General features: G+C 42.7%; 3 protein-coding genes across 3 annotated transcripts in view; 1 reads left to right on the forward strand and 2 right to left on the reverse strand.

Moving 5' to 3' along the window:
• Positions 1–24, reverse strand: part of FASN (fatty acid synthase) — a 35,514-nt gene extending 35,490 nt beyond the window's left edge. Inside the window, 1 exon segment of the mRNA XM_075720172.1 lies at positions 1–24. This exon segment is cut by the window's left edge and continues 103 nt beyond it. Coding sequence (XP_075576287.1) covers positions 1–24 — 24 coding nt within the window.
• Positions 25–10,179: 10,155 nt separating this feature from the next.
• CCDC57 (coiled-coil domain containing 57) lies at positions 10,180–49,536 on the reverse strand. The gene is given in 15 exon segments (XM_075720173.1): positions 10,180–10,403; positions 17,813–17,966; positions 18,336–18,458; positions 24,638–24,774; positions 25,423–25,651; positions 29,546–29,646; positions 31,958–32,144; positions 36,834–36,968; positions 37,877–38,039; positions 41,476–41,677; positions 43,286–43,463; positions 46,769–46,877; positions 49,162–49,189; positions 49,192–49,311; positions 49,314–49,536. Coding segments are annotated over 15 exon segments (2,313 nt in total).
• A 19,162-nt stretch (positions 49,537–68,698) lies between these two features.
• SLC16A3 (solute carrier family 16 member 3) overlaps positions 68,699–72,089 on the forward strand; it is a 3,834-nt gene continuing 443 nt past the window's right edge. Inside the window, exons 1-3 of the mRNA XM_009484270.2 lie at positions 68,699–68,928; positions 69,428–69,571; positions 69,964–70,731. Coding sequence (XP_009482545.1) covers positions 68,706–68,928; positions 69,428–69,571; positions 69,964–70,731 — 1,135 coding nt within the window. The 5' untranslated portion in view covers positions 68,699–68,705. The remainder of the gene's footprint in view (positions 68,929–69,427; positions 69,572–69,963; positions 70,732–72,089) is intronic.

A 72,089-nucleotide genomic window follows, 5' to 3' on the forward strand; every position in this document is an offset into this window, starting at 1 on the left:
GCCTGCAATCACCACGTCCTCCATCTCTTAACTTCTCCCTGTTGCTGAGATCCAGAAAGCAGTAAGACTAGTAAGATTTCACACAGAGAAGGAGCGTATATGTGTCTCTTGTCTTCCTGACATGTTGTGACAAACAAGCATATTTGCAGGAGAAACACCCACACAGGAACAGCCCATGGAGTCTCTACTACAAAAAGACATCCCAACTAATCAAACGGACCGTAAGATCCATGAGGACGATGAGAATGAGAAAACTGATCCTGAAGGAGCGTCAGGCTCCAAGAACCACCAGTTTCTACATGACAACTAGAAAATGAACAGGTCTAGTAGCTCTACCAAATACAGAGCCTCTGTGAAGTCAGCAGAGAAGAAAGATTAACATGCCAGAGCAGAGGTGGGTGGAGAAATTATGAAATACATATAGTAAAATACATAATTACAAGGCAAACCTAGCAAGTAGCAAAACAAGTTCTACAATAATTACAAAGTTAAATGCTAACTTAAGAATCAATAATCAGAAAGTCTGTTGGGGGGTGCAGACACCAAAACCCCACAAACACAAAACCAAACAAATAAACACAGAGACACACGCACACAAAAAACAAACAAACAAAAAAAAAAATCCCCAACACACACACACACACAGAGGAGAAAGCCTACAAAAAAGCACAAAGATTCCAATACAACTTAGCATCATCCTAAATACCCAAAACAAGAAGTAAGTTTTACATATGAAGTGTTTCCCAGCTGGACCCTGCACTGCCACACATTTAGAGGACTAAGAATGGGGAACTAAGTACATGTGACAGAGAGTGGTGCTTTAACATAAGAGTTGGCAGAACAGATCTGCATTCCAGACGGGATGAAAAACCCTAGCTGTTGTCCCAAGAAATTTGCATTCTAAGACCCCAATCTCAAACAACACAAGAGAGCATCATGGTGCATAACGCAGCATGGCAGGCCATCTATACAGATCACAACGCCAAATGATAGCTCGTAGATTACAGTCAGCACACATTTTTTTTCTATTACACTAAAAATATATTTACAACTAAACAGAGAGAAGGCAAGTTACCCTGACGCTTAAGTTAAGTTCAAATTATAGTTTGTAGACCCTAAGTAGGCAAGTTACAGGAGGGAGAAAAACCCCTATATATAGAGAGAGGTTATTTTTATATACATAAAAAAATAAATAAAAGCGTGGTTGCATGAACAAGAGAGGTAGTAAGCATTCACAGTACTTCCTTAATCCTTCTGGTAAGCAGAGGCAAAATATTCTTTTGTGTGGGATTTTAACAAGTAAAAGCCACGAAGACAACTGGGTACTCAAATAGCTGAAAGTCTGCCTTAGTAACTTTGAAGGAAAGACTTTGCTATGGAAGACCTAAAGCTTGACTTCCATCACAGGTTATGCTCCACAGTGCCATGCAGGCACTTTGCTGAAGTGCTGCTGGTGCTTGGTCATCTTCTCCACAAAACAGCACTAACAGGTACTCTCAGATGAGCACCTCATAGCTGTTTTTCCAACCCAAGGCATTTAATTTAGGCACGGTTTTGCAGCCTCTTTCAGGAGCTCCTGATGCTTTTGAGCAAGAAATAGACCTCTCTTCCATCCACACACTGCTCAGGCGTAACACGTTCCTGTAGCTGAAAGAGGCCGGGGTGCACGGAGGGAAAGCAAAGCCCTCTGGTTAGCTGAGGTGTAGCCCAGCCAGCACACACCGCCACAGAGGTTGCCTGATTTCTTTTACCCTTCTTCTTTCCTTCAGCAGTTATCTTGATTAAGATCTGTGGAGTAACTGTGGAATTATGCAACACTGAAGTAAAAGAGATTATTACCTCATCCAGTCCATCCCTTCTGGGAGCAGAAACAGAAGTGTTCCCAAAGGGACATCTGGGATTTCTCAGTCTTATGCTAAACACCCAGACAACAGAAGTTCCATTCCACTCCAGTTGTTCATTTAAAAAGGGAAACACTAAGGGCCAAATGCGCAAGGCTCTTGTTGAGAAACTACTCCCCAAAACTGAAGTTGGTAGTAATAGGTCCAGTCCACGTTCCTCTGAAGAGGAGCCTCTCTGTTCTTCCACTCACATAAATCTAGCAAGTCCGTTTTATTACTGGCGTCACCACTGTACCTGCAGAACCCAATCAAGGGCCACAACTCTGCTGTACTTGCAGCAGTACTGTGGCTAGGGGTAGAGCCCGAACGGATCTCGGGCACGAAGCTTACAATCTAAGCACAAGACAAGAGATGCACAAGACGACAGTGTGATTAGGATTCAGTATTACGCCTCAGCTCTTTGGGTACTGATCTCTGGGGAGAGAAGTGTAATTTGTATTTCAGGGGACTGAAACGTCACTTCTGGGATTGTTCCTTCCCATCCCACATCTCTCCCTGGAGTACCAGAAAAACTCCATCCAGGTACAGCCAATCTTGACAAAATGTTATTCCAAGACAGTGAAGTAATGGGATTTATCAGCAGAGCAATATTTGCCAACATGTTATGAATGTAGTTGAGCAAGACTGTGTCAAAGGCAGAGAAAAAGATGCTGCAGTAATCAAAATGTAGAAGAACAAGAGCCAAAAAGTTAGTTTTAGCTGGGTGAATGGGCAAGAAGAGACATAACTTAGGGATTTTTATACACAAAGAACTAGAAAGATTTACACTTGACACAGAGAGCTCCAAATGCCTACATCTGAGATAACATACGAATTACGGATTTAGCAGCAGTAGAGATGACTTGCTGTGGAAAACAACAGTGGGAAGAGCAAAAATCATGAATATTAAGTCATCCCTGATTAAACAGTGATTAAAGTAGATGCTATGGCTACCAACAATGTCTTTGGTCTTCCCTGGCAGATAACGAGCAGGCAGACAATTCTGAAGTTTGACTTTACCCCTAAATGGCGTGTTATATTATTTTTACTATATTAGAAACTTTTTTTTTTTTTTTGGTAGCGTACTTTTAGGCTATACACAGTACGCTGACAATTCTTGAAGTACAAGACGTAGCACAGATCAGGAAAGAAAATTATTTCTGCAGCTGTTTTAGATGAGACTGGACTACAGCAGATATACAGAAGAGATTGTTCCTACCACATTTGATGAGCAAGGTGAACAAAAGCAACAGGTCAAAAAAGGAAACAAGATAAAGAAGGACAAACAGGATTCTCCGATTTCTTCAGGCTGTATTTTGTTGGATCCAACCAGACATTTAACATCCTTTTTCCTCTGTTTACCCCATGGTTTTACTTGAATTGAATTCTGTGAATTCTTCCTAGACAGCTTACATTTTTAACTGAGGGGAGGGGGGGGGAAGAGGCAAACAACCCCAACCCCCAACATATCAGTCTGACAGACACCTCAGTTAAGCATAAACTACCACCTCACTGGTTTTACACAATGTTTTTTGGCAATGATATTGCATTGTTGACTCATTCAGTTTGTGATTGGTAATAACTAACAATCCCTTCTGGTATTATTGACTAGTAACAACTTTCGTCACTTTATACCTGTGCTCTGGTTATCCACCTCCCACATTAGCTACTTGACAAGGTTGGTTTGTTTATTGGTGTCAGTTCCTTTCTCCAATCATGTTATACCTTCTTAACCGTGTTCTCTATGTACTGGATACCTATTGCTATTATGTTAGCTTAACGCTATTATCAAACTTACTCTTAAGTTGAAATACTGCTCTCCATTGCATTTCAGAGAGTAGTTTTTCAGTACCTCACTAATCCATTACCAGTAACGAATCAATAAGAAAAGTATTAATCATCATTTCCAACATCGCTGGCAGCTGTACAACTTTTTTTAAAAATAATTTTTATCTACTGTTTCCCTACAAAAATATCTCTGTGCCCATTAAGCTTGTAAGTTTTTAGAGGGGGAAAGACAAAGAAAGACAAGAAAAAAGAAAAATTAATAAAAAGCGAAGGTAAAATTTTATTTCTTCTCCCACTATCTGACTTGCCAACTGCCGAAGAGAATACTTTTCTTATTCTGTTGTACCTATGTCCACCCAAGGTTCAGTGAGGAAAGGAGGGGGAAGGAAGAAGAAACTGTTTGCAAAGAAGCAACAAATAAAACCCAAATCTTGTTTTGCCTGATGCACAATTCTCTTTCCTAGACAGGAGCACATCGCTTACGTTTATTTCACTATTATTTTGATAGCTGTCATCATGGTCAGACAGAATCCTCAAAGCCAACTCTGCTACTGCTTCTAGGCAGTCCAAATCCTGATCTTTTTCAGAGCTCCCATTATTGCAAAATGAAACATCCATGACTCCTCCATAGCTTCCTTCAGCACAGGTACTGACAAAAGGACTGCTTTTCTTAGTTTTTCAGTATGACTACATCATAAGCCACCTTTCCTAGTCTCCGATTATAATTTATAAAATTCATAATTAAAATTGTCATTACATAGGAACTTCACTTGTGAGGAGTCATAATGCTTGCCTCCAAAAAAACACCTTTACAAAACCAGAGGCAAACACAGGCTGCTTTTCATTTTTTGAAAGCACTTAGCTACCATCAATCTGTGTGCTATAGCTTCGATTTAACAAAGACCTTTTAACTGTCTCTTTCTGTTTCAAAGCCGCATTTGTCCCATTGACGACAATACAAATGAAAAATGGTGGTGCGTTTTCATATTTAAAATGCACTACTTAGCAGAAAACACAATCTGGTTCAGAGCTGTTATTTGAGAAAAGTAGGTTAGATTTTGCTCATGGAATCAGCACAGCTCTGTTGACTCCCAAATGGTCAGAATTTATCTGTACAAAAATTTAAGTCCCCAATATCACTACATCATGTTTGTAAAACATCTGTTCATAACGGCCCTCTACGTAGGGACCTCATTCTCTGAATTCATCCGCTAAATGCAGGCTAAATGCAGCCTTTCACAAACTACTGTTATTCTCAGTTTGTTTCAAGAAGCACAGAGGCTGCTGGAAAAGGTGAGCCCTTTGCTCCTGTGGCTCGAGCCTTGTCCTCCCTTTTGTTTTTTTAAGGCAAGACACACTCCAAAATCCCCGACGCTGCTCTCTGAAGGACTATGCAAGTTAACATACACAGCTTTAACACCGCCTGTTTCAATTTAAGCATTCAAATACATCTTTTAGCTAGGAAAACACACATTCAGTATCTCAAAGGGCCCTATGCCAGGGAAGGAATGTGGAATGAAGACCAAACGGGCAAGAACGACACAAAAGAAGATGATAATCGCGTTCCTGACAGAATCGCATCATCAAATCCAGGCTGGTCCACGATCAATGGGTTCTCTCATGTGGGCAAGGAATTTTAGCAGTACATGCACCACCATTTTTGAGGTGGTTTCCTGGTACCTATCGACAACTCACCTTTCGCAATAGCGAGCGCTGAATCTCCTCCCTTGGAAGCTTCCTTACCCCGCCACGCCAGTGCTTTTGCGCTAAGCCATGACACCGCAGGGCAGCGCAGCGCCGTCGCCCCGCTGCCAGGCCAGAGCGGCCCATCCAGCCCCGGTGCTGCGCCCCGAGCTGCGGCAGCGCGGGGCCGCCGAGGCCGCCCCGCCCCGCGGCGGGCGCCGCTCGCTCCGCACCGGGCGCGGCCCCCCGCCCCCCGCCGAGCCTTGCCGCCGCCGCCGCTGCTGCTGGGGAACGGCGCGCCGAAGCTCGGCGGAACGGCAGGCAGGCGAGGGAGGCGAGGGCTGCGGGCAGCGGAGCCCCGGCCGCGTCCCCGAGCGCGCCCCTGCGCCCCCCGAGCCCGTCCGGCCCGACGGCGAGGGGTCGCGGCGGCGGGGTCCCCGCCCGCCAAGATGGCCGAGCGCCAGCGCCACAATGCAGCCGCTCAGCCTCCCTCCGCGCCGCCTTCGCCGGGCGGGCGCAGCGGGGGGCTGCGCCTCGGTAACCGGCCGCCGAGCCGGCGGGGACCCTCCTCGGCGCGGCCCGCGGCAACAGGGCGCGGCGAGCACGGCGCCGGGGCGCGGAACCTTCTGGCCGTGCGGGCCGGGCCCGCGGACCCCCGGCCAAGCCCGCGGATCCCCCGGCACCCGCCCAGAGAAGCGCGGGCGCAGCCCTGCGCGGCGGAGGGGCCAAGATGGAGCCTCCCCGGCGCGCCCCCCGGGCGCTGCGGCCCGCCGAGGCGGCCGCTCTCCCGGCCGCGCCGCATCCGCTGCCCCCCCGGTACCTGCAGCAGGGGCGGGAAGGCTTCGTGCCGGGAGGGCTCGGGCGTCAGCTCAGCGCCGGACCGAGGTCTGCGGGTGAATGCGGGTCCTGCGGAGGCCGGTGCCTGGCTGCGCACAACCGATGCTCCACGCTCTCCTCACTGTCTCCCTCTAGCTCCTGCCGCTATTTAAGCAGCCGCCACCTCCGGCGGCCACGCCACATGGGCTGACAGTTTACACCTCGCCGCAGTCCAATGAGAGCCGGGGCAGGGCCATCCGGAGCCGGCCCCGGGGTGATGCCAACCCCTGCCCGCCAGAGCCGCTCCGCGGGAGGAGGGGGCCCTGCCAGGCCGGGGCGGGGCGGGGCGGGCCCAGGAGGGCCCCCGTGCCCGCGGCACCGGGCCAAGCTCCCGCGCCCCGCCCTGTACTGGAGGCCGTGGAAGAGCCGGGCGCTCCGGGGGGTGCCCGGGTTCGGTCCGGCCTGGCCGGGTGCGAGGCAGCGCCGATCCAGCGCGGGCGCGCGCCTCTTTGTGTCTCTTCCCCCACCCCCCGCGGGCGTGCACACTGGGGGCGGGGGGGGCGCTACGGCCGCGCCACACCGCGCCACGCCGGCACCATGGCTCGGCGAGGCACGCGGAGGCCGGGCGGGCGCCGGGCCAGGCGAGGCCGGACTGCAGAGCGCCCGCGCGCGCCCGCGGCGCACAAAGGGAAGGGGCGCTGGGGTGGACGCGCAGTCCCGGGCCGGCACCCAATCCGGAGGCGGGAGCGTGTGGGCGGGGGCGCGGCCCTGCCAATCGCGGGGCCCGTGGGGTGTTGCTAGGCGATAAGGCGATGTGGTGACGGCTGAGGGGACGGCCGGGGCCGCCGGCGGGGCGATCGCCACCCGCCGCTCTCCGGCGGCCGCGGTCGTTCACCCCGGCGCAGCGCGGCCCCGGGGTTACCAGAGGGCAGCGGGCACGCCGGCCGTGGATGCGCTGCCCCGTGCCCGGGCCCGTCGCGCCGCCGTGACTGGCGGCAGCGCAGCGCGTCCGGGGGCGGGGGGCGGGCCGCCGCGCTCCCGCGGGCGCCAGAGGCTCGCTCGCCGCCGAGCCCCGGCTACGCCCCCCTTTTCCAAAGGGGGAAGGGGGAAAAAAAAAAGGGAAGCTCGCTCTGCGTGCAGGCACCTTTTATCCACTTTGTCTATGACGTACACGCCTTAAATTAAAGCAAAAGAGTAAACACATTTGAATTTTGTTCTGCATTACCTACGACTGCCGCTCCAGCACAGGGGCCATCCTCGCCCTGCGGCCGGCACCGGCGGGCCCGAACGCCGGGATGCCGGGAGCCCCCGCCCGCGCTCGCCCGTGGGTGCGGAGCTCCCGCTGCCCTGAGCGCTTTGCGGGGCTGCGGGCGCCGCGCTACAGCACCGCGGCTGCACCGTGCAGCTCGATTATGGCCTACTGAGCACAACTTTTGCCTTCATCCATATATTCCTCAATACTACAATAGTTTAACTCTTTGATAACAACAACAATCAGCAATTTACTCCGTTTTACCTTTTCAGGACTCTGATCGGCTGGAATGCTCTTTTTTTACGGGCTCTTCTTTCTTCGTACAATTCAACAGCATCCACAGTACTACCCTGTCACTACTCTTTGTCAGCTGGTTTTTAAGAATCAATGCCCAATTTGTTAAGTATTTGGTCGTAAGTGAAATATATGAGAATTTCCGCCCTGTTTTTAGTACACACTTAGCACAACCTCCCCACACAGGATCTAAGCCATTTGCTCATGTTAATTTTTGTCATTATGCACACTTTGTTAATTTTCAGCATACTTCTACACTATGTTCTTATAGTTACTCTGAAACAGAGGTACAATGATTGAACTACTTTTTTTCTATCACAAGTAATACAAAATGAAACAATCAAGAGCTATCATCTTCCCTTGCCTTCAGTTGCCTTAAGGAAACCTGTTTCTCGGGGAAACAGAATAAATTAAAGTTGCCTCTCTGGCAAGAGGTCTGCATGACCAGGCATGCCAGGTGACATAGTGGGGGGACGGGAAACAAAACAGCCACAAAAAACCTCCAAACCCCCTCAAACAAGCAAACAAAAAACCTAAAAACCTGCAAGGAAACCTACACAAAGGCATTTCTGAAGTCTGCAGCCCATGAGCTTATATCCATGATGTAAGGAATAAAGAGTAATGTTTTCCAGGCTCAGATGCAGTGTTACAAAGATTATGGAACAAACTGCTCTTTTTCTAAGGGCACGCTGCTTTTAACACCTGTAAATGCACAGAATCTCATAGCACTGAAATACTGTGCATCTCCAGAGTTCAATATTAAACATGGAATTTGGAAATTAAAAAAAATAATTTTTAAGGATAATCTACAGCTATTAAAAACTTTGGAATTTACACAGCGTGTTCTAGAAATAACCAGTGAGAGCTGTAACTGGTGTGATCTGGGCCAAAATTCCTGTACTTGTTAGAAACCACTATCCTTTGAGCTACAGAAAGAGCTCATTCAGGGCCTGGTTCAAGGGAATGCATCATGTTGTTCCGGCTCATGAACAATGTTAAATGTTGAGTCCAATGACAGGATTTTCAAGTAATTAAATGATCTAGAAAGAAGCCCACAAGGTCTCTCAGGCCTCATACTGGCTTGGTAACATCTCAACGAAATTTACTGCAGATTTAGCATCTGATTATATCACAGCACCTCACCTTTGCGCTAAAGCAAAACATTTTCAGCAGGCAGAAGAAAAAAAAATATTAAACTTCTCAAATGATTACTACCACACTGTCAGATGCCACAGAGAGCAGCTGTTTGCAAAGAGCACCAGGAAAGCATTTCTGGAAAGAAAAGCACTACAGAAAAAAAAGCACTCATGGGTAAGTAGCTCTCTTCCTTCATTAATCCTGTTTAGATTTTACATGTTTTTAGCAACAACCAAGAAGTATTATTCACTTCAGTGATACCACTCTGAGAATCACAGAATCGCTTATGCTGCAAGGGACCTCTTGAGATCACTCGGTCCAATCCCTCTACTCAAGGAGGGTCAGCTGGAACGGGTTGCCCGGGACCACGTCCAGTTGGGTTTTGAGTATCTCCACAGATGGAGACTCCATAACCTCTGGGCAACCTGTTCCAGTGCTCGCCCATTCTCACAGTAAAAAAGGGTTTTCTTGCATTTTTCATGTGTATTTCCTTTACTTATAGTAAAGTTCATCACTGTAATATCACAAGACAGCTCAGCATTACTGGAAATGTTACAAAAATACACTGGTAACTTGTTTCAATGTCCCGGTGTATTCGTAACTATATAGATATCCCTCATTACACCACAACTCATTCAAGTTTTCTTTCAGTTTCATCTGTTCCAAGACTTATTTCTTACAATGCTTCTGTACAATTCTAAGTGTTGCTAATGAGCATGTTTTTCACTGCTTTAAACTCTGTGCAATCTGTTGTTAAAGAAAAATATAATTACTGGTGACAACAGAAGTTTAATTTTATACTCTTTCATGCTATCTGAACAAGTGGAAAGAGCTACAGGGAACTACAGATTCAGGTGTAATTTTTTCAAACCCCTTTCTACTTTCAAGTAGAAAGATAGCTGCACAGGATTAACGGTTGCATTGTTAATTATAAGAAAACAAGTAGGCTGAGGCGTCCCACTTCTAAGCTTAAATCACATCTACAGTTTCTCAACAAAGTATTTGCTACAGACCTGCAAGCCCTGCCTAAAGGCACAAGGCTTTACAGATGTATTAACTGGGCATTTCTAAATCCATGATGCAAGCAATATTTAACATATATAATCAAAATAAATCAGTATTAACAGTGAAGACTATAATCTCATAATGTACACAGATTAACCCTTTATTTTAGTGTTCACAGTATGAAACAAGGTGTTTGTTCTCTCTTCTGGCTGCAAACATCCCAACTTGACATACAAAAATGAAGCCAGTATTTAGATCTGATTTATGGATTTCAAAGTAAGTTAATAGCAAGTGTGGACCTGGAACTTGCTGCCAACAAAGGAATCAGTCTTTAATATTATAGTTGCGGATTTTTGCCACCTTAGAAGAGAGTTTTGGTTTTATGGGATGAGCACAAGATAAATTCCTGGATTTTAACTTCTGTTGAACTTCCAGCCTGGTTCCTCTGACTGTCAAATCTGCATCTGGCATTTCAAGTTTATCCTTGGCTTTGATATTTTGATGAGATTCTTCAGATTGCTCAGTTGAACATCTAACTTCAAACTCCACTGCTCAAAAAAAGAAATAAAAATACCTTGCAGTTATGTTTGTATTTAATTATGAGACTGGACAGTTGAAGAGAACTAGTTTACTCTTTTTCTCTAAATATATTGCTGCCATAGTGCCACACTGTCAAAGTCTTACATTGGGTAACAGAGCCATTTCTGTACATAGGAGGCACGGAACTGTCCGCTAAGGCTTGCTACGCTGATGGTATAATAAATACATCAGCATCTCCCGCTCAATCCTCACTTCATCTGTACCTGTTCATTCTCCATTAGCACCAGACTGCTTAAGAGAGGAGAAAGGAAGACAGCTGGAAGGTCAGCGTAACTGTTCAAGTCAAGCACTACCTACCAGTTCAGCTATTTTTAAATATCACATTTTACAAGCTTTCCCTTCTCTCAATTGTGATAGAACATCTGTATCAATCAAGGCAATACCAACACACTGGACAACACGACACAAAGTCAGACCTACCTCTTTCCATATTGTGAAACAGTGATAAAGTAGTTGGCTGCAATAGTTTGATCTGTTTCAAGAAATCACCAGCAGCCATAAAAGCTGCAGCAAAACGTGTTTTGATGGGCATGATCCAAAGGGCTCAAAGGCAATTCTGTGTGCTTGACAAAGCTGCACTACCACCATTATCTTTTGGGGTTTTTTTTTTTTTCATCTTCTCTCACAGAGGAAGGCATTTACCGTGGAAATCTTTGGGTTTGTTGTCCAAAGTATCTGTGCGTACCAGAGAGGACTAACTAAAAAAGTAACATCTTTGGGAATCAGGGACACTGGTCTTAATACCGATCGGAGTCCATTCTGCAGCCTCTCGCGTAATTGTCTGAAAACTACTATCTCCAACTAACTGAACTACAGGTTTCATTAGGTAAGATAAGTGGAATTGGTGTATCACAGTATTCATTGTAAGCTATAGATAATATTTACAGGTGGCTTGGCTCCAGCCACTTAATCCTTATTTTTCAAGGCACCGAGATTTTAACTTCAGATGTTCTATGGAAAGCCAAGGCAGACAGCAGAAGTAGTCATAATATACTTGCGATAACACACACTACAGCATTCTGTACTAGTCGGATTTTTTGAGCGTGACAGGCTTCAGTCCCAGGTAGTATTCAATCACAGAGCAAGAATAAGAGGTGCACAAATTGACAAAGGTAAGTTATTAGCAGGATAAGGTAAATTTTCATAGTCAACAGAACATGGTAGAAAATCCAAACAAAATTCTACACGGAAGGAAATAAAAAATATTCTCCAATTATGGAATTAATTAATCTATTGAGGGTTTATAGCTCTATGCAAAGCATGACACTGTGGCTAGTGTCAAAACATGACACCTGTCAAAATAATTTTTATGTTCAGGCTTAGCTTGAACCAGCTGTTCACTCGTGTGTGCAATCTCTGCACTGAGTCAGCTTGGTGGCATTTGTTATTACAGGTGGCAAAAGCTCAGTGCACTCTTGTGCTATTGATGTAAAATCACGTTGTTCAGCTTGCCACCTACTGGTTACCTAGAGATGTAGAAGATAGGAAAGAGGATGCTTGAGCCCATGGAAGACCTTTGAGTGTAATTTCCTGCCTGGAAAAAGGACTTTACAGTGCATTACCCTAGACATGTACCACATCTGGCAGATAATAAAGCAGAATTTCACAACATCCCCAGTTTAGACCAGTGCAGGCAGCAGTGTCTGAAAGGTACTGGATACAACTTCAAAGATTATTTTTCTTGAACAGGAGCCGCAGCAGAATGAGATTACCTCGTTTGTGGTCTAAATAACAGCAATGAGCAGATCCATAAATAGCACACAGTCAACACTGCTTACAGACAGTCTGATTTTTTAAATAGAAGGGTCTTTTGTATTGAACCAAGGGGATGACTTTCAGAAATAATGTGGGAGGCCCTGATCTTGCAGATCCAAAGGCAAAGTAACTAAGCACCAGTGCATCGCATGCATCCCTTCCTCTGAAATCTTCCGTATGCTTTTGACATTAGTAGAGACACTACGGTTGTAACTAGTAAAGGATACTTACCTAGGTGTTTGGAACAACACCACAGAACACAAGCATTCTATATGGCTATAGTAAAGTTTTGGACTGTCAAAAGTCTGTGTTAACACAGAAATTTAAAACCATGAAATCGCAAACTTGTAAGGTTAGTTCTACAAAGTAGAAGAACACAAAGAACTAGTATCCCAGAATTAGAAATGCCATTTAAAGTGAAATATCCTAAGAGAACACTGAATAAGGACCTTCATATGCTACTGGTTCTGCTCGGGACTGCTCACCTGTGTGAAGGACCTTGAATAAAATCAGCATGAATATGCACTGTGCAGTACAATTTAAATGCAGTAGCTTGGTTTTCACAAACAAACGATGAAAAAGCACACCTAATTTACAAGCCTGTAACTTACTTTCAGAAATGACCTAAGCAACAAGAGCTAGTAAGATCATAGTTAAGAGCCTAAACTACTTTTGAAAATGGACCTAAATGTTCAGTGTATGGAAAAGCTTAACATATCTTTTATGTGATGTGTGTTAACTACAGTCAGAAATTAATACTCACAGCTTATTTTCCAGAACTAGAGATACAGGTAGACATGTTGTGTAAGCAAACTGAAATTTCCCAAGATGGAAAATTTCATTTAAGAAACCTGTCACTAGCTATTTGCTTATGGCTAACTGTTTCTGAAGGAACACCAACTCAAACAAATCCCTATTCAGGAGAAGTACATTTAGGTGAAGAAAATGTAACTAGGGGATTAGTTAATATTTGTGAAACACTTCAAAGACGAAGTTTTATGTAACACAGAAAAGAAATCGTGAGTCTTTCTGATTGGAGCCGGAATGAAGCCAGAGCCAGAGTGCTCTTTCTGTTTGTTAATATTTTACCAGATTCTTTCTCTGGCCAGCTTTTTACCCACATGGATTGCTCTTAGAACTGTCAGTGATGTCAAAGCTGTTGAAATTCTGTCTAGTGTGGAAACACTTAAGATAGCTTTTGATCCATAAAGTATAGAATTTCAGACCACAGAGCTTTGCAAGTAACAGTAACAATGAGAATTATAGTACAAGAAACTCCCCTATCTAAGTTCAAGTAGTAAACCAGAAAAGTTACTTTACTTCAAAGCAGCTCAATCTCGTTCTTTGTTAGGCTACCATGTAAACTCAAATGCATATGCTCAGGACACAGTTCTGGGTATCTGTGGAGGTAGCGTTTCTCAAAATGTAAGTGGGACCATACACCACAACTGGAGTGCTCCTCTGGCATGGAAAATACAAAGTTTCATCTACCCCAAAAGTGTATGAAACAAGTGACTAGCAGGGAAATTCTAAATGCAGAAACAGCTTGCCTTATGCTCTTATTCCCTCTGCACTGACCCCAGCCTTGCTTGACCCAAGGAGATACAGCTGATCAGGAGCTTTTCACATCGTACCACAAAGCACCCTTCACAGTATTGGCTTCACTCTAAATGCAGTCTTACAGCTGAACTTTAACAGGTGATGTTTGCCTGCCTTTCTCAGAAAAACTAGCAAGTGTCTCCAACAGCAAGTAAAAACTTTATTAAGCTAAATTACTTGAAGAAAAATAAATCCCAGTTTTCTAAATGTTTTACAAAGCTTCCCCTCCTCCTGCCTAACATCTATTCTAAAATCAAAAAAGGACCTATAGCCCACAGGTGAATAGAGAAACCTTGCAGCAGGTACAGAAGCTAATCACATGGTTGTACACGTGTGTCATGATTTTCAGAGAAAAGCATACAACTCTTCTGACAAGCAACTTTCCTTTGAGGATGGCCTGTCATCAGCATGCAAGACACATATGATATGGATCACCAACAAAAGTCTCCCACTTGCTCCCAACCTCTGGGATAGGGCATATAAAAAGGAAAGAAATACAGAAACATATTTCTTATTAGTACAGTCTATGTATGTAATATTGGTGCTTTTAATATCATCGTGGCTTGTACCTGTCTACCTCAGTAGCGGGATCTTTTTCTTTCGGTAATACAGAACAATAAAAACACCTGAACAAGGAACCTGTGTTCCTTCTAAACCCTTTCTACTTATCTGAAGAATTAACATATAAATTACTAAATACATCTCATTCCTACAATACAAACTAAAAATCAGCAGGTGCCATAAGGAGAGAGAAAATTAAAATATCTCATAGCCTTCTGACTTGCTTGTAAGCTTTCACAAGTTCTGAATTCGATGGTGAAATTAATGAAGTATGTATCAATCCACTTCAGTAATTCAGTGTTAACATGTAGTCATAAACACTCCAAAACACACTGAGTCATTGAATTGTATCAAATGCTGGAAATATAGCAAATTAGGGCTTACTTGGCATGCCAACCATTTCAAGTCCCAATAGGCTGTTTTGTACATGAAAAAAACGAATGAAGCTGTTCAACAGGTTCAGAAAATCATTCTCATGCTACAATTGTTTCTGGTTCACCAGAAATGCCCATAAAACACAGCTGGTGTGACAGATTTGTACAGAGTTGGACTTGTAAAAGAAATGTTTGAATAAGCAAACCAACTTGCTTGCTTTGTTGCAAATAATTTCTTGTTACTGAGCTTTCAAGTCTCCGTGTGTGCCACCTGTATCTGAAAGCCCAGTACGGAGTCACTCCATCTTAATGACAGTTCTATCCACTGTGCCCATGTGTTTGATGAATGTATTAAAGTCAGGTGAGTGGTTTCAAACAGGAAAGATTGAATTAATTCTCCATAGCTCAGACATGAAAAATAATGCAAGCCACTGCTAAAAATCAGAACTCCTTGAAAATGTTGTATATTCTGCTCTGAGGTGATGTTTTTCCAAAAAAGGAAGGTTTTGCTTTCACAATCTTGTTTTCTGAAATGCAGAATTCAGTCTAGTAGAACTGAAGAAACCATTTGGATGGTTTCCTGGAGGAGAAAGCTAAGCAACACGAAAGAGTTTTTAAAAGTTCCTATTCTTGCAATGCAGTATTTCAGGGCCTGCATAGTTGAGTAAGAAGCTCTGCTCAAGTCTTCTTAGGGTAATGTGGATGCAGAGATCAAATTAAGGTTGTTCTCAGGAAAATATCACCCCTTACTGATGTTTCACTTGTTTCATGTTGGCTGTATCATCTTTCCCTTTTGCTATTCTGTAGATCCCCAAAAATCTACACTAAGTTTTGCAATGGTGGCTGGAAATTTCTAGACATTAAGAAACTGATGTCCTTGTAAGGCTGCCAGTGGTGTTGCATCACGCATGCAGCAGCATGAAACTGCATGGCACTATCAGTAATGTTTCAAAGACATCCTTTTGCTTATCCTGTCAATATAGGCCTGACCTGAAATACTCTTCCTATTTCAGTCCCAGCCCCACAAAAAAAGCACATGAATCATGACTGTCAGCACTATGTCCCTTCCAGTCCTACAGGTCTGTCAATGCACATTACTTTGTCCCTGCAATGCACTGCTGATGTGAATAAATACACTAATAATCCATCCTTAATTTTGAAAGCCCTTTTATTTTTTTTTTTTTTCTTGTGTGCTGCTAAAGATGGTTCATTGCATCTATACACTGGTTTAAAAATAGATGTAATGTAGGTTGGAAAGGACCTCTGGGTGAAATGTCACACCACTCCCTTCTCACAATGTATCTTGACACAACTTGCATCCGTTGCCTCTTTTCACTGTGTACCTCTATGACCCTGGCTCTGCCTTCTCCAAAATCCCTCACTGGGTAGGTGAAAAGCAGCAATCAGACCACCCATTGACTCTTTCTTCTCCACACTGAACAACCCAGCTCCCTAAACATCTTTGCGTGTAATGTGTTCCAGCACCCTAGCCATCGTAGTGGCTCTCCACTGAACTCCACTTTGTCAGTCCTTTGTACCAGAGGCTCCAAAACCGGACACAGTACTCCAGATGTGGCCTCACAAGTACCAAGTAGAGGGGAACAAACCACTTCCCTTAACCTGCTGGTTGCATTCTTGCTCCTGCAGTCTGGTATGTGGTTAACAGCACATGAGTATCTGTGTAATGATAACAGGTCACTGTTAATATGAAGCTCATTTGAAAAGGCTAAATGGCTGCCATATTACTCCACAGCTGCCATCAGCTCTCAGGAATAATGACAATGATAAAAATAACAATATCAAAACAAAAAAGCCCCAAACAACCCGCACAAGCCCCCACAGCATTGTAAGAAATAATCTATTGAATGCTACACCTCTTATTAAAAAATAAAAATCACCTTTACTTGGAACATTCCGGAGAAATGTTTGTCTGTCTATTTATAAAGGCCTTTATTAAAGAAGAGTCTGCAATCCTTCTGGGGAACATACTCTATTATTAGCCATCCTTAAAGTTTTTCTGGTATCATAATTTTAAGGCCATTACTTTTTGTCCCATCCAGAGCAGATGTTCGAACGGTTTTCCAAAGTTTTGCCAATGCAGGATTACTTTGTGAACAGGCCAACCGTTTGGGAGACATAACATTCACCTGCAATACACTGCTCAACATAATGGCTACCATTAAAAAGTTCCTTTACAATTTGCCCGTGAAGAGGCTACGCTTTACTGCACATATCTTACAAATGGCTCCTGCTAAAATTTCCAAGAGCATGTGGTGCTTTTTGTAGAAGTATAACATTGATTAATGTTCAGTCTATGACCTAGGTTTTACCTTCTCCTCTCATCTGAACCCTGATACTGTCTGACATGTAAGGTCAGGATACTGTCCCACATATAAGAATTTCTGTCTGCTTTTATTTTTTTATGCTCCAACTTGTTGCACTGGACTATAAAATTCTAGTGAATAACAATACCTAGTTCACTGTGTGCCCACAGCATATACCACACTATGCCCATGATCTCACTTTTGGCCTTTAGGTCTTAGCACACTAAGCACTATTGCAGCTATTAACCTGCCACAAAAATAATGATTAAGCAAGGATTTGCCAAATTACAATTTGGTCTAACAGTCACTTGGCAACACATGAAGTGTGCAATTCTCAGACAGACACTTTCATCTCTGCCCCAGATAAGGTTTAGATTATGTCAAAACAGAAGGGTATTTGCATTTTCCAGGAGCATTTAACAAAAGGGGAGAAGTATTTGCAACAATGGCATTAAAACCAGAGAGCTATATAGGCATTCCTCTTAATTCTTACTTCTGCTGGCAACAGTGAAATTCCCTTCAAGTAACTCATTAGATCTTCAGATTCTGATTACAGGACTGTAACAGCAGCAGCAGTCACATAAAAAAATTAGTGGAAGGGGGCAGAATCCACTACCGTACTTCCATTCTTCTAGAAGAGTCAAATACTGTGACTACTTCACAAAGCATGCTTACCTTGGTCAGTGTTCTTTTGAATACCGAGAACAGAAGGGCTTGATCCCATTTCTAAACTTTGCCAAATACCTTGGCAGAAATTATGTGCTCTAGATGAAGAAAGCTGGACCTGCTGGGCTTGACTAGGATTCTGCCCGAGTGGCTGACTTTGAACCATCTTTGAGGATGCATCTGCCTTTTGCTGCTCTGGCCCATGATTTTCAATAGAGAAATGTAGCTGAACCTGTTCAAATTCAAACACAATCTTACAGAGGTACACACTTTTCACATCAAAGACATCTGAAAATTGGTTAAATCTCACAGTGGCATCTTGGTCTTGGAACGATAGAAGGTTTCAGCAAGAGGCAAGACAAAAGAAAATTATTATTTTTAATTTTGAAAGGTTGTACAAGAAGATTAATTACAACATCATGAAAGGGATTGAGAAACCCTAGTTTATCAAGTGTTAACAAATACTATTTTGTACAGGAACAATGCAGAACTTAAAAAAAATACATATATTTTTAAGTCTTCCAGGAGATGACTGTTGAGCAACTGCAATTGAAAAATCCAACTGAAGGCAAATTACACTGGTGATAAAACTGCACTGTACCTCAGCGGATGGTAATTCTGTTTCTTCCCCACAGCTGCTTGGAGCTGCTTCTTCCTTTAAGCTAGGGCAGGCAATTAGAGAAGAGATCCTTGGGGGATGCTGTTGCTTTGCATACTGCAGGTCCTAATACAAAATATTACATTAACACAAATAATTCATGGTCTCTAAAAATAATACATTTATAGCTCAGTTTGCGGTTACACTGCTAGATTTAAAATAATCAGTCATAAATAATGTTAAACAAAATGATGTTCCCTTTAGATCAACAGGGCCAAATTACCCTCGTAATAAACCTCTTACTATATCTGTTCAAAATCTACATTTCTTGCTGCTGTTACTATCATCCTGCTTGTTACTCAAATTTATATTGTCAGGGTCATTCTTCACTTTTGTCTTTTCCCAGGATTAAATTACAGAAGAAGAACTCCCAAAGAAGTCCTAAAAAACCGAATAACATAAAGCAGCTATGGAAAAGTAATTTGTCAGCAGCTAAAAAACCTAGTTACCCCACGAAGTTTCACCAATTTTCAACACGTAGCAATTAAAGTGAGATTTGATGAAAAGCAAACCTCTTCGGCCCTGTCAAAGGAGACGAAAATAAACATCAAAGTTTTTTGCTATATATTTAAGACTAAAGAAACAGAACATGAGCCCATCATATAAAGTAACTGACTCTGAATTTTTTTGTAAAGGTGATGATCTTGAACACAGGAGCAAATGTAGCCTGGCTAGTAAGGGTGATTACTTAGAAGAAAAACACCCAAACTAGACTAGCAGTGTTCGGAAGCTCAACCTGGAGCTCAGCCTCAATGCAGGAGCTGAAGCCTCAGCAGGTATGTTCTGGGCAAGGAGCAGCCTGGAATGTCTCATTCAGTAGCCTCTGCTGAAGATGAACAGCTTGGATATAAGAAGGGTTATCCTTCTTTCTAGTCTGGACAAATTCCAGCAGTAACAGAGATGATCCCAAAGGTTCCAGAGCTGGAAAGATCCCCAGCGATAGCCACTTCAACCATGACCTCCAAGCAACCCATGAGCCGAAGAGGCTGGACAACTACTCCTGAGTTTAGCAGTTTATCTGGAAACTCATAGTCAGCTGCTACCTCTCCAACAGCCACGGACATATTATATGTTTAAAATCTATTTATTCTTACAAAAGCAAGAACAATCTTTTCAATTATTTTAAAAAGAACATGGGAGACATGAGATGTCAGAAAAATAGCAAACACAGTACCTAGCTCATTAAAATTAGGGCAAGGGAAGACTGATGGATGGGCAATGAATATTCATTGGTCTCAATTTAAGTCAGCTAGGTTCTAAGATGAGTTGTGAAAGAAAGAAAAATTAAAGAGGTGGAGAAGAAAAAAAAAAAAAGGTAAAAAATGTGGGTTTGAATTGTGGCAATTTTGCCCAGATCTGGAAATTGCTTTTACATATGTTTAGTATAAGCATTTAGCTAATCCTTTTCAGACCTCAATCCAAGCAGTGCACAGACGAAACAAGCCGCCTACAAAACATTTACTGAAATGCTTTGCTGGACCCTGATCTCCTTTGTATTCCCAGTGTTAGAGTTTAATTGCCTAAGAAACAGTTCACTGAACTGAAAGTTCAAGTGAACAAAGGATGCCAAGCTTGTGACTTTCAGTTAACAAGATGTTCATAAGCATCCTGAACAAATTACGTATCCACAATCACGCTGAGGCATTCCACAGTAAGTTCACCTGTTGGCAGACCACTTTCCAGGCTTCCTGCACACTTTAACAGCTGCCTCACCTATTTCCTTCTGAAACCCCACAAGAGGGAGATCAGACTCATAGGGTCAGAACTGTCATCTAGGACCAGAGTTGACCTTTTCACCTTCGAGTTTTACAAGAAGTTTAAGATCTCCTGCTCCAGAAGTAGCCCGTACCACTGTCCCATAAGACGTATCATTGATACGCCAGTGAGGCTATTTATTTAATGCTCCCCGATTCTTTTCTCTGAGGACCTTCCTCACATTACAACAAGATGCTAATACTTCTTGTGACAGTGCTGCTGTGACAGCTTTTGATCGGGTCCTCAAGACTGTCAATGAAGAGCTGCGAAACACTGCTGCATTCCCAGACCTGTTCTCACAGCGCTCAAATAATTTGAACCTTCCGAGTCTCGGAACCCAGGTGGCTTTCACTATGGTACGTCCTAACTAGTATTTTTGATGCCCTCACCAATACTTTTGATGGCAAAAGAACTTGATTAGATAAACGTGGTAAAATATACCAGATTCTCCAGCTCACACTGCACTTACCTGACTGACCTGTTACAGTTCTCAATTTCTGTTATCTTAGACTATCTGCTGTATCTAAGGAAGAATAAGTCTCCATTAGCTCTGTAAAGGTACACCAGATGGCATTCTCAGTTTATCACCGTCTGATGGATGGTTTACAATGTTTGTTCACACCGCAACCTTTAAAACTTCTTCAATGACTAATGGCCAGTAAAGAAGAACAAGGGCTTATTTTCACTCAAGCAGTCTGTTCAAATTTGGTTCTAATTGACTCTAACAGCATAGCCTTTTGGACTTCAGGCAACCTTTCTCTTTCAAACATCAGTGCCCCTCCTGTTGAGTATCTTCTGCTAAGAAGAAGCTAAGACAAATTCAAGCACCTGTGACAGGACATCCAAATACAGAGTTCTTCCCTTCCAGGTTCCCTCAGAACATATTCCAAAATGTTGCCATAGATTCAATCTGATAGATTCACCTTAGCCAAGAAACGCGTACCCATTTTCTTCCCCAAATGTATGCCTTTCCAGGCGGAAACACTGCTGCATACTTTGGATGCTTGGAGAGCCTGTTCCTTTCATATTTAAACGTTTGAGCCCTCCAAACAAGTACTACCTGTTTTTACTACTATTCTTTATCCAAGAGAATAGCAATCCTGCGCAGAAGCTGGATAACTGTCTGCCTAAAGACCTGACAGCAGAACACTGAACTTGACCCCGTCAACATTTGTTCTCAAATTTAACTGCTGAATGATCTTTGCACTTCAACTTTTTACACTATTTTCTTAAATCTACTGACCCAGAAGTTTTTGTAATTAGTCCAGCTAACATCCCTCACAGGTATAATTACATGGCTAATCTGCAGCGCTGTTTTATGGGGGGAGGGCGGAATCTATTTTCCACAGAACTAAATTGCAAATTGAAAGTGCATCATCCCCAGACATGCAACTGGTTAAATTAGTACGAGCTGAGTCACTTAACCTTCATTTACCTAATTTGTACAACTTACTCTAAGCAACTACAGAGGTTAATACGTTTTTTTTTTATTTTAACACCATTCTTAACTGTAAGAAAAATCAAATATTCATTAGAATTTACTTCCACTGGCTCTCTGGAGAAACTCACCTTTGTCATTCAAACTGCCTGGCCAGATGGTTCATATACTTTGTAATACACCTAGGCCAACCAGATATCATCTGAAGAAATTAGTGATAACTTCAGGCTCAAAAAAACCACAGGATGGCACGCTCAAAACAAATACGTGGTTATTCCATCTTACCTTTTTAGAATGTGTCTAGATGCAAAAACGTTTAAGACATTTTTAGAATGTGTTCAGATGGTAAATTTTTCAAGTACATGACTGACAGGTGTGATTTCTTAGTGCAATCTGACAACATGATAGGATTATCTCCTGTGTAGTTTCATATTATCACAGAGATCTTAGCAGGTAAAAAGAGAAACATTAAACTTCAATCTCCTACGTATTCCTGGATGAACCTTACGAAAAAAGGCTCTCAATCTGTTCTTGATTTCAGCTAAGAGAAATAAGAATGCATAAAGAGAGAAGTAAAAATAAACAGGGTCCTCCAGAGGAGATTAGCTTTAATTCAGTTGATTCTCCCCCAAAAGGCAGAGGAGACTGCAGTTTCAGTCTAATAGGCTGGAGGCTGACTGCTTGGAAAGCAGCTCAGCAGAAAAGAAACAGGAAACCTGGTGGACTATGAGTTGAACATGAGGCAGCAATGCATTCTTGAAGCCTTTGGCCAGCAGCATCCTCGGCTGCATCAGGAAGAGCACTGCCAGCAGGTCAAGGGAAGTGATTATTTCCCTCTACCAAGCACTGGTGCAACCACATTTAGAGTACCGTGTCCACTTTTGGGCTCTCCAGTACAAGACAGACATGGGCGTACTGGAGCAAGTTCAGCAAACAGCCACAAAGATGATCAATGAATTGGAGTATCTGACATATGAGGAGCGGCTGGGGAAGCTGGCCTTTTTTAGCCTCCAGAAGAGATAGATCAGGAGTGATCTTTTCAACATCTATAAGCACCTGATGGGGATGGTGGGAGAAGGTCAAGATGACTGAGCCAGACTCTTCTGAGTGGTATACAGTGGAAGAACAAGAGGCAATGGGCAGAAAGTGAAGTACAGGACACTTCGCTTAAGCATAAGGGGGGGAAAAAACCCCCCAAACCCCAGCCTTCTTTACTGGGAGGGTGATCAAACACTGGAACAAGTTGCCCAGAGAGGTTCACAGGGAAAGGATTTTCCCAATTGAACTTTGTTAATAATTCTACTGCAGTTTTATACCTTGGAGCAACAACCTCACCCTTTCTGAAAGAACATTGTTTACTGCCCTCAAAACTACAACGACAATCAGCTGCTCTGACACAATCCTCACAGGAACAAATCTGCTGATCAATTAAGTAAAGTACATAGTGAAATCCTGACTATCAAAGTCACTGGGAGGTCTGCCACTAGCTAGTAGGGGAGCCAGGATTTATCCATTTGTCTCTCTGATGAAAGCTGCAATTTAACTATTAAAAGTTGTATTTTAATTACAAAAGATAAGAGACATGTTAATTATATATCCTGCTTTCATATATGGAAAATGTGCTATTATAATAATTTGCACATGGGTGCTTTAAAATCCCACCACTGTGGATATTTGGAAATACGCTCGCTGATTAATTATTTTCAAGTTTATCTTAGAACATACTGCAAATCCTGCAAATGGCCTATCTTACTTATTTAAAACTAAGCTTTATGAAACTCACACTTGTAATTCAGGATTGCATTTATGCTGCATTAACACAAGTGTTTCTGAAATTCCTTGGATCAAAATCATGTTTAGAAAAGTTAATTTTGAAGTCCCAAATATAACCCCTTAAATAAGTGAGGTAACATCTGGCTGGCAGTCAGTCACTAGTGGTGTTCCTCAGGGCTCAATTTTAGGGCCAGTTCTCTTCAATGTTTTCATCAATGAGCCGGACGGACGCAGGAGTTGAGCGCATGCTAAGTAAGTTTGCCAATGATACCAAATTAGGAGGACTCGTTGATTCCCCTGAGGGTAGAGAGACCTTACAGACAGAGATCTTGACAGATTGGAGCACTTGGCAATCACCAACCGTATGAAATTTAACAAGAGCAAATGCTGGATTCTGCACCTGGGACAGTGTAATCCGGGATGTCTGTATAGACTCGGGGACAAGAGGCTGGAGTGCAACCCTGCAGAAAGAGATGTGGGGGTTTTGGTTGATGGTAAGCTCGATATGAGTCAACAATGTGCCCTGGCAGCCAAAAGGGCCAACCGTGTCCTGGGGTGCATTAGGCACAGTATAGTTAACCAATCAAAAGAAGTGATTGTTCCACTATACTCAGCATGGGTGTGCCCTCACCTCCAGTACTGTGTGCAGTTTTGGGCTCCACAATATGAGAAGGATATAGAAATATTAGAGTATGTCCAAAGGAGGGCAACAAAGATGGTGAAGGGACTAGAGGGCAAGACTTATAAGGAGCAGCTGAGGATACTTGCTTGTTCAGCTTAGAAAAGAGGAGACTGAGGGATGACCTCATTGCTGTCTACAACTTCCTCACAAGGGGGAGCAGAAAGGGAGGTACTGATCGCTTCTTTCTGGTGATAGGATGCGAGGGAATGGTTTAAAGCTGCATCAGGGGAAGTTCAGACTGGATATTAGGAAGCAATTCTTCCCTGAGAGGGTGGTCAAGCACTGGAACAAGCTCCCCAGGGAGTGGTCATGGCCCCAAGCCTGCTGGTGTTCAAGAAACGTTTGGACAATGCTCTTAAATACATGGTTTAACTTCTAGGTTGCCCTGTGTGGAGTCAGGACTCAAAGACCCTCATGGGTCCCTTCCAGCTTAGGCTATTCTATGATTCTATGAAATCTTCCAAGGTACCAAAGGAAGATTTGAGCTAAAGACAGTAAAAGACATTTAAATGCAGAATTTTAAGGAAAGTTATATTCATGGAATTAGAACTGGCTTAACCGCTCATTATCGCTAGATTTCAAAGAGCATATCATTACCTGTGTTGTAAGCCTGTGTTGTAGATGCTTTAAAGCTGATAGCTGACACTGTGTTCTTCTGACAAGCTCTTTTGGAAAAAGATTACCAGAGGCAATACGAACTGCGCAGCGCTTAGTGCTAGCAGGATGCTGAAGTCCTATAAAGGAGAGAAAATACTGTTGTTATTTTGTCATCAGTATTACATTCCCAGCAAGTGTTTACAGTGGATATAAATGAACCACAAAACACAGGCCTTCTCATTGCAGACGGATTCAATGCTATGCAGAAACGGGCCTTGTGTTTTTTTCCTTTGCTTCATTGCCAGAGCAATTGTTGCATGGAACTTAAATGTCCACAGTGAAATCTTCTTACATTATATATACTCCTGATTCAAGTTTACTCTACGGTAAGCTTATTCTGCTTTCTCTTCCACTTTCATAAAGCATTAGTTTTTATTCCAAAAGATAAACTACCTCTTTTCTGCTCTAAAAGAAGTCTTAGTTCAACTTCCAGTTCCCACACTGACATCTAAGCACCAGGGAGTCCTTCTTCCAAGATGTTCATCAACAAAAAGTTACTGCCTACAGACTCTCATTGTTCTACGTTAGCACCTCCTATCACAGGATAATCTTACTTGCAACCATCAGCACGACAGTCTCACACAAACTATGCAGACCAAGAATCAGTCAGGTACAGCACTTTATTTCCATATTAAAGCCTAGCGCTCTCTAGCTCACAGGATGAACTGATTCCCAGGTTTTATTCTAAATATGTAAGCTAGCACTCTTCTGTAGAGTAAATTTACCTTCCTTTAATACCGTTCTGAGTTCTGCCCTGAGTCTGTTTCCCATTTCAATCAGCTGCTGCTTCTCTTGGCTCAGAATTGAGATTTTTCTTGCTGCTTCCTTCAGTTTATTTTGCATTCCTTGCAGAGTGCAGCTGACACCATATTGAAGACCAACACCAGGACCTACATCAGAAAACTGTTTTCCAAGATCTACCATCTTTTCTTCAAGAACTCTGGGTTTTGGCTCCTGAAAAAAACAGACAGTGCTTATAATGAATATTTTGAAAGCGTGGTCTGCAGGTTTAGAGACTTGTACAAACACACATGAGAAGCCAGTTGAAGAAAAAGTGTAAAGTTGAAGTCTACAGCCCATTTTTGAGGGTCCTTTTTCAGGATTTTGTTAGCAGTATAGGGCAAATTAAACTGTGGAGCAAATCACTGTAACAGCCTGGGACATTCCCACAAATATTGTTAACTGTAAGTGTAAAGTAATACACATAGGATAAACACCATATAACTGTAAACTAGAGAGCTGTTAATTCTAGGATAAGATGTGGAAAAAAAACACTTCACGGCAAATAGCAAGCCTTCTTTGTGTAATGATCGCGTGCATACGCACATATGGGGTAGATATGACTTAAAACATCGTTTTAAAGAGAAAGACTGCAGATTGGAAAGTAAAGATTCTACAGTCAGTTTTCTCTCTGCAAACCTAATTGAGTCCACTTGCACATATACATTATGATAAAGTATTTACCCCAAAGATCACATCCTTGTTTTTCAAGAGCTATATACTTACAGTCCTCTTTCAGCCCCCTTACTACAGAGAAGACTTTTCAATATCCATTTAAATAATCATCATTCACTGAATAAATCACCTCCCCACAGCCTTTTTAAATACTACACAGTCACAAGTATCTAAATAAGTCACATACATTAAAATCATTTTACAAAACTCTTGCTCATCTATATGTTTACTCTTCTTAGTTCGAAGTGTACCACACTGTAGTTGTGCTTTCTGAATCAGTTTTCAAGTAAATCACCCTGAACACTGCGATTCAAGGAGTACACATTGAAAGGTGTTATCCATACTGACCAAAAAAGCCAACCACCATTGCCTTAGTGTGTCATGCAACTCCCATTCTCTTATTTCTTTGGATAGTTTTACCATAAAAGAGGAGGCCCTTGAGAACATACACGTCCAAAAACACTATGGGGGAGAAAGGTGGAGAAATTCGTGCAGGACTAGAAGCTAAAAATATGAAGACAGACACCAAAATGAAAGAAAAAAGGAACACCACTTTGGCATACATATAGCAATTTATATCAAACCAATTAATATAAGCAGCCATAAATTATTACATTCTACCCTCATCATAGGAATAGTGAAATTAACACACCGAGGCTTAACATAAAGAGAGCTCAAGGCAATGACCAATTACGGTACCACTGGTTGGCACACTACGTACCACCTTCACTGTGCCAAGAGGCAAAAGCACATCACATGGCTGGGGCAGGAATACCATTTGCTTAAATTTCTATTTTTCCTGAACTTTTCATAAAAACATTCAACAGCATTACACAGATTTTTTTATTTTTTCAGGTGACAGACTGTAAGCTGTAGAGCTAGGAGTGGAACTCGGAAATCTTTTTACCTTTAGATCGATGTCCAGAGTAAAACTCTACAATACAAAAGAGAGAAAACACAGAAAAGATGGGGACTAAAAACAGGTGGGAGGAAAAACTCTCCTCAGAGCTGATACAAAGAGAAAAGAAGAAAAATATACATACACACAAAAGTCTACATGCCTATTTTACTAGTTTCCACAATAAACTTTCCTCTTTTTCTTTAGCTACATTTTAGCTCTGGAGTCTACAATTTTGAGATTATAGTCCCAGAACCTCTGTTATATTAAATGGAAAAAAAGGAAAACTATCATTATGGCTCTCTGTATTGAGTTCACATCTGCACCCGCATGTTTAGTTACCATTATTGCTCAACAGATTCTAAACTCCCCAAGGTAGAAATATTTTTGCCTGTAATTCATCATGGCCTTAACTATATCCTTAGCACGCAATTAATAAATGTAAGAAGCACAGAGACAGTGTAGAAGAATGTTAAAAGATAAGTGCTTCTAAAATCCAGTAAGGAATTCTAATGAGGTTTTGCCCATCGTTTGTAAGATATTCTCAGGACCGTTTTGAGCTGCCAGTCTGTGCCTAAGAAGGCTTGTTATGCACTAACGAAGAAGAAATAAAGCAGACCGCAGAAACAGACAGGAGACGATAGTTCAACATAAGTGAAGACAGCAGTTAACTACAATTCCAGCACTTTGTTCACTTCAAGTTTTGGCCTGCACATCTGCTATTTACTATGTGCCTATACATATAATGTGCAAGTAACGCACCATTTCACACTGAAGATGCACATCGCTGCCTGAAAAATGTTCTTGTTCTCATATCCAGCCCTGAGCATTCAATTATAGTTTAGCATCATGAAGCAAAGGATTAATCTCTGGCACAGAGAATGTTCAGTTCCTATCTTACTGTCTCCAAGGCAAAGCCACTCTCTACTTTTCTTTTAAGGCTCTATACCCACTTGAAGAAATGTGAAAAAAATGAGAATGCATCTCAGACAGTAGTTTGTAAGACATTTTCTGCAACGTGATATAGTTGGTATAAAATTTGGTGTTCACCTAAACCTGGAAGTGGCCAAAGAGGGGAGGGGGGGGGGGAAAAAAAAAAAAAAAAAAAAAAATCTGTGTTATCTATACTGGCACACAATGATTTCCTAAATATAATTTGACAGTACGAACAAACAAATCTCCTTTTATATTCAGCAAAAAGATACAACTAAGATTAAACGTGATCTGCGGCTGGTGGGTTGTGCATGTTTTCACACAAGGTTCCCAAGACTCCAAAATTTTATTTAAATATTGATATTGCTTCAGTTCTTAAAGCTCTTAACTTTTAATGTAATCAGCACCTCTCATCCTTACTTATTAGTTATTATTTCCATTTTCTTGAACTTAGGCTGTTACCGATGAGTCTTAACAGTAAGATCAAAGCATGAAACAGATATTGGTAGATTTTACAGATGACTTGAAAATTAAAAAACCCTTATTTTTAAATTGCATTTTAACCTATCTTACTTTAGACTCCATTTACTACACCATGAAATTGCTGGGAGACAAGAAAGGCAGAACATATAGTGACTTACTCCTTATGTACTATTAGATTATTTCTCCCAGTTTTCACTTCCTTTATTATTTTTCTGGGAGATGCCTCTGTCACATAATGCTGATATTGCTCCTAAGCTTTAAAATAACACAACGAGAATGACATTTGTAAACCCTAGAACTGAGTAAAAATGGTCCCAGAGTCAGTGAGTTTTCCCTTCATGGGTGGCGAGAGCACTCAGTTCTTTCTCCTGGCCATACCGAGTCATTCCCCAGGGGCCTACCGGGCACGCACAGGAGCCCGCCGTGGCCAGGTGTCCTGCCAGTGGGGCCTGGGGGCTGGCAAGTGGGCGCCCATGGCCACTGGCCCCGCTGGCACAGCCACACCACCCGCTACCGTGGGCCTGGCGGAAGCGAGCCCTGCAAGCTGGCACTTACAAAGTTCTCCCAGGAAAACCTGCCCACCCCCTAGCCGAGCATGCAATCCATGGGCTTGTCTACCTCCAACCTCCTACCTCACACGACCTTCTCGTCAGAGTCCAGCAGTGACACAGTATCTACAGTGTCATCTCTATTCACCTTATTACAAGGCATACCGAAAGATTTTTGGTATTTTAAAAAAAGGGCTAAAGTATACCACAGAAAACTCAAAGAAGTGATGCACAGTAGTTTAAGAGTTTACAAGTGGAAAAAAAAAAATTGTATCAGTAAGGGCTTGAAAGATCAGGAGTGACTTGTGCCAGGGAATGACTAGTCAAAATTTATTCCCTGGAAAGAATGGGCATAAGTTTGACTGAAAAAATCACTGCTGGCTCTCATCTAACTTACATTCATTACTAACTGCCTGCATAAGCGTATATTGCTTCAGTTTTTAATATTTATTCAAACAAAAACAATATGCTATGTATTTAATTATACACACATGCGTACAGATACTTGAGGTAGTTTAAACCTCTTCATACCTTTTCTGTGTCTGGGTTTACTATACAGTCCAAGTTAGTTGAGCTGACCTGGATATTGCTCAAAGTGGTTCCAGTTGAAATTTTGTTTGTGCACAAAGAACCTAGAAGAGAAGAGGAGCATAATATGAATGTATATGCATTTAGACAGTTTAGGCTTTCATAGCGACAGCTGCTTCAGAACTTTGTCTCATTAATATACATGTATACCACTTCAGGAGATATATTGAAAACAGAGCTGAAGAAATATAAGAAATAGTACAGTCTCACAATACACAAACATCAGTCAGCTACAAAATACGGAAGTGACTAGAGATGGCACATTAGAAAGTTCAATTTGTGGGTAAGGAGCGCAGAGTAGTTGTATTTCTTCCAATACTGCATTATTTAATCATTCTTGGGAAACTGGCAACACTGAGTATAACAAGAATAATTAAGACACAGTAGCTTCCTTCAGTCACAGTTGAAAAAAATCACCAATAAATGGAAGTTAATCCCCCAAAATTCTTCTTTTAGTTCCAGGAAAAATACGAGTCGGAACATATTGATGTATAAGGACAAGTCAGGGGAACGAAGAAACCAGAAGTGCCCCTCCAAGTTACTCTCCCGTTGTCTTAAAAATTTCAGATTTAACATTATCATTTATTTTAGTGATTGAATATAATCTCCATACATTTTTAAAAGGGACATAAGAAAGATTATTTTAGTTGAATAAAGTATTTCAGCCATAAATAAAATGGATAACACATTTCTGAAAACTTACATTTATCAGCTGACAAAGATTATTGCTTCTCTTGGACACTGCTAAACTCTAGCAGCAGTAAATCTTTTACATATTGGACTATAACATCTTCAAAACACAGTGGACTAACGTTAGCTGCCTGTGATGACAAACTATGCTCGAAAAGGTTTGGCTTTAATTGGCTATTAATGTCTCATTATTAACAAAGCTAGAATAGGCTTATACTTATTAAAAATGCCTGCACACTTATTTAGCTTGTGATTTCACGCTACTGTACAAATGACAGCTTAAAACTAATGCTGCAAACTGCTAACACACAGATCCAGTCTCACTGCAAAATTAAAACAGAGAAGCATAACAGCAGCAAAACAGTTGGTACAACAAAATACCTTTCATCAAACCCATCTTATTTTTTCCAAAATACAGAAAACAATGCACGGCAGCTCCAGAATAGTTTGAAGCAATTAGAAATTAAATGTTGACATAGATGAGGCACAGAGATGTATAAAGCAGCTATCTACCTGCACTTATACAACTGGTAAAACGTGCTAAACACAGGGCTATTTATTCCACAGAAGTAAAAGATGTCCTTGAAGAAGTTATACCTTGCCTATTTTTTTTTTTAAAAAACAAAACAGATCAGAGCTGGTTATTCCGCTACCAAGTTACAGTTGATTTCCTCCCCTCTTTTCTCTACACTTCCAAAAGTCACAAGAACGTTTGTGAAGAAAAAAATCCAGTTTTGTTTCTAAACAGGCCTGCATGAGAGCCAGTCAAAGCCAAACTTAACAAATTTTCAGAAATTTACTACAAAATGTATCTAGTCATAATGGACATACCTTCTGCAGGTTTGGTTTTGGTGTTTTTTTAACGTTATCAGCTTTGACTTTCCCATGCAGGATAATGAAAAAAAGTTAAAATGAAAGTGTAAGACATGATATACTGAAACGTTTCTAAGATATGTGACAATATCTGGTAAAGGGATGCATATGAAAGTATTATATATTTTTGAGATGTTTTTAAATTTTTATCTTCCCGAGGTAGCCACCACAAAGGCCACCTGGTAAACATACGAGCAAATCTCCTCAGTACTCAGCCGTAGTAGGCAGGACAAGAAAGCTTGATGGATGCAGGACAAAGAAACCGTGGTAATGAATTGACCTTCCAGGAAAACAGAAGTCGGCAACAACTATACCTGGAACTGATGCCCTATGCCCACTTACATATCTACACCAAAAAGGTATAAAAAGTAACTCACCACCTATGCAAAATGAGCCTCTCTGCAAGAGTTTCCCTGCACGTGAAGTCCCGGACAGACCAGGCCCTCACTGGGTCATACTTGCTTCAGTAGTTGGAATTCTGTAGCAACTTGTAATATACATATATTTGCTTTACTCTTGCAATGTATATATACATCTGCTTTCCTAGTGGTAATTTTGCAGTGACTTACAGTGTGTGTGTATATTTGTTTTTACTAATAATAGTTTTGTACTAATTTGTAATAAAGAAATTCTCAGAATCTCAGACCTCTGTGTGCTTGTGTATTGTGGAATCCTGAGAACGTCATGGTCACAGTCTTTACACACCTGTGGATCAGGTAGCCCTCACAGATTGTGACCGTGACTGCTACTCTTCCTTAACTGAATTTAGAGTTCTGTGGCAACAGTCGTCACCTTGCTCTGCAAGATGTCTGTTTTCTGTCAGCGGAAGAGAGGACAACATCTGCTCATCAAGACTCTCCATTTCTTTCCTCATTTGTGCAATAGCAGCCCGAAGGTTGGCATTCTGCTCCTGCAGCTTTTTTATTTCCAAGGTAGGAGTATCTTCGCTCAGAGAACTTTTATCATCATACTGAAATATCTGTAAAATAAAAATACAACACAATAACAACCCTTCATTAATAAGCAATGCTATTCTCTCCACAACACCACACACAGAGATCCTAATACTTTCAATCCATGAACAGACTTGGGAGAAAAGAACCGTAGGAAGAAAAGGAAGAGATCTGGTTATTCTGGGGATTTGCCAGGGAAAAAAGTGCTATGATGAGGACCTGAGATGGGGGAAGAGGCACAGATGGAGATGAGGATGGTCACAGAGGTGGCTCTGTCTGATCACTGTTGTTCTTTGAAGTGTGCGCTCTCTCTTGCTCTCCCTCTCTCTCCCCCTCCAATGCATGGGTAACCCGTCCGTCTCCTTACAGAACTTACTGGCTCAACAGCAGCCCCCTTTCTGACCTGCCCAATTCTTGAAAGTGTCATTGGAGATCATTTGTTCACAACAACACAGAGAGGCTGGACATCCTTTGCTAAACTGGAAAAGGGGAAGGAGTGTATGGATTACAACTAGAGAACCTGGATAATGGACAACATCTAGAAAACCTCTAAGCACTTCAATTCTAAAATAAGTAGCAATGTCTTCCTTTTGTGCATTAGTTACAGATAAGCTAACAGCAAACAATGTAAAAGGAACATTTATTTGTCAGATAATGATTGAAGCTCTGCCTTCACAAAGGTGTTGAAGCCTGACTTTTGGAATTATACTTGGTGGAAGTACAAATTGATGAGCAAATGTCATTCTTACAGACTTCCAGAACTGAAGAAGCTGACAAAACCCAGGGTGCCAAAGCTGCTTTAACTACTGTAAAAAAAATAATAAATATTAGTAAAATATGAGCAGTTTGCTTATAGAGTAATACAGCCCAGGATCATTCTGTTTCTTAAATTTTTGAAGGGGAATTGCTCAGTGTTTTCTTCACGGGCTGCACACAGCCTTAAAAATTATCTTAGAGATTTAGTTTGGAAAGCTAGGCACAGGAAACACATGGACCTGTTGTAGCGGGTCCAGAGGAGGGCCACAAAAATGATCAGAGGGATGGAGCACCTCTGCTATGAGGAAAGGCTGAGAGAGTTGGGGTTGTTCAGCCTGGAGAAGGCGAGGCTCCAGGCAGACCTTACTGCAGCCTTTTGATACTTAAAGGGGGCTTAGAAGAAAGATGGCGATAGACTTTTTAGTAGGGCCTGCTGCGACAGGACAAGGGGCAATGGTTTTAAACTAAAAGAGGGCAGATTTAGACTAGATATAAGGAAGAAATGTTTTACAGTGAGGGTGGTGAAACACTGGAACAGGTTGCCCAGAGAGGTCGTAAGTGCCCCACCCCTGGAAGCATTCAAGGTCGGGTTGGACGAGGCTCTGAGTGGCCTGATCTGGTTGAAGATGTCCCTGCTCACTGCAAGGGGGTTGGCCCAGATGACCTTTAAAGGTCCCTTCCAACCCAAACTATTCTGTGATTCTACGATTGATTCTAGTCCTGTGTGAATAAAGTCATGGCCTAATCAGGACAAGAATGCGAAATATTCTAGATCACAAACGTTTAAGAACTGCTTTACCCTGTTGCACCAAAGGTTGCTAGCTCCAGAACCCAATTCTTGACGATAGTCGGCACTATATGTTTAGGGAAATATAGGAAAAAGGACAAATATGGAAATGCTTCCTCTCCTGCGCCGCCTCAATTTCCAAATTTGCAACTTTGGGGGAGGGAAGAAAAACCGAAAACCAGATGTGACAGAAAAACCCAAACACACAGACATTGACTGGAAAACGCATTTCCCGGTCACTTGAAATTCCACTGCAATCTTCAGGAAGAAGTTCTCATAGGACCAATGGGATATAAGGACCAGGATATTAGCATCCTGACATTATTTACTTCTGCTGTTTGTTCATTCAAAGTGCGACTGCAAACATTTTTAAAGAAGTTACATTAGACCCACAGCAGCGTATTACAACTGTGGTTTCATCCAAACAGAGAATGCAGAATTTAGAGTCCACCCCTGTAAAATCCTCTCTAGCTGATGAAAACGTTTGTCATCAGTCATTTAAGAAATGCAGACGCTCTTTGGTACAAGGCCATTAGAAAGCCCTGCAATTGTGGAATATGCCCTCCTACAGTCACTAAGTGAATCCTAATTTGCAGCCTGTCCAGACCAGATGTCTTTGAAAAGGAAAAGACCACCTAATGTGCTTGGAATATTGGTATTGAATGCTGCTAATTTATGTTTCTGAGCCCAAAAGACGTTTCTTTGTATTCAACCCTAACCTTAAATTGTTGCAAAGCAGCAGTTCTGCCCTTTGAGAGGGAAAGGCAATCCATGAGCAAAATACTTAAATCTCAACATTTATGCCTTGCAGAGCCTCAAACACTGCTCCTTTTCTGTCTTCTCCATCATCCCTACTTCCTTCAGTGCCTTTATTTCTCCAGTCATAAGTCTGTTCTGTGAGCGTGATCTGAAACACTGATGGCCTTCAAATTAAATTTCCCTGTCGTAAAGACAACGACTGCCCTCCAGCCTCTTTCTCCTGTGGCTCTTTCTGCCCTAACAGTACAGGATATGCAGAAGATGAGGATAATCTCTATTCTGCTTTTACAATCTCTCCAAGGCTATTAAGGTGAGGAGAGGGGAAAGGAAGATTGAACAGGAATGAAGGGAAAGGCACCCGTAGGTACCAATACATCACCCAGGTGTGTTCTGAGTTTTGGGGCCCAGAACTTCACTCAACCTGCAACATACATATGAACCATCACAGTTTGAACCAGAAATGCAACGGTTCCAGATTTTTGCTAGTGGAAAAGGGTCTAGACAAAAGACCACATAATCATCCAGAATTGCTGTAAGCTATCTTTTCTTACCTGTGCACTTGTACAGTACTATTAGCATGCTCCAGTTAGGCAGACATGACCTAAGTCATACTCAGAATCATTTACAAGGAAGATGTTCCAGGCTGGTGTGTTTTCACGTATCTGTTGCTTAATTAAAGGCCAAGAATGACTACTGCAATATTTCTAGCACCCTCATGGGGTCTCAGACCAACGTGAAGAGAGGACCTGTACACTTAAGATACTGTACTAGGGTGTATTTAACCTTTCTTGCCTCAGTCGTCTGAACAAGAGGCTAGCCAACATACTATTCCTTCTTTAAGACTCATGGACACAAATGTTATCAATTTTAAACTTTTATTCACTCTTCCCCCTCTGTTTGTTTACAATTCATTTTGTACAGAAAAATTAAGAGAAAAGGTTCTAGCTCGGAATAATAGATTGTTGTTGTTATTTATTTTTTGAACAGTGGCCCTTCACATAAATCAGAGACAAAACAGGTTGTGCTGAGATGGGTACTGCTTATCCTAAAGGCCAAAAGCACAAAACAGAGTATATTAACAACAGAAAGAAAAGTGTGACAATGAAAGTAAAGTCTTGCCAACAACAGTTAACAGTCAGTTACAGAGGAAGACTACAGTGAATATGAACAGTATCATAGAATCACAGAATTGTTTAGGTTGGAAAAGACCTTTAAGGACATCAAATCCAACCGTTAATCTAACACTACCAAGTCTACCACTAAACCAATTAAGGGTAAAGTAATAATTATTTTCATGTTTCCTGGCCTAGTGGCTGGATTATTTTTTAATGAAAGTAAAACTAGAATAGAATCATTAGGGTTGGAATGGACCTCTAAGATCATCAGTGCAACCGTCAACCCAACTCCACCATGCCCACTAAACCGTGGCCCAAAGTGCCACGTCTATATGTTTTTTGACCACCTCCAGGGATGGTGACTCTACCACCTCTCTGGGCAACCTGTTCCAATGCCTGACCACTCTTTCAGCAAAAGAAGGACCCCTCCCCAAGCCTGATTCTCTTGGTATTTGAACGATCGATTTGCAAATCAGTCCAGTTTGAAATGAAATTGGAAAAACAACTTGCTCCATAGTAAGTTTTTGCTAGCAGTCTACTTTTGTCTAATTTATTGTGAAAATTGTTTTCAGGAAGTATCTTTCTGAATACAACACTCTGCATTCGGAAACCACTAGGCTTGCTTAACACTCCTTTTTCTTATCAGCAAGCTCTGATAATACACTCTTAACTGCTCACAGTTGAGCATCTGTAGCTGCCCAGTAGGGTGCACTGCAACACACTCTTCACTTCATTCTTCTACAAAAGACAATTTTCTACTCATAATGCACTATCCTCTAGTGTGGCTTCAAGCCAGCATTACGTTTGCAATTTTGAATGGCTTTTTATTTAATATATGTATTTTAATAAGCAACAATGAAAGGAAAACTAGTTTGTGATACTAAAATAAAAGACATTATTTTAAACAGCTGGCAAATTAGTACGTTGAAGCATTGCCTTAAAATTTTACCTTTACAACTTTAAAATCTACCCTGAATTACAACTAACACAGAGCCTCGGGAACATTCCAGAAACTAATTCTTCCCATTCTGATGTGCCACAATAGTACACTACATTGTCCTGTTTTGGAGCAACTATTTATACCCAGCTTGCTCCCTTTGCCAGTGAGTTATGGATCAGAACCATAACGAAGCCTGTGACATCTAATCCACATGTATTCCAGGCTAACTATGTCTGTATTTTGAATTAAACATATGAAACAGATGAACTGCTTACAAGAAGTCCAGTGGAAACAAGCCCCATAAAGTTGTCATCTCAGAATGAATTCATCCAAGTCAAGACATTAAGTGCTGTCTAACCTGTTTCTCCCCTTCAGGTAAAACACCCTGATCAAATGATGCTTGTACTGTCTGTTCTCTCTCAACAGTCAAAGCAGAAAGAACAGTCTTCACTTCATGTGACCTGTAGTCTGTTTTCTGTAGATCAGCTTCAACCTAGGAGGGAGGGAAGGAAGGGAAAGCAGCTGACATCAGTATCTCAAGGACAAAAGGTGTAGAGATTAAAAGAGAAAAAAAAAAAAACCCACAGAAAAGAAAAGAAAAGAAGGAAATCAAAGAAAAGTATACTCTAAATCACAGCAGGGACCTAAAGCATATCCCTTTTGGCTCTGTCAAAAACCACCTTCACAGAAAAATAATCTGGCTTCATTATCTCATTTTCTGTATGGACAATGCTGGTTCATCTCTCAGATGTGTTCCTATGCTACACCTATTGATGCCTATGAATCATTTTGGGAAGACAATGGTAAAATAAAACACCAGAGTAAATGCCAGCATTCTAAACTTCGTAAAGAAGCATTTCCTCCATACCCATGAGTTTACTAGGCAACTGGTCATTGAGAATTATTGTTAGCCCACTGTATAATACTCTCTAAACAATAAACACGTATTCATTTTTCAGAAACAGAAACTTGTACACTTCACAAAATAGGGGTTTTTTTTCCCCCCATACAAAAATACTCTGAGTTTTCCAGGACTAATATTGTTCCCTTGATAGAATTCAAGCTGTATTGTGATCTGAAACTCTTTTTGGCCTAGGTCTGCACTAAGAGGGATCTTTCTTGTTCTGCTACAATGCCAAGAGAAAAGCAGTGACATCTCTCAAGCTGACTTGACTTCATTACAAGGGAGGGAAGGCCACTATTAGAGATTGTCCATGAAAATTAATCTAGGCTGTGATCAAAGATATTTGATGAACTGCTGTGCACAATACAGAATTACTGTTTTACAGATTTTTGAAAGAAGACCGGTCATGCCTCCCCTGAGAAACATGATGATGGAAAACGTCCATAGCTCTCTATGCAACAGATGGTTCCTAAATAGTATGAATTTGAAATTCTCACCTGCTCTCTTGCTGAAGACAGGTTTTGTGTTAGATCCTCTGACTTCTGATACCTATTACTTTCAGCATTCTCACAGAGCTGCTGCCAGTCCAGTCCTGCTTGCATTTTACTCTGTTCCAGAATCCATTCTCGCTCAGCTGCTAGAGACAGTTGTTGTTTATACCTATGATACACAGAGCAAAATTGTTGATTTCAGCAGGGTAAATACTGAGGATGTTTTGTGTTTGGTTTTTTTTAGTTTTGTTTTTTTAAATCTCAGCCTTGTTTGCTGTCCTCATCTTCTTTCCTTGTTCTATTTTCCAAATTATCTATTTTATTCTATTCCTCTCTAAGTATTTTACCGGACAAAAGCATTTTAATTGCTTGGAGCTCAGCAGTCTCCTACAGTCCATCTGTACAAGTATTCAGAATCAGCTTTGGAGGTCACCTCAGCTCAAGCGGCATAAACTGCTCTTCAACACCAATACGGCTCTCAGCACTACCATCCACAGAATGCTTCCCATTTGCTAATAACAGAAATGAGATACAAAAGAGCTAGGAATTAAAAGTTGTTGGATTGTCAGGGTAAAATTCCTAAGCTCAAAGGCTGCTGCATATACATATATTGAAAACACACTGGGGAAAGAGAAGAGACAGGAGGTGCAAAAAATGAGAAAACACTCATATTCAGAATTTAAGGGCTTTCAAGACAGGTTCAATTGTCATATGGCTGAGCTTTTAAAACACAAAGCTGTCAAGACTTCAGGACTCTTAAGATTGGTTGCAAATGTCACTTTACACAGTCTTAGTCTTCTTTACTATTCTGTATCTTTCTGGAATTTGGCCAACTGTGCCCTCAACTTCTCTTCTTATCCATGCATTGCCTGAATTTGGAATTCTTTTAGAGGCAGACTCCTTAGGAATCTCAATCAGATGAGAATCTTGGCCTGTTTTTAGCGCTACAATTTCTTCTTCAAGTCTACATACAAGAACAATCCCCCTCGCATGTTGACATATACTTAAGACAATTAACAAAACATGTGAGGCAATCTTGGATATAAAACTGTTCAATGACTTTTTAAAATTTTAATTAGGAGCTCAGAAGGACTTTTTCATGAGCTAAATGCATACTGTAAACCATGCATTTCCAGTGATACAAAATGCAGGCCACCTAAGCAATTCTTTAGTTTCCAGTGGCTGCCTTGGACTGGCAGCTGCCTCCTTCCAGGCTGGCTATGAAAGAAATTCTTTTCTTCTGGTGTGCTGCTCCTTCTCTAGGTTCCCAGATACTTTCTCTTCCACATGACCTCATTTTCTTGTGAAGCCTTGAGGAGATGTTTCTTGATTATGTCAATCATAAAACTAATGTTTATATGCACATATCGAAATTTGGCTACAAATTTTGTTGCAATAATATTCATAAAACAGCCCAGGTTGGAAAGATCATCTGGTCCAACCTTTCATGGGAAAGGGAGCCTAGATGAGATTATCTACTACCCTGCCCAATCGTGTCTTGAAAACCTCTAGTGATGAGGACTCTACCATGACCCTGGGGCAGTTGTTCGAGCGATTGATTGTTCCCACTGTAAAAAAAAAAAAAGATTTCTTTTTTACATTGAGATGAAACCTCTCACAGTGCAACTGGTACCCATGGCCCCTTGTCTTCTCCACGTGGCTCCTTGTGGAGAGCGCCTCCATCCTCTTTGCAGCTGCCCTTTATGCACTAGAAAACTGTAATGAGGTCCCCCTGAGCCTTCTCCAGGGAGAAAAGACCTGGACTCCTTCAGTCTTTCTTTATAGGGCAGGTTCTCCAGCCCTTTGATCATCTTTGTGACCATCTCCAGACCATCCATGTCTTTTTTCAACTGTGGGGACCAGAACTGGACACAGTGCTCCAGGTGTGGTATCTAGAATCATAGAATCGTTTAGGTTGGAAAAGACCTTTAAGAGCATCCAGTCCAACCATTAACCTAACACCACCAAATCTACCACTAAACCAATTAAGGGTAGAGTAATAAATAATTTAATGTTTCCTGGCTTGGCGGCTGGATTATTTTTTAATGAAAGTAAAAACCAGGAATCATTAAGGTTGGAAAGGACCTCTAAGATCATCAGTCCAACCGTCAACCCAACACCACCATGCCCACTAAACCATGTCCCAAAGTGCCACATCTACCCGTTTTTTGAACACTTCCAGGGATGCTGAGTCTACCACCTCTCTGAGCAGCCTGTTCCGATGCTTGACTACTCTTTCTGTGAAGAAATTTTTCCTAATATCCAATCTAAACCTCCCCTGATGCAGCTTGAGCCCATGTCCTCTTGCTTGGGAGAAGAGACCAACACCTACCTCACTACAACCTCCTTTCAGGTAGTTGTAGAGGAGCGATAAGGTCTCCCCTCAGCCTCCTCTTCTCCAGGCTAAACAACCCCAGTTCCCTCAGCCGCTCCTCATAAGACTTGCTCTCTAGACCCTTCACCGGCTTTGCTGCCCTTCTTCGTACACGCTCCAGCACCTCAATGTCTTTCTTGTAGTGAGGGGCCCAAAACTGGACACAGGATTCCAGGTGTGGCCTCACCAGCGCCGAGTACAGGGGGACAATCACTTGCCTAGTCCTGCTGGCCACACTATTCCTGACACAAGCCAGGATGCTGTTGGCCTTCTTGGCCACCTGGGCACACTGCTGGCTCATGTTCAGCCGGCTGTCGACCAACGCCCCCAGATCCTTTTCCGCAAGGCAGCTTTCCAGCCACTCTTCCCCAAGCCTGTAGCGCTGCATGGGGTTGTTGCGACCGAAGTGCAGGACCCGGCACTTGGCCTTGTTGCTCCTCATACAGTCGGCCTCGGCCCATCGATCCAGCCTGTCCAGGTCCCTCTGCAGGGCCATCCTACCCTCCAGCAGATCGACACTCCCACCCACTTTGGTGTCATCTGCAAACTTACTGAGGGCACACTCAATCCCCTCATCCAGATCGTTTATAAAGATATTAAACAAGACTGGCCCCAAAACTGAGCCCTGGGGAACACCGCTTGTGACCAGTTGCTAACTGATTTAACTCCATTCACCACAACCATCTGGGCTCGGCCACCCAGCCAGTTTTTTACCCAGCGAAGAGTGCGCCTGTCCAAGCCATGAGCCGCCAGCTTCCTTAGGAGAATGCTCTGGGAAATGGTGTCAAAGGCTTTACTGAAGTCCAGGTAGATGACATCCACAGCCTTTCTTTCATCCACTAGGCAGGTCACCAGGTCATAGAAGGCGATCAGGTTGGTCAAGCAGGACCTGCCTTTCACGAACCCATGCTGGCTGGGCCTGATCTGCTGGCTGACCTGCACATGCCTGCTGAGTGTACTCAAGATGAACCGCTCCATAATCTTCCCTGGCACCGGGGTCAGGGTGTAGGCCTGTAGTTCCCCAGATCCTCTTTCTGGCCCTTCTTGTAGATGGGTGTCACATTGGCAAGCCTCCAGTCATCAGGGACCTCCCCTATTAACCAGGACTTCTGTTTAACCATGAATTACTGTGAGTTTTTCACATAAATAAGTTGGGCACAAAACTGGTAAGTATGATGTTCTGAACTTCTTTCATCACAGCTTATGAAACAAGATAAATCGAGTCACTCACTTTCTAGTAAGAGGATCTTTCTCTCTTAAACAAGCACTGTGACTCCATTCTCTTCTGCGTAGCTCAACTTCCAGACTTTTACGTCTCATCTGCAGTTCTCTAATCTGCTGCTTCAAGTTTTTAAATTGTTTGACTTGGGCTTCTTTCACTGAAGCTGGCATTGCATTCTTTTCCTTGGCAGCATGAGCTAGTTCTTCATGCCTAGAAGATGTAGAGAGACAGAATAAAGTGAGGTCTAAGCAACCCAAGCACATTATTTTTTAGTACTGTTGATTCACTTTCTTATCAATCTGGTTCGTGCAAATTCAAAGAATCATTGTCGGAAGCAGTGGAAACAGAAATAAACATCCACTTGTCAGTGGAACAGGTTGCGGGAGGTCTTTTGTGGTTGTTTTTTCAAACTAAGAATGCCACTATTTAGGTGGACTTAGGACCAGGGCTGAATCCTTCTTATACCACTGCAGAGAGTTTAACTGCAATTTATCACAGAAGTTTAAGTCTGTGATTAGCACAAAAAACAACAGTATTTCACCTAATTAGGGGATCAGGGTGATCCTAAAAATTAAGGTGTTTTGTTTTGTTTTTGTTTTTGGTTTTTTTTAAGATGATTCATAGAATCGTAGAATGCTTTGGGTGGGAAGGGACCTTTAGAGCTCACCCAGCCCAACCCCCTGCAGTGAGCAGGGACAGCTTTAACCAGATCAGGTTGCTCAGAGCCCCATCCAACCTGACCTTGAATGTTGCCAGGGATGGGGCCTCTACCACCTCTCTGGGCAACCTGTTCCAGTGCTTGACCACCCTCATTGTAAAAAACTTCTTTACAATTCATAGAGAAGGTATTTTAACAGGTGAACTACTCCATTCAACATACTCTTTTACCATACTGAAAATATTCTTCACAGTAATTGAACAACTGAAAGACCGCTATGGTCAGGTGGCCCAAATAAGAGACTGTAGGAATCCATGGAGCAAAAATGCTTCCCTGAATATTCAGTTTTCATTCACAGATTAATTTTCTGAGCATGCACTCACACAAAAATAGAGACCAGGTTTAAGATAAGACAGAAGTGAGTTGTTAGAAGAAAAGACCACCAAATAGTGCCTACAGAAAACTCAAATCTAACAGTAAATAAAAAAGGAGAAACACAAGTAATAGCTGTATAATGTTCTTACCCTCTGAAATTGACTTGCATATAAATTTTCAAAATATATCAAAACAGAAGGAACAGAAATTGAACTATAAGTAAGCCTTATTCTTAAGTTTGAATTAGTGATGAGTGAAACTTAAAAGATAAACCCCCCAATAATACTCTGGTTTGAATGAGTTATTTTCTGTGACTATATTCACAATCTGTCTGTAGCTGCTTGAGAAAGTAAAAAGTTGTGACTGAACACAGCTGGACTTACTGGATTCAAATCAAGCGTATGAAATACGAGACACCAAAACTAGCCGCACACTCTAGAAGTGGGATAAACTAAGTTTTTTTGTTATATTTACTGCTTGGAAGAGGTACTCTTTGCAGTAAAGGCAGAAGGTACCATTGAACCATTAAAACTTCTAAGATAAAATTTTATTTTTAAAGTGAAAAGAATGTAGCAGAATTCCAGAAAGAATGTAGCAGAATTAACCTGAATCTGTGCAACTTAGCAAATATTTCATACCCATCAAAGGGTTACCTCTTTCTGTTGTAACAATATGTATTACTAGATCAATTAATTCACATACACCATCCCAAGCTGTTGCTAAAATAAGAGTACGTGAAGAAGAGTAAGTTGAAAGCGTTGTGGAGTTGTGGAGTCCGTGAAAAGGAGTCTATTTCGATCATAACCAAAATTGTACAATACCAAGCATATTTCACAGCAACAAAATCATTGAACTGGTTTTCTTTCTCCAGTCTCAAGTCAAACATTTCTGCTGTTTGCAGTGATTCCAGTGTTTGCATTCCAGTCTCTTTGAGGGCCTCCAGTTCTCTGGTCAGCAGCTTCACCTTAGAAAGGAAGAGAATAAGACTTAAGAATTGTAAGGAGAGCCTGATATAACCTAATTTTTAAGAGGTCCAAAGCCCTTAGGCAGTTGGAAGTGTTAGCATCAGCTCCAGAAACAAACAAAATAGTACAGAAAGTTGTGAGGTGGGAGTTTTTTGGGGGGTGCTTCTTTTGGTTTTTTGTGGGTTTTTTTAATTTGTAAGTAATATTTTGCATGGTATAAGCATCAGATCAACAAAGCACTTTAAAACACCTTCCCCATAAGCTACAACGTCTGCTGATATTTAGATCTCTACTCCCATATTACTGCTAAATATCCATTTTGTATCCTCTTCCTACACCTATTAGCTACAATAACATTAATCCTGCATAATACCGCTTCCTATCTCTGCCTAAATTTCCTTTTACAGAGTTTTTTATTCAGTGACTTCTTGGCTTCCCCTGCAGCTGGCCTCACTAATACATGGGGGAAATAACTGCAGATGAACTCTCCCTCCCTTGCTTAACAATTCCACCATCAATTCAGGTGCAAATAATATATATAAAAAAAATATATATAAAAATACTTAACTCAATATAGACGATATGTTTCGTAAAGAAAGAAAAAGATATAATAGCATCTAGCACGAGGCCTACTGAGAGCTATTACTCAGATGCATCTGCAAGCAGTATTAGAAGCTGAAACAGCATTAGAGCTATCTAATCAAGCACTTAAGTCTGAAAACTGCAAAGACTAAAGGTTTCTTCTGAAGTACTATCAGAGTTATATTGCACGTCATAGAGTAAGCAATGTGTGCAAATTTACGTTTCATAAGTATACACGTAGTTGCAGTTCCTTTGTTCATACTGAGTCAACAGCAGTTGGTCGTGCAATCTTTATAGTCAAGACTGCAGCAAGACAAAGAGTTTTTAGGTCCATTACTACAGCAGTGTCCTTTAAAGAAGGCCCAAGACAAGGCAAGAAAAACAAAACCAGAAACTAAACTCCAGTTGCGTCAACATCCAAAGATGTGGGAATCCATGGATACCACTAATGGCCAGGCAACCTTTTACTACCCTAACAAGCCTTTGGCAAGGTAAGGCTTGTAGGCAGAAGTAATTTATTTTATTAGACAAAAATCAACACAGCTGGAAAAAGCTGGCAATCTTTTAGGCATACAAGCCCTTTTTCTGAAAGCTTGTCTGCTTTTCCCAACACTATTGGTTTAATGTGAGGGTTTTTCCCCCCTCTACCGTATACACCTTGGTTTGTTGAACTATTAAGCTATCAGTTAAACCACCACTGAAGCAAGTGAACACGGACACCAGAGAACCATCCAAGTACCGCTGGATGACGATTAGCAAAGACTGCACATGCAGAGAATACAGGTTTTGGAAGAGTGAATTCCTCTTTACTACCTTTAGAAGGATGAGACAGGCCTTTCAAAGGCCTCTATATAGTTTCTGGTTGTGTAGGGAAGAAACTCAGTCACTATGAATGAAATTAAGGTGCATACCACAAATGCCCCTGCTCCCTGCTATCCTGGAAACAATTAGTTCAATACATAGGTGGAGGAAAAACAGCAACAAGAGAGCCCTCTTCACACGTTTCACACAGGAATAACTTGAGATTATAATACACGCATTCATTCTGTGAGTAAAGGGTAACAGCTTAAAACCAGGTTACATTAACTTCATGGAACAGAACTAAGTTACCCATTTCAATTGTCTGCTTTTAAAACTCACATTCCCTCTTTTTCAATCTGCATCAATTTCAGCTAGCAGTTCCTACAAGGGGAGCAACAGATAGGTAACACCAGTACAAGGGTACTCATGGAAACGCTGTATTGTCACAGGCTTTTTTAAACACTGTACAAGGGGCTTAATCATTGCATAATCTTTCTCTGCTCTAATGAGAATCAGAACGCACTGAATGAAACCTGGGTTGAGTGTTTATGGGTAAGAATCAGGAGGAAGGCCAACAAGGCAGATATCATGGTGGGAGTCTGTTATAGACCACCCAACCAGGATGCAGAGGCAGACGAAATATTCTATAAGCAGCTGGGAGAAGTCTCACAATCGCTAGCCCTTCTCCTGGGGGAACTTCAACTTACCAGATGTCTGCCGGACAGAGAGGAAACAGTCTCGGAGGTTCCTGGAGTGTGTGGAAGATAACTTCCTGACGCATCTGGTGAGTGAGCCAATTAGGGAAGGTGCCCCGCTGGATGTGTTGTTTGTGAACAGAGGAGTACTTGTGGGTGATGTGAAGCTGGGAGGCTGTCTTGGGCACTGCAATCATGAAATTACAGAGTTTTCGATTCTTGGAGAAGTAAGGAGGGGGGTCAGCAGAACCGCTAAACTTGGACTTCCAGAGGGCAGACTTTGGCCTGTTTAGAAGCCTGGTTGACAGAGTCCCTTGGGAGGCAGTCCTGAAAGGCAAAGGAGTCCAGGAAGGCTGGACATTCTTCAAGAAGGAAATCTTAAATGTTCAGGAGCAGGCCGTCCCCATGTGCAGAGAGCTATGGCTAGAACTCAGGAAAAAAATGGAGAGTTTATGACCTTTGGAAGAAGGGGAAGGCAATTCCAGAGGACTACAAGGATGTCATGAGGTTATGCAGGGAGAAAATTAGAAGGGCCAAAGCCCAACTAGGATTTAATCTGGCTACTGCCATGAAAGACAATCAAAAATGTTTCTATAAATCCAAAAGCAACAAGAGGAGGGCTAAGGAGAATCTCCATCCTTTATTGGATGTGGGGGGAAACATAGTGACAAAGGATGAGGAGAAGGCTGAGGTACTAAATACCTCTAAGGTATCACAGTTGAAGGTCAAAGTTCACTGTTAGCAAGACTAGCCTTTTATAATGAAATGACAGCAATATAAGAAGCAGGGGGGGGGGGGGGGAAGCCTTGTAATTAGGAGTATGATAAACAACACACATTTACCCATCTTGCCTAAGACTGCCTCTGCTTTCTAGATGCTGACCTCTCCTGCAGTTTCAAGGTTAACAAATTTAGCAGTGTGCTGTCTATATAAAATAATCTTACACTATATCAGATTACTAACCACTTTCATAACAGTTCCTTACAAGGGGCAGCTGCCAGACAAGCAAAGCAACAGCTACTACACAAGTAGTGCATTAATTTTCTAAACTGTCATTACAAATCTCATCAATTTACACAAAAAAAGGCAAAAAATAAAAGCTTATACAACTACAGCAATGTTAAACAAAAACATTCTAATTACAAAAAAAAAACAACCCAAACTTCAAAAAAGGATTGCTAGATGGCACAGCAGCAACACAACATTGTTTCTCCGTATTCTTATACCTTTTTCTGACAAGCAAACTCTCCTTCCAGTTCTTGGATTTTTCTCTCCATGTGATGTTTCAGGTTCACATATTCCTCATGCTGATGATCTACGTGACTGTTCCTAGAGCTATAGACAAAAATAAAACAAATTTACATTAAAAAGCATCTCTGGTGACCTAATAAGGCATACATATGTAAAATTTTTTTTTAACAATAAAACATAAGGTGCTACAATTTCCTAAAGTCACCATAAAATTTTTTCTCATAAGTCAGTTGAAACCAGTTATAACAGTTTATGCCATTTCTCAAAACTATACTTCAAAAGTTAGCTGCATATAAAATATCAAGGATCTGCTGAAAAGTAGTGCAAGACGACTTCCACTTACGTATAGCAGAGTTCCCCCTCTGCCCAAAAATTTCTGTTAGATAAGAAATTGCAAAACAAGGGCTACCCAGCAGAAATCTGAGCTTTTAGGTGCATTTAAAAAGAGAAGCAGCTCTGTATCTTTTCCTCTCCTTCCCCCAGCATTTTTATTTCCTGTCAACAAAAAAAATTTCTGAGATACAGTGGAAGAATACCAGTAAGGCCAGCGTTTCAAACAAATTTGAAGAGCTGCTACTGCTACCGTGACCAGTAAGTTCTCTAACGATACACTGAACCTTTTCAAGCTTTGGATTCATCCCTGCAAGACTCAACAGACTTGGTGCAGCCTGTTACATGGCCAAACAGACCTGGATTGATACCGTGCAGTTCTGCAACCTTCTGATTACTTTCAACTCTATATTAGTTATTTTACGTAGCTGAACGACCTCTGCATTTGGCAGATAAGGTGGATCATATTATAACTACATAGACCGAACAGCAAACTAGAACTGGATAGTCACAAACAGCTAAATCCATATTCATTTTTATATTCTGCTAGATTGTGCTTTTAAATTTACACTTCACCTGAATTAATCCGAATCCTATAGCCAACACTTATGCATATAAATGAAGTCTAACAGAAGCATCGTCTCAGTGTAGTCTAGACAGGCACTTTTACACCACCCTTGTTCATCCCACAACTCTCCAGGGCAAGGCAGATCAGAAGAATAATTGCTATACTGCTCAGTGATCAGTATCTGGCTCAGCTTGGCAAAGAGGCGATGATGGGTATAAAAGACTCAAACTCCTCCTTCCACTCCCAAAGGATATACTCCATATGAAATTCCTGAACTGGCTTTAAATGAATTTGCATATGCTCCAGAACCACAGTAGGATCAATCAGTTAGTGACCTTTGAGGAATTCCAGATCACTTTTAATAACTAAAAAAAAGTTACTTAAAACTTATCCAGCCATCTCTACATTATAAATGCAGTTTGACCCAGAACACTTTACAGCAGTTACCATTTTAAACAGAGAATAATCCCAAAGATACCATTATATCTGAAGACAGTAGCTATATTAAACAAGAATGATGTGCAGACAGATCTCAAGAAACAGGCGTTTATTCTGCCCCGCCCCCCTGCAATGTTTAGAAGTCTATACAGAAGAATAAAAATCAGTGAGAATGGCCAAACTAAACAAGTGCATTGCTTTAGCTACCTTCACCTTTTAATTGGTTGTAGTAGACGTAAATCTTGGTCCTGTGACTGGATATACCCCAACAGACTTCTCTCCTTCACAGAGGCCTATCAGAGAAGGTGGGACAAAATTTATTTAAGAATGCACGAACCCAACTCCTGTCATAAGATTAGCTTGCAATGGCTTAAAATAGTTGAAAGGCTGAACCATTTGTGTTGAATCCAGAGCACAATATAACAACTAATGTCTAGTAACCTTACATAATATTATTGACAATGGTTGATACCATTATCATTTGTCTCCTCATGTACACAGAAGACAAGTGCATCTTGATATAACACACAGGAGACATATCAATACTTTCAGATTAATCTCATTTCCCAGAGGTGTTTCAACACCCAAGGAAAAACCATTTCCTTCTGACAAATCCTTTTCTGCTCCCCCACACCATGTTTACCTTATAATCATCCACCACATGGTGGACCATCTCCACCCAGTCCTATCATCTCCCCAGCATACACCCTTGTAAATTATGTAGGGACACGCTGTGTGTTTAAGAGCATCCTCACTTAATGCTATCCTTTCTCTAACACGTTGCCAGAAATCATGCAAGTCACTGTGGAAACCAAGATATAGGAGGTGTAAAGATAGCCCGAGTCACTTCTGTTAGCCCTCACTCTGTTCACATTCTAGGTGTTCCTCTGTCAGAACAGATAATCGTACATCCATGCTCAACGTGCTCTCTACTGTATGAAGGACGTTACTGCTTTTTGCCAATCCAAACATGCCTTAGAGAAGCTAAATTTCTCTTTTCCTGCATACTATTCTAAAGAAGTCAAATCTCACCTGCAAAACCATTCCAGCTCTAATTTAGTTCTTCAATGTGTTATCGATAGTAATAATGAAGTTTGCGTCTTTTTCTTCTTTCCTTGATAAGCATTTGCTCCACTTTACCCAGTTATACTCTAAGATCACTAATCTCTGCCTGTTCAGCATTTTCAGATGAGTAACTGTGACATCATACTGTTCTATCTCTCTCTCTTCTACAATTCTTAGGTTATAGACAAAATCTTCTTTCAATTTGTTTAATTTCTCATGCATGTCTTGGAGTTTCTTTTTGACATCTTGCAGGACTTTCTTTTGACATGTGAACTGGCAAGGATGTAGCTCTTTCCCTTGTTTTTCTTTCCACTGAAGGAGATCATTTAGTTCTTTCTCCATTTGTAATACTACTATAAATCTGAAACAGGAGCTGACGGAAGACAGTTAAGACTGATAACTAATACAAATCAAGTATCTCATCGCTCCCAATCTACTGCATAGCTGATAACTAATTACCAGTGAATTTTAAATTTAAACTGTAAAGTTTCCCGGACCATCAGGCATTGGCCACTTCTAGAAGCACAATTTACTTTTATTTGTAGTCCTGCGTTGTCCAGGGATAAGACTGTCCAAATCAGTTATGAAATGCCACTAAATTTTGGGGTGGGAAAACATAATTTTCTACTTACTTTATTATACAGATTGGAAATAAGAGGCATAAAAAGATTTAGTCACTGTAAACTGCACGCATATTTCTCTTTTCTTGAAGACATTTATGACAAGTCAAGTCACAGTCCAGCCTTCCATCGACAATATTAACTGCTGTGTCCCATTTGTCTTCTCCTCCCACAATTACTCATGGGACTAGAAAGCCACTGTTCTGTCCACAGTTAAATCCACCTTGAAGTTACTTTTCAGAAAGCCAACAGGTGTGAGGGAATAGCTGTATTTCAGTAACATATTAACTGTATCTTTAAAACTAAAAGGAAAATAAACAACATAGAGGTTGTGCCTTTACTGGTAAGACCTTTACCTGCTTCACTTCCATCCCTTCCTATTGTTTACTCTCCATATTTACCTCATATCTATTTATAAACTCTGTAGAAGAGAAAACATTCTTTCTAAGAACCACTGTTGCTTTAAAAAAAAAAAAAAAAGTAATTTCTGCTCGGATCTCTCCAGAGATTTTCCCAAATCTCTGGAGTCAATACAGCTTCTCTCACTGTACAGTAATATTCTGTGTCAGTGGTTATAGATAATCCCATCTGGATAAGCAGAGGGATACAGAGAACAAATCAGACAAGCATGCCTTTCAAATAGTGGCTCTTTAACCTCTTCAAATGAAAGAGAGATTTCCAGATCAGCAAACATGATGCAATATCTCTATGCTAAAGGATGCCACAATTTAAACAATCTTTTTCTTCACAAACTAGACAACTCTAATTCTCCAGGATCAAAAAATTAGTCTCTGATCGTTGGACGTGACAAGTATAAAAAAAATTCAAGCTTGTTCTTCCCAGGTACACTGAGTAACAAACACTGCTAGAGGACACAACGATCTACTGGTCTTTTAGTTCTGCTGGCCTAGATTTCACATTTATCCCTAAGGCAATTAAAAGAAAATTATGTTTTCTTTTCATATTCCACTCCTTGTTGGCAATCTTCAAATAGTGCTACCATGTGGAAAAATAGTATAAGTACCATCTTCTTCATCTAGGTAAGCAAAAATAGCTATTTTTTGTAAAAGTCACCGTCGTGGATATTCATGAACAGTACTGCCTCCCTGCCTACAACATGCAATGCTAAGAAAGATTTGTTCTTTCTGTATCTTCCTTTCAGCTACTGTTCTCCAAATGCATCTGATGGCTACCGCAGTTAAAAATATTAACTAAATCTGACTTCCTTCCCCCCTCCACCCCAATCATAAATACATTAAAGATAAAAAATGCCTATGAGATCCTTTCTGGACTCAAGGCACTGACAGAAACTATGCTCAGTCTGTACCCATTAAGGTGTCAAAACACTTTTGTAAGTGCCTTTTAAAAACCTGACATATGCTTCATTAGCTAAAATTAACAGTACATTATCAGACAAAACCTTTGTGTAAGGAATCAAAAACAAGACCACAGTTCCAGCCTACTTCTTCCTTGAAATCATCAAACTGAACTCACAATTTTTCTTGGAAAGAGGTGGTTAAGAAAAATTATACTTCTTTTATAATCTCTCTCTACAATTATCTTAAAATTAAAAGGCCCCACACAGTTTCCTCCCTATATCTTACTTAAATTAATGGCACTGGGAAATTGAAAGTGGTATCCTGAGGTGAGTCTGGGTTACATATAACACAGGAATCATTCATTTAATATAAAAATATGAATGAATGAGCCTTCCTGTAACTTTAAAATACCGATTTCCATCAGAGAGAGCTGTATTTCTTAGAAATGCAATTTAATAGGGGGGGAAGGGAGCATTTTGCCTTTGATAGCAGCAGTACTTATAAGTACAAGTTACTTTCAATAAGGACCATAATGGAAATAAGAGTGTAATTTTAAATATAAACTGCACCAATTGCCTGGATGTCTTACAGCCAAAAGAAGAATAGTAAACCTATATATGATGACATTAAAAGATGACTTAGGAAACAGCATACAGGTAAGTAAGAGACAACATCTTACAACAAGCACAGCTTACCCGTACAACCTAAACAGCAGAGATACCCATTACAATCCAACCACTTACTTCAAGCATATCCAGAAAGAGGTGATTGATAGGTGCCCCACATAAAGGCCTAATAGGACTCATATCAGCTTCTTTACCAAAGGAAAATGATGGCTTGGCTGTAAATCACACACAATTGAATGTGGTTGGCATATCTGATTCAATAGACATTTCATAATTGTTCCTACTAAAATGCTACTTCAACAACCAGAAGTCAGATGCCATGTTTGATCTCTAGTCACTTTTCAACCAAATAAGGAGAACAAGGTGATGCTGAAGAACATTTCAGTGTAATACTTGAGAATCTACAGACTTCCATACAAACCCTACTTGTCAAAGAGCTATAAAGCTTTAACATTTTGCTCAAAGTATGAGAAGCTGTACTTGCTTCTCTCTTCTTTGCTATCCTTATAACTTACCCTTACTGTACCAAGAATAAGATGTGCGTAACAGACCAGCAGAGTTAATAAATGGGGATTGCTTCTCTTCCTTTCTAAACTACAGAAAAGAGGATGAGAAAGAAAATACCACACAGCTAGTATCAGTTAAGTATCTCTAGCCACAACTGTTTTCCTTGATGAAGCAGTAACAGACAGAACCAAGGCCACTTGAGCATTAGCACAGCTGTTTCACTATGTACTGCAAGTCATGATGAGACAAGCAATCAGCACAGGCCACAGCTACACTGTTAAGTAGTTGTGCCATAGCACTGTTGGGAAAAAAAAAAAAAAAAAGAATATCATGCCAACACAGTTCCAAGAAAAAAATTATGCCAATCAGTGATACATGTTACCATCACTTTTGTGCTCTTTCTTTACTGCTGGTAACCGGTTTGCTATTTACCTTACAAGTAAGGTTAGACATATGAAACAGCAAATATACATGATGCATTATACAATCTGATCAGAATAGATAAAATACAGCAGAAGCTGGGGGATAGGATAAGGACCAATAACATACAAGAGAAACCTGGGATGTCAGGTGCTGAGTGGGGACACTCCTCCGGCAAAGTATGGGGTGGACTATGCTGCAGGGTACATGACAGCCTGACGTCAGTCTCTGCCATTATGCAGGACAGACAGAAGAGTAGGAGGCACAACGGACTGCATAAGACAAGGTATGGCGGGAAGAAACAATTGCCCCTGGGACTGAGAAATGGGAACATATTCTAGAGAGCATCCAGGAATGTAAATAGAGCGCAACACACCATGACGAGCACTGACACCAAATTCCTAGAGCAAATATCCTCAGGGATGACAGGAAGGGACAGCCACATGGATGGAGGAAGGGAACGCTACTGGCAAGCCAGGGATCAAGCACCCTGCAGGACTAGAGGTTTGTACACCTCAAGTGCAGAGAGGGAGAGAAAGACATAGTCAAGTGGGAGCGAAAGAAAACACTGCCAGGGGAACAATCAACAGGCAGGAAGCAGATCCCAGGAGGAAGGGTGAGAAGGCCCATGCCTCCATCTGACCCAGAGGGTCAGATGCTCCGAGGCATTAGAGCAGACGACAGGTAGACTGCTGAGGTCAAGTCCCTTAGAGAAGGCAGTAGAGAGGAGCACACGGTAGCACAAGATAACGTTTGGGACTCAGAGGCAGCACAGAGAGGGCACTTAGTAGCAGGAAGGGTCCCCAGAAACAGGGCGCAAGACGCACGGCTGCCGCGGCGGGCGCTCTGAAGGACAAGCTGCGGCACGACGGGATGCTGTGCGGCCGCTGTGCCTTCGGATGCCGCCCGCGGAGTAACCCAGTCGCGGCTCGGCTCCTCCCGGCACGAACCTGCACGTCGCCCCGCTCGCGGCTGCAGGCCGCGTCTGGCAGGAGCCGCCGCGGGCAAGGCCTGGCCAGGAGCCGGGCCCGTCTCCATGGGAACCGCGGGCCCTGCCGCCCCGCCCACCGCCAGCCCCAGACGGGCCTCGTGGCGAGCGCCACTGGCGCCCAATCAGCGCTCTGCCCGCCCCGCCCCGCCCCGCCCCCAGGCCTCGGCTCCCCCGCCCCGCCCCGCCCCGCCCCCAGGCCTCGGACTCGCGGGGATCGCCAGTGCCCCCCGCCGCCTCCTTTCTTGCTCAACGAACCGCCGCTTCTCGGTTCCTCTTACCGCATCCGCTTCCAGGCACCTGGTATTACATTTTTCTCCTCGTATTTTCCCCATTTCATCCTCGCCATTAACGTACTGCAGCCCCTCCTCCGCACTGCGTGAGCACGGGCCCGCTCCTCTGCAGCCCGGGTCTCTTCATAACACCCCCTCCTCCCAAAACACAGCTAACACCTGTTTCATACTCTCAAGTCTCATTTTCTTGTTCACTTGTCTTCCTATACGTTTTGTTTATCAGACTGTTTAGTATTAAACACTTTCTTCCTAGCACAGATTAGGAAGGAGAGTCTTGGCCCATTCCTTTAAAGAACGGCTGTTACGAATGGGAGCAAACGGAACAAACTTCCCATTCTCTCCTAACTCCCACTGCATCGGGAGAAAAACTTTAAAAAGCTGGTAAAACAAGCTCAGGCCAACTGCAACACGAGGTTTTGTGAAGCACAGATAAGTAAGTTCTGCTACCAAGGCATTTAATTATTAAAAAATGTATCTATCAACTAAACCAGACTACACTGTCTACGTGAGACTGAGGAAGACATTACACATGAACTGATCTAAAGCGTGATTTTCCCTTAGTCACTCTGGATGACTTGTCTGGACGTCATGAGGCAAACTTCCTGTAATGCTCTCTCACTTTTTCATGTTTCTGGATTATATAAACAGCTTTGCCAGATGAGAGACCTTTCAGAAACCTGAATGTTGCATGAATTATATCTGAAGTACTCTAATTTAAAGAAAACAGAGTATTATCAGTAGTTCTTATGTATCTTTCCTTAGGTCATCAGAAGAGAACTGTATTTCCCAACCCCACGTCATCTAAAGAAAGGAGGGGTTTATTTCCATCAGTAACCATTATTTAAAAATTAGAATCAGAACTAATAATTTGACTTTTGAAATAAATCAAGTTTCATTTAGCTACATGAAGTGTATCTACATATAACCTCAGAATACTACAATTACTAAAGGGATTTAGTTAATTTGTTTATATGAATCACCTCTGGTTTAAAATGCAACAGTGAAATCTGGTGTCAAATGATTTCCCAAATCTGAGCACGCAAAAATTATAGTGCAAGTCCCAGCATAATTTATACTCTGCAGTGGGCCTCTTAGAGCACTCAGCAGAATCAATACATAGTACGCAAATGTCTAAATCCATATACCATGCTGACTGGTGACATGCTCCTTTTCCTTACGTCTGACCCCAGAGTTGCCTAACTTAGCAACCGCATTATCTTTTGCAACCCTTCCTCACCCTCCCCCCTTTCAACTTAGCTGTCATCTTCTCCAAGGTACCTCCAGACAGTCCCTAATCACGTAGTTAAATGCGTGTTGGTTCCCCAAATGAGTAACCGATGGCTTCTAGTGATTCAACAGTGCGCAAAATGGGTAAATTTTCCTCTTAACGGTGAGTCAAAAAGATTACAGTCTACACAACACAGATTTTGGGATCAATGTAGAAACCCGTACACACCTAAAATAAATGCAGAAAATGTCCTGGTTTCATAGACGGAAATGAAAGAAAACCTTTTTCCCTTTTAGCAAAAATGAACAGGAATTTAGAAGAGAGAGTGAGTTTTTCTGTTCTTATCAAACACTAGTGAGTTTAGTAAGATTTAGGCTAAAGGTAGATTTCAGTCACCTTTAGACCCACCTTCTGAGTCACAACTTCTGAATACAAGTCTCTGGCCCCATCAGTGTACTGTGAAATAGCAACACTCACAAGTAGCTTCACAAAGAAAGAGAGAAAATGGCCCCACCTTCTGAAAATGCTGCATTTCAGAGAGGAAAAGCAGGGTATATCCTGGCTACAAATACACTCCTAGGCTCAAAAGCACTTTTAAGTTTCCAGTCCAAAGGCTATGTCCAACTCATCATGGCCCAACTCCATAACAAGACAAGACCCAGGATTAGACAAACTATTTATCCTGCCACCCTCATTCTTTTTTCTATGGAAAAGTACTTCCAAGACACAGGCCACATGAGAGCCATGGCACACTCCAAAGATGCTTACCTGGACAATCAAAGCAACAGACTTAGGAGAAACATCATGCAGGGACTCAGTAAGTGAATATGGACATAGTCTGCCTTAATGAAACATAAAAACTAAAATGTGATTCAGAAAAGCCTTTCTTTCAAATGTAGCTTTCCTTCAAATGAATAAACTTATTTCCACGGAACCCCGAGGAACGTATTTGGTATACAGTATACAAACAATAAATGTAAAAAAGTCAGAACTAACATTTTAAAGATGATCTTCTAAATAAAAGTGGCCTACTTTACAGCTTGCAAAGGTCTCCAGAGGAATTTTTGGTCCCCTCTGACATGTGGGTGCTGTTATTTAGGAACTAAATGACACATTTAAATTTCAGTTTCATCCAGGCTAGAAGAATTTGATTTCCATGTCTGTCTCTTCCACTCTACCTGTACAACAACTGTGGGTTCATATTTTTAAAGACTATATACGTCTTTGTAGGTACAGTTCATGTTCCTCAACTGCATCTTGAGAGTCATATAAAAAAGACCTTATTTTCATACTTGCTTTAGAAACAACCTAAAAATTACCGAAACCTCAACTCTGAATATTACTGGCCTTTCTGCAATAAAGATCTTACAAGGGCTCTTTGTACAACACGATCTGCTACATTTACCTTTTGAATCAAAGGCAGAGGTGTACGCATTGCACAGTTAGCCGTGTATGAAACCATTTGAAATGTTCAATGTTACTGTCAACATTCTTAAAAATACTGCAGTGAAAATCCGTAATTAATACAACAGACTCCATTCAAGTGCAAATAAGAAAATGTAGCCTTAAAGACAAAATATCTATAAAAGCTTAATAAGAATAAATGTTTACAGGTACTTTTAAGGTAGTATTTGGGACTCACCTGCAAACTACAGCTGGAATTTGGAACAGGAAGCAGCAACCACCCAAAACTGTTAGGATACACAGAAACATTTCAACACTTCAGGAGGTGCTAGGGAAGACATATGCCATCGGAAGCCCTAAGTTCCAGAGCAATGAAGCTTTGTCCTAATGTCAGCTACCCTCTTCCTATCTATACTCCATAACAGCAATACTCCAGTCACTTCTGCCTTTTTGGAAGCCTGATCAGGCAAAAATTTCCAGCATTCTCTGACTGTCTTTACTGATGTGAATGGCAAACAGTTACTGGATTCACTACATCACTCTGTTTTTAATGGAAATAATCTAGGACTCTCATGAAGCTCAACAGAGGAAAACGTAAAGTCCTGTACCTGGCAAGGAATAACCCCATGCACCTGTACAGCCTGGGGGCCAGCCAGCTGGAAAGCTGAGCATCCTGCCGGACAACGAATTGACCGTGAGCCAGCAATGTGCCCTTCTATTCAGTACCCAGAATACCATTAGCCTTCCTTGCTGCAAAGACGCAAAATAAAAAATAACAGACAAAGTCAAATGAAGTATGTAAATAAAGAACACACCAAGATCCTTATTTATTTGGAAACTAGTAAGGAATTATGGAGTGAAGAACTTTTTAGTGGAGAGTTGGTGGAATCTAGCATCTGCTAAGTATAACCCAACGACATTATACCTTCCTATTAAGAATCCCCTTTAGCAAGAGACTAAACTGAGACTTTCACAGTCTTCTCTGGACAAAGAATTTGGCTATTTAATGATTCCTCATGAGTTCAACAACACTTTGAGAATATCTGTAATAAGTGGCATACTTACAGATGAACAATACTAAGATGCAGATTATTTTTTTTTTAGTCAGAACTGTAAAGAAGTATTTTTCAAAGCTCTTTTTGTAGTTAGATGCCTTAAATCACTATGTTTTGAGTTCTCTTTGCTGCACTTTAACATTCCCTCTACTCATAAGTATACTGCAGCATATTTAATGCTTAAACACATGCAACGTAACCACCTAACAGATAGGGCTTTTGTGCCTTCATCTCAGTTCCAAGCATTTATGAGGTTATCCAACTCTCTGCAGGCTTCTGCAAGCACAGCAACCCTGTGTTCTGCTCACTTACACTACTGCCTTGTTGAACACTGAATCAAATCCAATGATCTGGGTGCGGATATTGGGGGGGTGTCATTTACCGTGGCATGCCATGCTTTACGAACACATCTTTTTCAGAAAATGCATTCTTCAAAAACAATAGGAGCCGTCAGCTACAAAAGTGAGACCACAGACCACCGGTCAGTTTTCTCAGCAGCTGGTCTATCCTATGGATGTCCACTTCTGGAAAACAGACCAACTGCAGTGACACTCGTCTGTATCTAGAAAAAAAAACCACTGACCTCTTAAATGGTGTGAGTGTTCTACAACTGAATGCTAACCAGAGAGCATGTGTTGCACTCTGCTGATTGGGCTGCAGAGAGATGGAGGCTTTGGTAGGGGCAATATTGACAGATGTGAAGGACACACCAGTCCTCTTGTCTTTTTAATGTATTTGGTCAAAACCTCTTATATCGTTTGAGTAGCTATAAGAGATACTGATGGTTTAGGTATTTTGCCAACTTCACTTTCACTGTTACTCCTCTCCCTTCCTAGGCACCTCTGTCCCTCCTGAAAATACCTTCACGAAGTACACACCTCTAAGGTTTGAATTATAAATTCTGCTGGTGGCTATAAATTACTGTGATGTAGTGATTCAAATGGAGTAACAAAGCAGAAGAGTTTGCAGGATGGAACTGTCCTCCTTAAGAAATTACAAGTCAGAGAGTGGGGTCATGACAAATACAACGGTCTCCCTCTCAGAAACTGTAGGAGTTTTTCCAGTCCTTTGGGACTGGCAATGGAGATTATACTTCCTTTTCCTGGAGAACCAAGATTACCTGCAAAGACACGTAAAAATGTCTTCAGTTGCTAGACTCCCCCAATTTTGCTGGGCCTCAGGCACTGCACTGCTTGCTTCAGAAGCTCCACAAGAATCAGTCATTTTTCCTCTTCTGCAATTACATTCCTCTAGCCTGTAAGCAAATGGCCTAAATTCAGGTAATGGTAGACAGTCAAAAACTGGTTTTACCGATCTTTAAGATTAGCAATGTATGTCTCACTGGCTGTATGCTATCTACCCAAACAAACCACCCGGTCTTACTCATCTTTGCACATTACTGCAATGAATCCCTAAGCAGGTACAAATGGATACTACAGCAAAACTGAATCAAAAGCCAAAGCAAACGTAAAGTGCAGGGAAAAGAAAACACTTCTGTGGTGTCAAAAGAGTTTCAGATTCTCCCTCTGTATTAGCTGATTTCAGCAAGTAGCTTCTAAAACATTGGAAGGTACTAATCTGTGCAACACCATAGCTCTCACAAGACAATACTGTATCCTACCTATCCTCTTCTAGTTAGAACCTTACCCCTGTGTATCTCCACACAGGTGGCAGGAATCATAGAATCATTTAGGTTGGAAAAGACTTTTAAGATCATTGAGACCAACCATAAACCTAGCACTGCCAGGTGCACCACTAAACCATGTCCCTAAGTGCCACACCTACATGTCTTTTGAATACCTCCAGGGACGGTGACTCAACCACTTCCCTGGGCAGCCTGTTCCAATGCTTGACTACTCTTTCCGTGAAGAAATTTTTCCTAATATCCAATCTAAACCTCCCCTGATGCAGCTTGAGCCCATTTCCTCTCGTCCTATCGCTAACTACATGGGAGAAGAGACCAACACGCACCTCACTACACCTTCCTGTCAGGCAGTTGTAGAGGAGCGATAAGGTCTCCCCTCAGCCTCCTCTTCTCCAGGCTAAACAACCCCAGTTCCCTCAGCCGCTCCGCGTAAGACTTGCTCTCCAGACCCTTCACCAGCTTCGTTGCCCTTCTCTGGACACGCTCCAGCACCTCAATGTCCTTCTTGTAGTGAGGGGCCCAAAACTGGACACTATTCAAGGCGCAGCCTCACCAGTGCTGAGTACAAGGGGACAATCACTCCCTTATACACTGGATTGTGTGCTGTAAGCACACACTACTCCTGAATTTCCTAAGCCCTGAGTAGCCTGAGGAGCGCTGCTTTCTGTACTGCACTTTAGAAGCCCATCACAACTTGCATGGATGCTAAATAATAGCAATATCAACACACACTTTTATAATTCAACATTTGTATGAATAGCAGGAGAGAACAGCAGACCAGTGCAGAAAGCTCACTTCGTCTGGATGTAAAAGGAGCGGTATCTCAAGCAGGCGTATTTGCAGGCAGTGCTCCCTCGGTAAAGGATGAGGAGGGAAGCCTGTAAATTATCTGCAGAACGCACAGTATCACAATCAAAATGACTAAGAAGATAAAAAAAAAAAAGCAAGGAAGCTCATAAAAGTCTTTCTTATGTGAGGAGACAACAAAGACCCTGATCACTCCCTGGAAAACAGAAACGGCAGCACGGAACAAACCTCAGCTACAGAAGCCAATTCGTAAGTTTAAGTCCACCGCTCAGGTCCTGCTCCTCTCGGCAGCCGGGGCAGCATTCCGCGCAGGCAGGATCCAACCCCGCCTGGCGCCCTGTGCAAAAACCGGAGAGCTGGCGTTGGTGCCTTGTGCGCTGCCCTGCAGGCCCCGGGGCGCGCGGGCCTCCACCTCGGGCGGGCCGCACGCGGCCGCGGTGCCGCTGCGCGGGCGAACCTGTAGCGGCGGGAAGGAGTCACGTGGCGGCGCTAGGACCCGGGCGCCCCCGCTCTCGCGTGGGAGGGGCGAGCAGCCACCCACCTGCCGCGCCGGGGCGCTCCGCAGCGGGCGGGACGCAGACGGGCTGGGGCGGGTCTGTTCGGGCGCACGGGGAGAGCGGCAGCGGTCCGGCGCGAGCATCCTCACGCTGAGGCGCGGGACGTGACTCAGGTACCGAGCGGAGCCGTCGTGCGTGCTGCTGCGGAGTGCGTGGCTGGCGCGCGGGGGCGAACGCCGTGGGGGGCGCGGGGGGGTCCGGAGCCGGGTGAGCCGACTCCGGAGCGCCGGGCAGGCCGAGGGCGCATCTCTGCGTGGGGCTGCTCGAGCGCGGCCGCAGCTTTGGGCGAGCGCGGCGCGGCCGGCGCGGCTTCGTCCCTCGCCCAGAGGCTGCGGAGGGCGGCGGCGCGGCGGTGGGCACGGCGCGGACTGTCCTCACCGCTCTGGGCGCCACCTCACGAGGGGCGGCGGGGCGGCCCCCCCGCGCGTGGGGCCGCGCGCCGCGGTAGGGGTCGCCCAGCGTCCCTGCCGCCGTCGGCCTGACAGCGCTGTCCGGGCGCTGAGCGGTGCTGGCGGCCGAGCCGCGCTCCGGCTGCTGCGAGAGAGCGCTGCCCGCAGCCTCTCCCTTTGGCGGCCGGGTCACGCCTAGGCGCCCCACGCCGCCGGCCCCGGCGCACGTACCACGCCGCACCGGTGGCTCCTGAGGCACCCGCCAGCTCGGGCTTTGTTCCCGCCGTCGCTGGCTTCAGACCGGCACCGGGCGACGAGGGTCCCCGCGTCCAGCCCCGCCTCCACGGTGCCTCCGCTGCTGCTCACCTTCCGTTCCAGTGTCGAGCCCCGAGGGGGTACATTCCGGAGCTCCCTTTGTCACGGCGGTGACGGCCCTGCTCCGCCACCGCGAGGGACGCGCGGCCTGAGGGGCCGTCCCCTCATAAGGACATCGCCGCGGCCCCGGGCGTGAGCTCCGCTGCTCGGTTCTGCGAGCGCTCCGAGAACGGTGAGGCGCTCCGGGCTGCCTGAGCACCGGCGGCGGCGGCGGCCCGAGCGCTGGGCGGGAGCCGCCGCGGCTGCGGGCGCGCGGGCTACGTGCCTGCCCCGGAGCGCCGCGCGGGCCGCGTGGCCGCTGGCGGCGCCGCGACCGCCCCCGTCGTCCTGCCGCCCCCGCCGCGGACCCCCCGCATCTGGCGGGAGAGAGCCCTTGTTGCTACCGCGCGTAACCCACGTGCAAAAGCCTTCGCTTTGCCCGATTCTCCACGGTTCTGTGGCGGAGAGGAAGAGCGCACAACGGGGAGGTTGAATTGTAGCGATACAACTTCCTCACGGGCGTGGACCGTTAACACCGGTTGTGGAAACGCACTCTTGGTTAGCGGCTTTGCGTGCTGTTTGGGTAAAGCGGTTGGAAAACCGTTTAGTTTAGGATGTCCGCGTGAAGTCATGTATGGTTTTGCAGTGTTTGTTTCAGAGGGAGCGGTGGTTTGTTAAGGCGTGGCAGTCAGCAGTTTAAAAATGTAAGACACAATCTATTAGTACAGTGTACCTGTTGTGGTTCGGTTGGAAGTATAACTCTAAATTTCGGAAATATTAGGGTGACGTTTTAAATTGTGACTGAAGTGGGAATTCGCATATCTCAATGTATGAACACCATGTTATGCAGCTGCGCTGTCCAAAGTGATTGTCTGAAATGACACCTCTTAGCCAGATGATCTTTTCCCACTATATTCAGTGACATGTCCTAACCAAGCTTGAGATACAGTGCACATGCATGCGAGCACTTTATGTAGCAGGGTAGTTCCATGGCAGTCCGCAAAAATAAGCACGTATGTCCAGCTGGTGACAGCACTGGACCCTTAATTAGTATTCATCTAGCTCTGTCGCTTTTTTGTTTTATACTAGACAAAATAAGGACATTTCTATACTATAAACAATTGGCAAGAATTTCTATTTTTCTAAAGCTCCGACACATTGTAAAGGCACCATAGCTGCAGGGCTGCAATTAATTTTCATGACACATGAAGAATGAATTGTAAGTATTAAACTGAGGTTGGGATGCTGCAACTTCTATTTTTGAAAGCGTAGGGAGAGCAGCCAGATAATTCAAGTGCGACCGAAGGCATGTTTGTCACTTTTTCTGTGCACACAGAAATAGCATATGCTGTCTGGTCTTCAGGTGCCGCTGTGATGCTGACATTAATGCACTTACGGTAATGGATGTGGTGTAAAAAAACACGTAGGCTTTAGAAAAATAAGCCCACTTCTCCAGAAACTGTGCATTTGATATACAGACAGTAACCATAGAGGTTGACAATGCTATTGTTACAGAACTAGTATATATGTTTCAAAGGTGGTACCTGAGAAGATTGAACTGTTAGTACTGTTGCGGTTTTAATTAAAGAAAATATTTATGCAAGTATTTATGTCAAGATTAAAAGAACTGTTTCTTTCTTGTTGAGAAGAAAGCCGCATTAATACTTCTTCTTTAAATGTGAAGTTAGTATGCAGATCTGTGGCTTATTCTCTTGCTTATGGCCCAGTGTGAGTTAGGGGTACTTGTTGGTAACAAGCTCATTAAGGAAAAATAAAAAAACGCCAAGAAACCAAAATGATAACATAATCTGATTTTCCCAGCTAATGTAAAGAACAAGGTTCTAACATTTTCATTATATAAATAAATAAATAAGCACCACTTACCCTGTGGAGCACTTTACCCAGATAACAGAATCTACACTGGTTAGTATTATTTGCTACACATAAAATTGCAGTGTGAATTTATTGTGTCATTGCCAGTAACTTGTGATGCACGTTACTTACTGTGCTGTAGCAGTGACCACTGAAATGGTTTGAGGCTTACTGGGGACTGGAGATTCATTAAGGGTAAGTGTTGGTATGGAACATCACCTACAGCTACAGACAGCACAGAATTACCGTACGGTTTGTCCTAGGAGTTTTGAGAGAGAGATGAGAGACTGGGGGAAGCTGGCAAACCCTTGAGAAAGGCAGATGCAGTGGAACCGGAAAACTGATAAAACAGAGGCGGCCAAACTGGGAGAGTGAAAGTCACTGCAGGGCCTTGCAGGGAGGGCAGGAGGTCAGAGCAGGCCATGGGTAAATACGGTAATGATTTTGTAGGCAACAGGAGTTTGCAGCAGAGTTTGGAAATGAACGTATAATTGAATTGGCTGATATTTAAGCAGGTAAGCTGCAAGAAATGCACTTACTGTATCATACCAGTGGCCCATCAAAATTACTTGCATGAAGTACCTAAGAATGAGTTGTAATAAATAAAATTTGAATTAAAGATATATGCATTAGTGCTTTAGAGCATCAGAATAGAGTTAAAGTCGTGCTAAATAGGCAGATGTCAGTGATGTCAATGCAAAGGGTAGTTGTTTTATATGTAGAGGGCTATCACCAGGGTCTGGAGGATATTAAAACTATTTTTGCAGGGGTCATTTCCTGCAAAATTTCAGTAGAGTTGGTTAGTCTTAGGATTCTTCACTCAAACCCAAGGATAGCGTACATCTTTTGTTTAGTCTGCTTAGATTTTAATACCCTTGGGCAACTATAGGGGGTTTGTGACTCCTATTAACACAGTATTGAGCAGTCTACGCTTTTCAGTGTATCTGTACTCCCAACACCCTATGAAGAGAGAATCATTATTGTCTTCATTCCACGGATTAGACACTGAAGGAGAATCTCTACATTGCTCAGCTTAGACCATCTTCCTCATGTTATAATTGTACAGTTCTCAGCCTAGTGGTGTTCCAGACTGAATTCTGGTCTGAACCGGGTTCCCTACATGGAAGTTCAAGTTTTGTTTTTGATAAACATTATTTATTTCTATCCTGAGAATTCAAGGTAGGATAGATTTATGCCATAGTTAAAACAAATTAATTCAAGGGAAGTTCTCAAGCTATATAGGTCAGCCTACATACTCACAAATGTTCTTCCTACCCATACTGCTGACCATAAAGTACTGCTGCGTGGCAAATGAGGGTATTGGCTAAACACTGATAGGAGATTCTTGCCATTTCTACCTGCTCATTTTTATAATACAAATGCTCTCCTTTCCTATACACTGCACATCATAGCAAACACACCACCCACTATGCTACCTGCAGTCACCTAGTATTTCCTCCTAACTGATCCTGTATTAGTTTCCATGACAACAGGAAGATAATCTCAGGAGCATAAAACCCCACAGATTTAACTGCATTTGCTGCCTTTGTTTTACACATTACCAAAGCAAGAACCCATTTATGATAGGAGGACAATACTAACATGTCTGTTGTGGAGATACTGAAACTGAGCTGCAGCCAGTTAAATGTAATCCTTTGCCTCTAAACAGGGCTGAGCTAGCAAAAGCAGAAAGCAAAGCAAACTGTTGGAATAGTTACGCAGTAGCCCCCGTCTTAGCAGGCTTTGGCGGCATCCCAATACTGAAGCAAAATTGTAAGTAAAAATTTTGCCTGTGCAAATGAAGCATGAGCCCACCTCCTGTAACGCTCGCCCTAGTTCGCGTTTCACACGGGAACCTGCCTGCTACTTCCTCGTTAGTCGTTAAGGCGGCGGACACAGCCCGGCCTGACAAGGCACACTGCAACAGGCTGAAGGGAACAGGAGCAAGTGCACCTTCTGCTGCGTTTAGAGGCGGGGTTCATTTAGTTCCGGTTAAATGCTCTTTTAATTTCGATGTGTTAACACGAACTACTGATGGAGTAAGCCAGATGAACAAGACTGACGTATGTGTGTGCACACGTAGACCAATCTTGGAAGGATGGCATTGGATGTCCGGTGTGTTGGTCTGTGGGGATTTTTAGCCAAACGTCGTAACAGACATGACGTAAAGAAGAGTAAATGGATGCTACTGTTTCCCCATAGGCTTATTTTTATGAAAAGCTGGGCGTAGGCCAGGCTTCCCCCCATCTGCCCGTCTGGCTCTTTCGTCACGTCGGAACATAAAGCCCTGTCAGAGACCGCCCCCCTTGAGGCGCGCAGAGCTGCGGAGCGCCGCGGGCCTGGCGGGCCAGACGCGCCCCTCAGAGGCTGCCCAGCTCCGCCGGGCAAGGGGGAGCCGAGAACGGCCGGGGGGGGGGGGGTCCCCACCTCCTCGGAGCGGGGCGGGCGGGGGGGGGGGGGTCCCCCACCTCCTCGGAGCGGGGCGGGCGGGGGGGGGGGGTCCCCCACCTCCTCGGAGCGGGGCGGGCTCCGCGGCGCGCGCGGCGGAGAAACCGAGCGGCGCGGGGCGGGCGCGCGGGGCTGCAATTACGGTAGGCGCCCCGCCCAGCCGGCCGGTCACGTCCTGCACGTCTCGGTGCGGCGGCCGCCAGCGCGCGCGCCCTGCTGGGGTGGCCCGCGCCGCCGCGCGTCACGGTGGCGGGGTCACGCGGGGCCGCGGCGAGCGGGCCGTGCCGTGGGCCACCGCCGGCGGGGGCGGCTCCGCGCGGCCTCTGCCCGCGGGCGCGGTGCTCAGCGGCAGACGGCGCGGCGGGCCGCCGGGCCTCCCGCCGGGACGCGCTTGCCTCGGGCTCGGTGCGCCGGCTGCCGCCTTAACTTCCTGCATCCCCCCAGCAACTCGGTGAAACGTGGGTGGTTCTCTTCTGGGAGGAGCAGGCGTGCTGCCAAGTAGCTTTTAACGGTGCTTCCCCTCAAAAGCCACCTGCCACCTGAGACGGCTTGGATGGCGCTTGCTGTGGGCGCCCAGCACTGTAGGTCGGCAGAGGTTGCCCTTAGAACAGCTCTGCTACCGACTCGGTGAAGGAGGCCGCCCCTGTCCGTGTGCAGGAAGCAGCAGAGTCGAATGCCATGAGCCGTTTCTTCCTGGGGCGGAATATTCCTAATCCAGCACTGTGTAAACAGTCTGGAGAAACTGCTGATTGCCGTTTTTCAACAAAACATGCTCACATATTATTGCGGACTGTGTGTTGCCACAAGATGGTTAATACAAAAAAAAAAAAAATTACACAACCCTTCCCCCACCATTTTAAACATTCACTCCAAATGAAATGTTCCGTCTGACGATTTGGGAGCAGTGGGAGTGACAATTCCTCCTGCCCCCTTGACTCCTTCAGTTTTACATCTTATCCCTGTTCTTCATACACTTGAGCTCAGATACTTGAATCAGCATTTTCCCTGTTATTAGCATTACAGAGCTACCAGTGTCATGAAGGATTATACTTTGTGCACCTACCCTGTGCTGTGTGGTTGCTGCTTTAAAAAAAAAAAAACAATCCTTTTTTGAAGAATGCTTTATACCTTGCATTATACAGAAGTTACTGGGAAAAAGAGTTTTGAAGGGTGGACAGATCCCAGCATCAGGAGGGCTGGCAGAGATGCATCTTAAGACTTCCATTTAGCCTCCCAAAACCTGGTGCAGAAATTGCCCAGTCTAACAAGCTATGCGTTTTTACATACTCTTACAGAAATCGGCCATCTGTAGTAGCAGGCACCTGGATGTCTAGTTTTACTGAGGTATTCTGTTTCACTTCTGGTTTAACCATTGTAGGTTCTAGTTGCACGGACTTAAGACAAATTGTTTTCTGTTTATATTTGATTTCCAGAAAACGAGTTGAAGCCAGTAGCATGAGGCTTACTATCCTTCTTGTACAGCCCAGGGTAATAGAACAGCCATAGTCATGGCCACATTTATTTCTGCATCATGTATATAAAGTTGTTTCTTCCAAGAAGTGGGAGTGCTGGTCTAAATGCCCTAGTAAGTACATTCATCCAGGCCTATTAACAATCATGCATTCAGTGCTCAGTTGTCTGGACAAGTCTGCATCAACTAGATTGCTGTGCCATAGCTAGTCCGGTTCTGAAATGGAGCTGTAAGAACTACGTGATCCCCAATGCACAACAATCACCATGCAGACCTATACTTCTGCAAGCAGAAGCATTCTTTAGTGATGAACACCTCCTCTGATGTGCAACTGTGCTTACACTCCCCCTTTAGGTACTATCGTAGGGAAACATTGACCCAACAGGAGTAATCAGTTGCATTTTAAAGAAATGGTTGATTTTTGTACATGTAAGATTTAATGTATAACTTGTTTGAAGCTCACTTTAACAGTTTCAAGACTTCAAGACTTCTGTAATACGCAGACTCTACAAAAACCTAACTGCTGTGATGCAGTACCTCCCTGCACTCTTCACATACAGGGACACTTTAGCTGCCCTTTCAGTGTCTATTTTTTTCCTCTGCATCTTTGCGGCATTACTGTCTAGTACATAACGTTCTCATGAGAGAAGATTTTATTTTTTAGATGCAGAGGCACTTGTGGCTGCATATGGAACATGTGAAAGATAAGATTCATCAAATAAAATATTTAAAAATTTTATTGATCCTGTAATAACAACAACAATGGAAAGTATTTGCTTCAGGCAGTGATACTGAGCATTGCTGCAGTTACTAACTCCCACCATCTACAACAACTGCCAGTGCAGATTTTCATTGCAGTTTAGCTTAGGTACTTACTTGATGCGTGAAAACTGATAGCTCATCAGAAGCTCAGAGGGATCTGTCTATCTTTTCAAGATATTGGTGCATCAGGGCTGTATTGCTGTCATCAGTAGGGAACAAAAAGCCTGGGTGATTTGTCCACTGTTGCACAGAATACTTGTGATGCACCGGGATTTTGCATCTAGGTCTCCTAAGTGAATAGCCTGGGAGCTTCATATAACAAGGTCTTGTAACGAAAATCCCACAGACTTTAATGCAGTAGTTATTATGTATTTGTGAATGTCAAATACACCCCTGAACTGCTGTAATCGCTTCAGTTTTTCTATGACACAGTGATTCCATTGAAATCCAGTTTTGACTTCGAGAGAGCTGTGAGGGGACATTCATTTAAAACTCAACTGTGTGCACCTCATTTTTATGTATTTTTTTGCAAGCTTTGTAAGGACCAAACCCGAACAAGGAATGTTTAAGATTGCACTGCATCTTCGAGATTTGTATCTAAAATAGTCCCATATCCCATATTTGTATCTTTACCTGTAGTGCAATTTCTGCCTATTTTGGTTAGATGATGTTGGTTAGATAATTGTCCCAATTTCTATAGACTCTAATTGCTTTTTGTTTCTTAGGAAACCCTCTTGAGCTTCATCATGGGAGCTGTAGTAGCTGATGATGGTCCATCTGGTGTTAAAGCCCCTGATGGAGGCTGGGGCTGGGCTGTCCTTTTTGGCTGTTTCATCATCACAGGATTCTCCTATGCCTTTCCTAAGGCAGTTAGTGTCTTCTTTAAAGAACTTATCCGGGAATTTGGCATTGGATATAGTGACACTGCATGGATTTCCTCCATTCTGTTGGCCATGCTTTATGGAACAGGTAGGTAGTTCTCTGGTTTTGAGACAGTGTTGTGTCATACAATGATGTTTGTAAATCACACAGCCATTTACAGCATGAATCATGATTGCATATCATTACTTGTGTGCAAGTAAGGCATTCCAAAGAAGAATTACTATTAATCACATAAATCTAAAAGTTATTTAAGCACATCCAGCTTGCATATAAAAGGAACTCTCTGTAACTCAGTAGCTACTAAAGATGATGAAGACGAAAAATTGCATGGCACTCTGAAGACAAAAAAGACTAAGTATTTGACTATGGAGGAAAGAACACCACTCTTCCGGATTGGCCTGACAGTATGGACGAAGTACGGAAAGAATCATAGAATCAATTAGGTTGGAAAAGACCTTTAAGATCATCGAGTCCAACCATAAACCTAACACTGCCAAGTCCACCAAATTAAAAAATGCAAACTGACATAAAATCAATTGCAAAAATTGGTTTATCTTAGCAACTGTAACTTGCTCTTCTTGCCTAGGTCCACTCTGTAGTGTATGTGTCAATCGCTTTGGCTGTCGCCCTGTCATGCTGGTGGGTGGCCTTTTTGCCTCAATGGGGATGGTAATAGCCTCCTTCTGCACGAGCATCGTTCAGATCTATCTAACTGCAGGTGTGATTACTGGTAAGTAGTGTGCATGGTTAAAAATGAGTTAGCTAATGTCTTAGCTTTAAGTTGAAGTTTTGTGTAAGTGACAAATACCTAAATCATCGGGATCATTCAAATGGGCTTTTCTAAAGATGGCAGATAAATGTGGAATTAAACTGTCATTTATTTTTTAATGAATGTTAGTTTTTCTGGTATGTTTAATAGCCACTGCTGTAATCAGTGAAGTGTAACCATAGAGCACAAGAATATTATGGAGGTGGAATGCTTTTATAAATGTTATCTTAGAATTCTTTTGTCCATTTGAAATAGAACTCTTTTAAGTCACAAATCAGAAAAACTGTAATTAGAATTTTTTTTAATAGTGATATTGTAGGGTAGTATTGATTTTTATGTACCCTCTGTTACAGGTTTGGGTCTGGCACTAAACTTTCAGCCTTCACTCATCATGTTAAACCGTTACTTTGACAAACGCCGGCCCTTAGCCAATGGGCTATCCGCTGCTGGGAGTCCAGTGTTTCTGTGTGCTCTCTCACCGTTGGGGCAGATACTACAACACGAGTATGGTTGGAGAGGAGGATTCCTTATACTGGGTGGGATGCTGCTCAACTGCTGTGTATGTGGAGCATTAATGAGACCTCTGGAGCCACCCAAAAAGTCTGAAGCTACTAAAGAACCAGCTGAGAAGAAAGTGAAGAAAAAACTTCTGGATTTCAGTGTGTTTAAAGATGGTGGTTTTGTAATCTACACATTAGCAGCATCTATCATGGTGCTCGGCCTCTTTGTTCCCCCAGTTTTCGTTGTGAGTTATGCCAAGGATTTAGGGTATCAAGACACCAAAGCAGCTTTTCTTCTGACTATTCTGGGATTCATTGATATTTTTGCTCGGCCTATTTGTGGAATGGTAGCTGGTCTTAAATGGGTTAGACCACGCTGTGTCTACCTCTTCAGTTTTGCTATGATTTTCAATGGCTTTACAGATCTCATGGGTTCTATGTCTGTTGATTATGCTGGCCTGGTGGTCTTTTGCATTTTCTTTGGCATTTCTTATGGAATGGTAGGAGCTCTTCAATTTGAAGTTCTCATGGCTATTGTTGGTACTCAGAAGTTTTCCAGTGCTATTGGTTTAGTGCTCCTGGCAGAAGCTATGGCTGTTCTAATTGGTCCACCATCAGCAGGTAAGTATTCCATTTAGTTCAGAATTCAAAATCATTTGCATTGCATCCATTTACACAAATTGTATGATAAGGGAGCAGAGAAAAAGACAACATGAGTCACTCGAGAAGTGCATATTGTGCTAGTGTTGCACATGCTTCGATGACTTTCTGCAGTTAACAATCTGAAATAGTCCAAGACAGGGTGGGATGAATCTTTTCATTCTTGGATCTATTTCATGATGGGTTGAATTGCCATCTGGAGATGCTGCTCTTTCTCCACTGAAAGCCTACACTGGACCTTTTATTGGTAGATGGCTAATATGGTACGAGATTAGTTTTTACACACACAGTGAATAACTTTTGTGAAGTTCAGACCTCTTTGGAGTTGGGATTCAGAATATGAAACCTGTCAATTTTCTTTGGAAAGTACTAGGATAGATTCTCTATACCCATGGTAGATTTGGAGGAGGAAAGAAAACATCAGGAGGAGGAGGAAAAAAAGATCTTACAAGGAGGACTATAAAACTGGACTGTTTTAAGGAAGGTAGACTGCTTGTATTGCACATGTCTCACAACCCAAGAATAAGGCGACATTACAAAATACTCAAATTCATTACTTTGAATTCAAAATTCCAAATGAATTACTAATCAAAGAACATAAATTTTACAGACCCTGAACTGGGGACACACACACACACCCCCCAAAAAACCCAAAACCACCTAGACCCCACCAGTTCACTGCCATAAAATGTCTACTGTTTATAACAGACACTAAAAAAACATCAAGTATCTTTATTGTGACAAAACCCCTCATGGAAAAAACAGTACTATGCACTACTTCCTCTGATCTTCAGGGTTGCAGAGGCATTTCCTTCACATCCTCCCTCCTGTTCTTTCACCTCCACCAAGTCCTGTGAAAATCTAACTTGACAAAAGCATCAGAATTGGTCAGTCACTCCAGACTGGCTGTTAAATAAGATTTGCATTTTAAGCAGACAGTGCACTGCCTGTGTAGGAAAGGAAATGAGATTGGGAGTGGGAGGAAGCTGATGATACAGATCCCAGCCATGGATGCATGCATTTTGATCTGAAATACATGGCACTTGTCTCATCTCTTGCGTACGAAGGCTAGGCTGGTTTTATTTTCTAGCCAGTTGAATTGCGTGACTGTGTGTGTGCAGGGGAGTACGTGTTTTGGGATGTGAGGTAATGTCAATGACTGTTAAACTGAATTGAAATAATTGAGAAGTATTTTGTTACAAACTTGTTAAAATGCTATTTCAAAACACTTGCTTAGTCAGCCATGGTACTTCTAGACAGGAGTCATTTAAATGTTTAAAAAAAGCAGACAAAATTTCATTGCAAAATAACAACTTTTT

Source organism: Pelecanus crispus, chromosome 12 (genome assembly GCF_030463565.1).
Source record: "Pelecanus crispus isolate bPelCri1 chromosome 12, bPelCri1.pri, whole genome shotgun sequence".
Taxonomy (NCBI): Eukaryota; Metazoa; Chordata; class Aves; order Pelecaniformes; family Pelecanidae; genus Pelecanus; species Pelecanus crispus.